This window comes from Chenopodium quinoa, unplaced genomic scaffold (genome assembly GCF_001683475.1).
Source record: "Chenopodium quinoa cultivar QQ74 unplaced genomic scaffold, ASM168347v1, whole genome shotgun sequence".
Taxonomy (NCBI): Eukaryota; Viridiplantae; Streptophyta; class Magnoliopsida; order Caryophyllales; family Amaranthaceae; genus Chenopodium; species Chenopodium quinoa.
Window position 1 is genome coordinate 538130 of NW_018745659.1, and position 72089 is coordinate 610218.

At 41.8% G+C, this 72089-nt stretch overlaps 3 protein-coding genes and 1 long non-coding RNA gene across 4 annotated transcripts; 3 read left to right on the plus strand and 1 right to left on the minus strand.

Annotated features, from left to right (window-relative positions):
• Positions 1-15782: 15782 nt before the first annotated feature.
• On the plus strand, positions 15783-17737 carry LOC110717137. The gene is made up of 3 exons (XR_002510679.1): positions 15783-16024; positions 16423-16472; positions 16546-17737. It is a non-coding gene; the product is annotated as an uncharacterized LOC110717137 (long non-coding RNA).
• A 3716-nt stretch (positions 17738-21453) lies between these two features.
• Positions 21454-22242, minus strand: LOC110717134. The gene has a single exon (XM_021895772.1). The coding sequence runs from the start codon at positions 22240-22242 to the stop codon at positions 21454-21456; it is 789 nt and encodes a 262-aa protein (XP_021751464.1).
• Positions 22243-31638: 9396 nt separating this feature from the next.
• Positions 31639-32055, plus strand: LOC110717135. The gene has a single exon (XM_021895773.1). It carries the CDS (start codon positions 31639-31641, stop codon positions 32053-32055), a length of 417 nt encoding a protein of 138 aa, XP_021751465.1.
• Positions 32056-43709: 11654 nt separating this feature from the next.
• LOC110717136 lies at positions 43710-46780 on the plus strand. The gene is made up of 3 exons (XM_021895774.1): positions 43710-43898; positions 44559-45597; positions 46173-46780. Exons 1-3 carry the CDS (start codon positions 43710-43712, stop codon positions 46778-46780), a joined length of 1836 nt encoding a protein of 611 aa, XP_021751466.1.
• Positions 46781-72089: the final 25309 nt, after the last annotated feature.

The window sequence follows — 72089 nt, forward strand, 5'->3', positions numbered from 1 at the left end:
AATCAATACTCAAGCAATATAATTTACCGCAATACTAACTTACTTTAAAACCTTCAAAATTCAATTAAACAACACTTTAAAATCTATTTACTAGAATTAAAAGCTTATGTATAGTTCTTTAAGTTTCCTACATAAAAACCTTAAAATACATACTTATTTATGAAATTACAACTAGTTTAGAGCTTTATAAAAAATCTGAAAATTTATTTTACACTTGAAATCTTGATATTATAGAAATTTTTATCACTACCTACATTATGTAGAAGGTTAGTATGCTTTAAACCCAAAAATACACCAATTCAATGTAACTAAAGGCTTGAAAATAATAATTATAAAATTTGAAAATTTACTCTTAAAAACTAATCTTCAAAATTCAATACTTTATGCTCACAAAATATCCCCAACAATTATTTGTAGAAACTAGAATCATGAAAAGATGAAATTACTACAAGTAAAAACCCAAAATTAAGCCTTTAGCAAATCTGAAAATTAATTTATATCAATATGATTGAATTTAAACATAATTTACACATAATATGGTTAAGTGACTTCACCAACACGCTTTTAGGCCCTAAAAACCATGAAAATCAAGTTTTAAACCCTAATTTTCTTAACTAAATAAATCTGAAATTTTAATGCATAATTTAAACATGATAAAACTTATAAATTTATAATATTTTATAATTCATATGCATGATCAAACCATAATAATAACAATTTAACAACAAAATTTGACAAAGATTGAAACTTGAATTAAATAACAAAAGAGAAAAAGAAAGAAGGAGATATAGGTGGCGGACTGGTGATGTACGATGGTGGAGGGTGGCACGGTAGCAGGGACTCCGGTGGCGGTGGCGGCGGCGATGACTGAGTAGCGGCGGCAGGTATAACAGCTTTGAAATTTATTTTATTTTTTTTTATCGTGAGAAGTAAGAGGGGAAGGCAGTAGAGTAAAATAAACTTTGAGGAGGGGGAAAGCTTAAGGTTTTACGTGAAATTAGAGGGGAAATAAGGGTCTTGAGTTTCCTAGTTCTAATAAAACTAGGATTGTTACTTGGCTTAAAGTGAGTGGGTTTTAGAAAAAAAATAGGCTTAGTAATTAATGGGTTGGACTTGTATAATAATTCATGATTAAAATATGGGTAGTGAAATAATTTAATGAAATAATTTTATTAACATTATAAACATTAAATTTATTTGCTTAAATCATAGTAAATTAAATTATGTAAATAAATAATCATAATTAAATATTCACATAAATATGTTAAAATATAATTGTTTCGGGGTTTTTTGATGTCCTGCGGGAGAGTTACAATTCCGAGACTGGAACCGTGCGCCTGTACCTGCAAAACAACGGAGACTCCGGGTGTTTGGAGCTCCGCCTCTGACGATCAAGTTAGAACTTGTTTTAGGAGTAATAAATGCGGAAAAAAGGTTAAGTGTTCTCTCTAGGTGAGAGTAATTAATTGACGTAATCCCTTTTAATGAGGATTAGTAAATGTATTTATAGTCTTGGGAAGCGTGCCTGTCTTAGGTTTAGGTCAACCTAGGTCTTCCACAAGACTTTGGGCCTAGGTGGCGGGTTCCTCCATTTGGCATGGGGGGAGGACACGTGTCGTGTCGTAATTGGTCCATGGTGGACTGATCAGTACCTAACATGTGGCAGGCTCCTGTTGGCCCACGTGGCGGACACATGGCAGAACCTGATTGGTCCACTTGTCAGGTGGTGATTGGTAGGGAAAAATCCCCTAATCATTTGCCCCTCACAGGTGGCATGTGACTGTTCATATGTCACCTGTGATAGGTGTTGGCCTGCTACAGGTTTTTCTTGGTGAATGGCTGAAGGTTTTTCCTGCTCATTTTTGAATTTTTCCGACTTCTCATCTTGCCTATATAAGGGCGTGTTGACTTCAGATTTATTTTCACACTTGAAAACTTTTTGAAAGAAAACACTCGGATCCCTGAACTTGCTCTGACACTTTGGACATTAATAGCCTACCGCATGATCTGTCAAGCCGGCTGATTTTTCGGATCTCTGCTATTTACAACGTCACTTCTTTAATTATTCAGGTAACTGTCTGTTCTCTTACTCCTCTTTTTTATTTCTTTTGAACTATAGTACCTCGAAAGCACCCGGCACGACCTAGGGTAGTGATCAGTCGGTCACCGGGGACGGCTGAATCTAGGACTAGGAGTGCCGCCTGCCCCTTTTCGGACCAAACTTCGCCCTTTATACATAGCCTGACTGTCTCCGTGTCTGTGCAGAACACGATGGCTCGAACTAAGAGAACTTCTAGGATCACCAACTCTGATGGCTCCTCCTTCTATGTGCCGGTCAGCGAGACATCTGACCAGGCACCTAATGCTGAAATCAACCAAAGCGGCTCTGTCGCTGAAAGCTCAGAGGAGGGAGCCAAGGTGTTCCCTACCCATTTCACTGTTGACTTAGCCAGTCGACAGTTGACCCCTACAGAAGGAGAGGGGTCGGTTCCTTCTATGAGAGACGAGAAGTCGGACTCTTCTGATAGTGAGTCCAGCTCTAGTTCCTCAAGCCATCATTCCCTGAACTCAGAGGAGAGGCACTCCCAACTGCACGAGTAAAGATTCTCTCATGCGGTTGAAAAGGGGGACGAATGGTCAGAACCATCCGCCTCTAAAAGGGAGTTGAACACTGCTTATTTCTGCCATGTCCGAAAGGGCCGCATCAAGGCCATGAAAGAAAAATTGGACTCCTTTCTATCGGACCATGTGATGGGTCCAGAGTTTAATTTATTCATGCCGGATGTTGAGGATGCAGTAGTCTGGCATGAAACGATCAATTATGGGGACGCCTGTTTTGGTTGCTATGAGGCGAAAATTAAGGCGGGGCTTTGATTTCCCCTGCATCCGGTTGTTCATAAAATCCTCGATGGGTACGAGGTGGGGTTATGGAAGCTAGCCCCTAACTCTTGGTTTAACATCCTTGGCTATGTGAAATGCACGGGGTGGAGCCATATTTTGAGGCGTTCACCCATATGAACTACTTGAGTCGGACCCCCAAAGCAAGCGGTACTGGCTAGTACCAGCTATCAAGCCACAAGGGCTTTTTGATGACGAGAGGGAAATAAAATAAGTGGAAGGACTGGAGGAACACCTTCTACCTTATCCAAACCTCTGATCCTCTATTGAACAAGCGGTACAACAGATGGAATAGGAATCCGCCCCTCCTTGCGGGCGGTGCTACCATGCCGCCTGTTCCTCGCAAAGCAAGGGAAGAGATCCTGCACCGAGGACTCTTCAAGGTGAAAACACAACTCAACCCTGCTAGTGGGGAACGGGAGCAGGTTCCCCTACACTGTATCCCTAAATTCAGGTGGCTGTATGACGAATACTTCCTAGCCGCCTATGTTCTGAGTAGTCAGGTATCGAGAGGTAGTCGGTACCTTGCTCTTTTTTAAGCAGATGTGGTTTTATTCTTCTTACCTTTTCTAACTCTAGGTTGTATTTTTCAGCGGAAGTTATGGACAGTATAACTGCTTCCAGGAAGGCGGCAGTCATGCTAAGAGCCGCGGTAATGGGCAGTCCAAAGCCCTCCACCGAGCCTTCTTCAAAGGGGTCGCCCCAAGTGAGTTCAGACTTCTTCAAGTCTGTCTTCTTTAAACTTTGTGTTTATTAACATCCGACACCAATTTTTTGCAGGCGAGCGCTTCTAAACCTTCCTCCTCCCACCAACCGGACTCAACGGTTCGGAAACTGACAGGTGGGAGTATGCCTGGTTCAACTAGGAAACAGGCGGCTGACAAGCAGCCGACCACCCTCAAATCTGGGGGTAAAACTACTCAAGTCCCTAGCCGGCCCCCAAGAGTTACCATCCGGCTTCCTGATTCGTTGATTCATCTCTTTGTTTCCTTTCATGTGCTGATGCTTTACTGTTTGATACAGGCGGTCATCAGGGACCGGACTTGGTCGAAATGGCCAAGTCCATGATGAGAGTCGTTCCTCTTGAGGAGAGGGACGTGGTCCGGGGAGTCGGTACCCTTGACCTTGATGGTATAATGGGTCTCCTTTCTGAGGTATACTTCGTATTTTTGTCGTTGCTTTCCAGGACGCCTGTTTTTTTATCTTAGTATCTGACACCTGTTTTTCTTATATAGTCCCTACTCCGAGTAAACGGCCTTCGCAAACCAATTAGTGCGAAGAACAAAGAGGTAAAGGCAGCTAAAGCCATGGCCGCCTCTGACTGTGACAAGGCAATGTTTCAAATTGCCCAAAATGAAATTTTGACAGTTGATATTCTTTATTATCAGGCGCAGGCCACTGCAACGGTCCGCACTGAGTTGGAGGCGGCCAAGAAGAAAAATACGGAGCTGGAGGCCACCATCAAGAACCTCCGAGAGCAAATGGAGCCTCTCAAGCATACTGCGCACCTAAATGAGTCTTTGCTGAAATCAGTAGACAATCTCAAAGGCCAGTTTAAGGTCCAGGAGGCGGCCCTCACCAAAGAGCTGACGGCCAAGGCCGACACTGAAAAGATGGATTTGGTTAGGTCTATGATGGAGGACCTGGGCAAAATCCAGAAAATGACCTGGTCCCGCCTCTTCCCAAAGGCCAATTATGCCTCATGGGAGAAGAAATTCAAAGCTTGTACTGAAGAGTACAATCGAAGAATTATGGAGGCGTTGGCTGCGGCGGATGAAGCGCAGGCGGTCAGCGAGGAGGAAGAGGTGGTGGTCGCCCTTGACCTATTGGAGGTGGAAGTAAACAAGGATCCGGCCCTTGAAGGCGAATCAACTAGGAAGGATGCTTCGAAGGACCAAGCGCCCACAGTTGACGTTGATCAGGCGGCCGTTAATACCGATGCCCCTCAAAATGCTTAAGCTTTTATTTTTTCAACTTTTTCTTCGGCCTGCGTGCCGTTTATTTTTGTCTCTTTACCCGGCCAGGGGGCCGGGGTACTGAATATTTTGCCGGTCTTTATGGCCGGCTATTTATATGATTTCGGCGACCATCTTTTTGGTTGTCTTTTCCCTCCAAATTTTTCTCTATGCTTTATTTTGCATAATTTGCTAAGTGTCATACCGACTTGCGTGTCGTACCGTCTGTTTTGGCTAAATTTATAAGCCGGAAGTTGCAAACAAGTACAATGTAAGGACTGCCTATGCGCCTAGACGACTGGTTGTCTTAGTTTCAGGTTAGGCGATCAATCGGCCATTTACTCAGTCGGTCCCCAACATATTTTAGTGAATTCGTTAGGTTTACTTAACTTAAAACAAGTTAGAAATAGTTCTTGAGTCCTTGCTTGCTAAAAAGCAGCCGACCTGTGAACCATCTTTTCAAACATGTTTGGTTTAAAGAGAAATCATCTTAGTAGGGTTTGGGTACGAGAGCTCTGGTTCGCCTTTAGGCAGGCGAACTCGTCATACCTTTTAAACCCTTACTAAGTATGAGAGAGTGATTATGGGAAATCTTTAAGGTTACTCACTCGTCATGTTTATGCTTAAGTAGTAGAGGCACTAAGCGGCATGGGCCGGCTAGTCCCCTTGATTTCACCAATTTTGTTGGTTATATACTCAAGATGCGATAACCTAGTAAGAATAGGGGTTTGAATCCTCCTGTTTGAGTAGTAGAGGTACCAGGCGGCGGAGGCTAGCTGGACCCCTTGATTCGTCAATGTTTGTTGGCTATTAACTCAAGAGGTACTGGCTGTACTTATCCCAAGTAATATAGTCGGTTAACCGACGCGGATGTTAACTGCTAACACTCATTGGATTAGTGAGAGTTATCCTTGTCTCAAAAACGACCACGCGGTTGTCTTTGTGGACAGTCATATAGGTGCCGTGTAATTAGTTTATAGAACAGTGTTCCACCCAAAAGGGAGCTGCTCTCTGCGACGAATTTCATTTGGTTGGGACAGGTCGGATTAGTTTTTAAAAGTTGGATCAGTTGGTTGGGCGCCTGGTCTGATCATTTCGGCCATAGGTCATAGGTAGTTCTTGGTGAACTAAGTATGGAAGATTAGCCGGTTGTATAGATACAGGCGGCATGCCCCTCTTTATTGATTGCGTATTTAAAAAGTATGGAGAGTAGCCGACTGTTTTACCAGTAGGCATGCCCCTCTTAGTACAAAATAAACGAAGTGAAATAGCAAACTTTTATTAGTAGCTCTCGACTATTTACATCATTCAAAAATAATACATTTTGAGATTATATACATTCCAGGTTTGAGGCAAAGGTTGGCCATTTGGTGTTTCCAGGCGGTAGGTACCGTCCCGAACCTCTTCATAAATTTGGTAGGGTCCTTCCCAGTTGGGAGTTAGCTTGCCCGACTCATTAGCCCTACCAACTGCTTCCATTTTCCTTAGTAAAAAGTCACCCACTTTGAGTGGACGCCTATGCACCCTTTTATTGTATGACCTAGTCATTCTCAGGCGATAGATTTCATGGCGCAGGGCTGCATTGCCCCTTTTTTCTGTAAGCGAGTCCAATGCCAGGCGCATGAATTCCCAGTTAGACTCTTCATCATACAGCATTACTCGAAGAGTCGGCTCATAATGTTCAATTGAAAGAACAACTTCTGCACCATAAGTTAGGAGGAATGGAGTTTCTCCAGTCGACCCTTTTTCAGTCGTCCTAATGGCCCAGAGAACATGTGCTAGCTCATCTGCCCATAGGCCGCCTACTCGTTCAATCTTCTTCTTAAGACCGTCTGAGATGATTTTGTTGAAGGCTTCTACTTGGCCGTTTGCTTGAGGACGACCGACTGATGGAAAACAGTGCGAGATGCCTTGGTCTCCCAGCCAATTTTTGAGAACAGGCATCTCAAATTGGGGACCATTATCAAAAATCATAGACATGGGTACTCCAAACCGAGTGATGACATTTCTCCAGATGAATGAAATCACATCCTTCGTCTTGATTCCTTTAACAGCCTCTGCCTCTACCCATTTAGTAAAGTAGTCGAATGCAACAAGTATGTACTTCCTACCGCCTGTAGCAGGCGTATAGGGACCCAGGATATCTATGCCCCACTTAGCAAACGGTAGTGGGCTATGGATGACAGTGAGGTCAGTAGCCGGACGGTGAATTAATTTGCCAAACCTTTGACACTTGTCACATTTTTTCACCAATTCCATTTGCTCGTTGAGCAAGCGACCTGCCGCCTATATGGGAGGCGCAGTATACAGAGTGAAGTTCTTCTAAGACCTCTTGTCCCTTTTCTGGAGTAACACATTTCAAGAAGGGTTGAAGGTACCCTCTCTTGTGAAGTTCTCCCTTTATTATTTCAAAACTGGACGCTCGCTTTTTCAGTGAGGCCGCTTGGTGATGATCATCCGGCAAGGTGCAGTCTGTTAGATATGCTCTGATTGGGTTTATCCAGGTGGAACTTCGATCTAGAACCCCAATAGGGTCTTCTTCAATACTTCTTCTCTCCATAACCTCCCAGAAAACAGTTCTTAGGGTATCATAGGAGGCCGAGGATGCCAACTTTAGAAAGAGCATCAGCCTGGTTGTTTTCAGATCTTGGTACTTGAGGCAGATGAAAATCTTCAAGGGATCCGATTGCTTGTCGTATCGCCTGTAAATACTTGATCATGGTCGGATGAGTTGCTTCGTATTCTCCATTGTACTGACTCACTATCAATTGTGAATCAGAACAGACGTCTATCTTTCTTACCCCAGCCGCCTTGCACATGCGGATACCGGCTAGTAAAGCTTCATATTCTGCCTCATTGTTTGAGGCTTGAAAGTTAAAACGTAAAGCATACTCATACCTGTCGCCCTCTAGAGACTGACATATGACGCCTGCTCCACAACCATTTGAGGTGGAACTCCCGTCCACATAAACCTTCCTGACTTGGTCTGGAATTTGAGAATTAGAGGGCCGAGTCATTTGCACAATAAAGTCAGTAAAGCTTGCCCCTTTATTGCTTTCCTAGGCTCGAATGTGATTTCCAGGCTCTGAATCTCTATTGCCCACTTGATCATTTGGCCTGACGACTCCATGGTTGTCAGTGGCCGCTTGATCGGTTGATCTGTGTACACGACGACTGAATGCGCCAAGAAGTAAGGCTTCAATTTTCTGACGGCTATGAAGAGAGCAAGACCAAATTTCTCCACTAAAGGATACCTCAACTCGGCATTTTTCAACACATGGTTGACAAAGTAGATTGGGAGTTGGCAGCTGTCTCTTTCAGCAAGGAGGACGACACTTAGAGCATGGTCTGATACTGTCAGATACATGTAGAGCACTTCTTTGGGCAAGGGACTGACCAGCCTTGGCAAGGAATGCAAGTGAACTTTCAGTTTTTGGAAGGCCGCTTCAGCATCCGACCCCTATTCAAACCTTGCCTTCTTCTTTATTGCCTGAAAAAAGTAAAGGCACTTGTCGCCTAACCGGCTGAGAAATCTCCCTAAGGCCGCCAGACAACCTGTTAACTTCTGAACCTCTCGGACGGAGCGAGGCGACTGCATGTCGATGACCGCCTGCACTTTTTCAGGGTTCGCCTCTATACCTCTCTGATTGATGAGGAATCCGAGAAACTTCCCAGACTCAACCCCAAAAACAAATTTCTTGGGATTGAGCATGACATGGTGCCGCTTGAGTGTGGTGAATGTTTCTCGGAGGTCCGCTAGATGGTCTGTCTGAAGCTTGGACTTAACAATCATATCATCTATGTATGCCTCGACATTCCTCCCAATTTGGTCAAAGAAGACTGTGTTTATCATTCTTTGGAAGGTAGCTGGGGCATTTTTCAAACCAAAAGGCATGATTGTGTAACAATATAGCCCCTGATCATTGACGAATGTCGTCTTCTCCTGATCTTTCTTCCACAAAGGAACCTGATGGAAGCTAGAGTAGGCGTCCATGAAGCTCATTAAAGCATGGCCGACTGTTGAGTCGACCAGACTGTCAATTTAGGGCAGAGGATAACAGTCTTTGGGGCACGCCTTGTTCAAGTTAGTGTAATCTACACACATTAGCCAGGTACCATTCGGCTTCTTTACTAGTACCACATTTGCAACCCAGTCCGGGAAGTAACATTGCCGAATGAACCCTGCATCAAGCAGCTTTTTAACCTCGGTGGCTGCCGCCTGACTTCTTTCTTCACCATGGTTCCGCTTCTTTTGCCTGACCGGCTTCTTTTTCGGATCCACAGCCAATTTATGTACCGCCAAGTCAGGACTGATGCTTGGCATTTCATGAACTTCGAATGCAAAGATGTCTTTGAATTCCTTAAAAAGTAGGTGAAAATCTTCACCCAAAATTTCAAGAGTAGTCGTCCCAACCTTGACTGTTCGGTCAGGACGTGAGCCGTTCAGCACGAAATTCGTATGCTCACCAGCCGGCTGAGGGCGGAATTCATCTGACCACTCCTTTGCCAGTGATTTCCGTCTTTTTTCTCTTCTCTCGTCCCCCAATTGGGCAGCCTTTCTTTTCTTGCTGCCTACTTTTTGAGCAGGCGCATCCTCCTTGACAGGTTCAAGGTCATTTTTTTCACCACTTGGGCCACAATGGGTTTGATATCCGAGAGGTAACACTCTCGAGCCATCTTCTGATCTCCCCTTAGGGAGCCGACTGTTCCATCATCCTTCTCAAATTTGAGCAGCATAAGAGAAGGGATAATGACAACTTTAGAGTTATTTAGGGTGGGTCGTCCCAAGATCATGTTATAGGCCGAGAGTTCCTCGACCACTAAGAACCGAACCATCATGTGACGGCCCTCCCCTTTCTCACCAAGGCGAATGGGTAGATCCACTCGTCTTACTGGGTGTACGACTCCTCCTCCAAACCCCACTAAAGGATGGGATACCGGATGTATGCAATCAGTTTTGTACTTGAGCTTTGCCAAGCACTTGCTACTGATGAGATTAGAGGAACTACCGATATCTATGAGGATCCGGCCAACTCTTTGGTTGGCCACCTTGCACTCAATGACAATGGGGTCATCATGCGGCCCCTTAACTCCTCCTAGGTCTTCTTCTGTGATGATAATCTCTGGGAACGAGCTTTTGGCAGTCCGTTCTTGGTGAACATAATTAACATCTAGCCGCCTGATATTTTCTTTATTTCCCCTGATAGTGGGGCCGCCTCCTGAGAAGCCGCCTGCTATAGTGTAGACGACTGTGTAATCAGTATCAGAATTGTCGGGCGACTGATGATTCTTTTTGGCCGACTGCTTGTTCTTTGAGGAAGTGTTCCCCTTGGACTTCTTGACATAGGAGTCAAGGTCACCTTGTTCAGCCTGGCAGTCCAAGTAGCGCATGAGACTGATACATTCATTGGTTTCATGACCAACGTCTTCATGATAATGACAAAAATTTTCCTGGTTCCGATTGCTTGCAGAACCCTTCATGGGGGTTGGCTTCTCAATTGAGATCCGACCCTTGATTTCTTTTAAGATAGCTTGGCCATCCTTGTTGAATACATACTTTGGAGAGTATGGTTTGAATTCCTTCTTCTTTTTCTGGGCCGGCTGTTTAGAGGAATCGGCCGCCCAGACTTCTTTCCTCTTTTTCTCATCTTTATTGGCCGACTGCTTTGGTCGGCTTTCTTTTTTGTCGGACCTCCGTCCATCCGACTGTTTTCCAGTATTACAAAGATCAGTCGCCTGTATATAGGCTTCAGCTTCAATCAAAGCTTCCTGGAAAGTCGCAACCCTCTTTCGAACCAGGTCAAACTTGAAGGTCGACCCATCCTTAAGACCTCTGAAAAAATTAGTGTAGGCTACCTCATTCGGCAGCCCTAGAATTTGAATCCTCATCAGGTTGAACCGCCTGATTTATGAACGGAGCCCCTCCTTTTCACCGTGCTGAATTGTCCCTAAATCAAGGGTCGTCTTCTTTGCAGGAATGTTCATAGCAAAGTTGGAGGTGAACAAGTAAGCAAGCGTCCTGAAATTGTTCACACTACCAGTTGGCAGGTTACCGAACCATTGTTGTGCGATTCCTTTGAGAGTTGCTGGGAAACACTTGCACAAAGTGGGATCATCCAACCCTTGAAGGTACATTAGGTTGGTGAATGCCATTAAGTGGTCTTCAGGGTTAGTAGTGCCATCATAGGCACCTACTATGACATTCTTAACTTTGGCCGGCTGGGCGGCCTCTGTAATTTCCTTGGAGAAGGCGAACGACTATTCTCCAAGTCTTAGCAACCGTAGTTGCCAGTCCAATGGTTGGACATCTTTTGCCGCCTGTCCTCCAAATAGAGGAGGCTGCAAGAAGTATTGTTATTGCGGTACGTATGGCATGTTTGGTACCGCCTGCTCTTTATGAAATCCAGACCGACGGGAGGTACCGCCTGTCTGACTCTCATGGTTTGATTGAGTATACCTCATAGAGGTATTGTGCATACTATCTTGGAAGTCTGAAGTGGAGGCCGACTCTGACAGTCGGTCATTCTTCTTCTACTCTAGCAATAGCCAAGCATCTGAGTATGTTTTCTTTGACCCATCCGCTTGTTTATGCCGAATGGGCTTCCTCTTCCGTGGTGTGGGAAAACGATATTTTGTTAAGTCGATCATAGGCGGCTCCCACTTCCTAGAGTTAGGGTGGGGGGTCGCCTCTCGACCCTGAACAGGCTTCCTTCTTCCTGAATGAGAAGGTTTTCTAGCCGACTGCTCCTTGGAGGGAGCAAACGTCTTCTTATTGATTAATTCTTGGATCTCTCCTTTGAACCTCCTCATGAAGGTCATGAGTTTGTTTCTTGTAACAGGAGCAGATCCTTCAACTGCCTGTTGCTGATCAGGCGGTGAGCCGGCTGGATTGCAGGGTCCAGCTTGGTAATCTACCCGTTCCTTCCTTTCGGTGTGACGGGTGCATTGGGCCCTTAGGGTCCCGTCTGAGGCTGTGTGTGCCTCAATGTCAACTTCATTCTCAGTGTCTTGGTTTGAGTAGACTTGAGGGTCGTCCACTGGACGCATCTCTTCTAGAGTCGGTACAGACGTTGATGCCATCTCAAAAATACTCTCCCCACAGACGGTGCCAAAATGTTTCGGGGTTTTCTGATGTCCTGCGGGAGAGTTACAATTCCGAGACTGGAACCGTGCGCCTGTACCTGTACCTGTACCACGTGATAGGTACTTATTAATTTTTGGGATCTTGGAATCGTTTTATTCTTGCCTAATTGGGACAAATTTATAAATGTGTGAATAGAACATTAATAAGTTAATTGAAATTGCTAGTTTGCATGTATTTCAATGCTTATTATGTTATCTTGATAAATGGTTATACTTTTCACTTATACTTGTAGAGTTCTAAATCAAATTATAATGTTTCCAACGATTGGTAAAAGGAAATCTTTTGAGAATGGTTCTCAAGGAAAGAAGAGGCATTTCTAAAATACAACTTCTCATAAATGACTTTTATGACTTAGTCCAAAAGGACAGTTGGACATCATGTATTAAAATACTAGGTAGTTTTGATAAACATGAAGTATTGAGTTGAAAACTCAAATTGTCAATAGTTGAAAACCAACATATTTTTTCGCTTTATAGTAGGACTCATTGATGTGGTAATTCAAGTATGAATTAAAGGAAAAGATAAAACTTTGTTTTATGGCGCATTAGATGTTTAATTATGCCTAACAAAGTATAAAAGTCAAAACACTTAAACTAGTGGTTCTTAAAGTTATGAGATGATGTATGATAAGAAATATAGGAACAAGGAACATAGAAGAGGAACACGAGATTCCAATTCTAGATTAGAATCTAGATTAGATCAAGCGATTTTGCTATAACGTTCTTATAACGTTCATAGAGATATACACAAATGACAACGGGAGGGTTTAGAATCAATTACGTAGTTAATTATTCAGTAAAGTCAAGTGATTAGAAAGTCGGGCTAAAGGCCATCTCCGATCAGTGAGATTAATTATACTAATCTCAAAGCTTTCCTTTAACTAAACCCAATGGGTCACACCCAAGCGTGCAACTAAACTAAGGCGACGAATTAAGACGAAGGCTATAATACGTCAAACAAGAAGATACGTACTTTGAAATCGGATTCCGACCTTAGAGCGTCGAACGTTTAGTTAAATTATAGGAATTAATGAGACGTACAAATAAATCAAACAACAATAAATGCATATCCTTAGCCTCGTATCGGCCAAGCCATATGAGGGCTAGGCTAGCAATGACCACTGCAAGGCAAGCACTTGCCACAAGCCAAGCTTGATGCACACACGCACAAGCTAGGCTTGCTGGCCGAGTGTGTGGCGTAAGCTCTAAGCCACTAGCAGCCAAGCAAGGCGCAGCGTGCTAGGCACCCTAGTGCTATCGCAAGATAGCAACTGCTAGCACATGCTCGCATGGCCTGCTAGCATCACGCAACAGCCCGCTAGCAAGCGAGGTTTGCTGGTGCTAGCGGGCAAGGCCAGCGGTCTTGCGGCAAGTTAGCCAGCAGCGCATAGCAGCCCAGCAAGCTTGCGGTGCGTGCTGTCTATCCTAGCCAAAGCCATAAAGCCTTGACCGGCTATTCTGTGTTGCCCAAGGATGTTGACCGATCTTGCCTTGTTGTGATTGGTTGCTTTGGTGGCTTGGGGAACAAGGAGGCCATGTTGCTCTCCTTATGGTCCTCACCTAACCATTCCTATGTCATTGCCATTTGTGGTTTGATTGTTTGTTATTTGCATTTTTTAATTTAGAATTAAATTTTTTTTTATATTTTGAACAAAATTTTAGAATTAAATTAAAAGCATTTATTTTTCAACTTTGCAAAGTCCCACATTGATTAGAAATCAAGGGGATGGAGATACTTCTCCTATTAATACTCAAGACCTCCCTTGGGAATGGTTGCAAGAGTTGAACTCTATTCGGGGCATCTCCATTGAAAAAACCTTATAAAGAGATCCTCTTATTAGTAGTGTTTATATTACCCTAGCCAGTAATATTAGCCAAGTTTGGGCGCATGGGTGGACTACGTTGGAGGGGTCGTGTTTGAGGATCTTTCTCCGTTCGTGAGTTCGTGCTCGTGCTAAGTGTAAAACACGCATCAAGTGTATGATCGTCTTTTCCTCTTTTTCTCTCTCCCTCTCTCTCTCTCTATTATTATGTGTTTATTGTTTTATTAATTGTATGCATATTTAGTTGCTTTAATTTATGCAAGGATCTTTGGGCGGGTTTTGTTTTCGTGTGGTGTTAGACACCGCAAAACCCAACATACTCATCACTAGGTTTGGTTTTTGGGGAGGCATACAATCAGATGTCTACACTAACTGATTTTGGAATATGATAATATTGGGCCTAAATAAGATATTTGGACCCCATATAGTCATTGGGTCGTGGCTAAGGTGGATTTAGGCTTGGTTTGGGCTCGGTTTAGTATTTTGGCCATAACTTATTCGCTTTAAGTTGGATTTGGGCTTATAATATGTCGTTGGAAAGCTCTTTTCAAGCTCTATCCAACAAAACAAGTTGGACTGAGATTATTGACAAAAATAATCAGGTTTGGACGTTTTTATGGTTTGGACACGAAATGAATGATTTTAATGACACGAATTGAATGATTTTGGATCAAAATATTTTAATGACAAGTTGGACTGAGATTATTGACAAAAATAATCAGGCTTAAAGAAACTTCACGTGACTCTTCAACAAACTACCGAACTCATCAATCAAAGACGTGAAAGGTACTCATCACTGGGTTTGGTTTTTGGGGAGACACAATCAGGTGTCTATAGTAGCCCCCACTTTGACCGAGTTTGAAGAAATGTAAGTTTTGAAGCAAAACTCAAAGTAAGTCGATAGGGACGCAGAATGATTCAAAACGTTCTGCGATCCTAAATCATCCTTTTTAACGCCGATACCTGCAGAAAGCGTCAGTTCTACAAATAAAGGAGTTAAGGGGAAAGAAACGCGTATCTAGGTTTGCCGAGCACACGTCTCAGGGTGACATTTGTTGGATCAAAGTTATCTTATTTGACAACGTCCACATTCTTAGGGAGCGCTGTCAAAGACCGCTTCGCCTCGAGCCATCTTCTCAAATCGGGTGACAACCTCCACATTCTCAAGGAGCATTGTCGTAGATTGCTACGCCTCAAGCCATCTTCTCAAATCTTCTCGTCTTCAAGCCTCGGAAGTGATAGTTCCTCACGCCTTGGAAAACCTATCGTAACATCTTACTCTTCAAGATATAACCGAGCTCAAATTGATTTCCGTAGAAATTTTTATCTAATGGTCATATCTCGCCTTGAGGGTCCTATAGAACCATCTTTGGAAATTGTGATCATAATCGGGCCGATAAATTCTCAATGCGATCGTAATTGGGTCGATCACTTCTCACTGTGATCTTAATCGGGCCGATCACTTCTTAATGTGATCGTAATCGGGTTGATCACCGCTCGATGCGATTGTAATCGGGCCGATCACTTCTCAATGTGATCTTAACCAGGCCAATTACTTCTCAATGTGATCGTAATCAGGCTGATCTCTTCTCAAATGTGTCAAATGCGATTGACATCAGAGCGATCTCTTTATCAAGTGCACTCTAATCAAATATGATTGTAAACGGGACGACCATCGATAAAATATGATCGTAATCTGGCGAATCATCAATCAAATGTATCCTAATCAGGGATGTAACTAGCATCAGACCAATCTTTCAATCAACTGTGACCGCAATCGGGCCGATTATCAATCAAATGCGATCATAATCGAGCCGATCACTAATTTAAACAAAATTTTGATAAACCGCTCGTCAATCTCTTATTACGGCCTTAGGAAAAAATCAATTGCTCATCACAAGGCTCAAGTAGATAATCACCGTTCTATAGGACTCAAAAGCTGACGTGGCCACGTCAGGTTGTATCGCGTGGCAACAGAAATATCGTGATGCGTCAGGTCGTATCGCACCACGATAGTTCTGTCGCACCGCGCTGGAATCAGATTTTCGATTTTTTAACCTTTCTTATTCCTCTTTTTCAATTCCAGTTCCATTTTTTCGTTCTGTTCCAGCTCGCATTTTGCCACTTCACATCACTTGTTTTCGCACCAAATTGCTTCAAACTTGTTGCTAATCTTCACATTTTCAATTCCTTACACCGATCCATGTAAGTTTTCTTGAATTAATTTCATATTTGGCTGGAATTTGGTGATTTTTGTACGGAAAACCCCCAAAAACAAAATTGGGGTTTTGTTGTTTACTTGATTTTTGTTGAAATTCTTATTATGAATTGTCTTGTATATGAATGTATGTTATTTTGTGAGAAATTTGAGACTATGATTGCTTGATTTGGTGAAGAAATGAGCAATTTGCCATTGTTTAGTGCTCTTAGAGTACAATGTAGCTTGTTCTTCATGATTTTTCTTGCTTCTTTGCTCTTGAAATGTCGCAATAATTGTTGTAGACTTGCAAAAAATCATTTTGGCATGCATTTGTGTATTTTTTATGCGGATTAAAATCATGCCCTGTTTTGCATTTTTGTCAACACCTGTCGGTATCAACTAGCGAGGTGGAACACCTGGATGTCCTGCTGGAGTACGGATGGTTTTCAGAAAGTATGTCTTTACTTATGCATATTTATTTTGCTTTTGTCTGTATGTTTGCCTTTGACTGACTTCCATTTCTTAGTTTTTGTTTCAGCAAGCTTCTCGGCCATGCGCTCGGCCACGGCATGACGGCTTGAGGGAAGCAAGACGCCGTCTGACATCTTCCGAGGTTTTTGATCAGCCGAAGACCACTAGCCAGGCTACGGGCGTTGGTGAGATCAGCTCGGGCCGTGAGTCCATCCCGATCGATGTGTATAAGCTTGGACTCAGTCCTTCAGTGGTTCACCCGCACGTCGTTCCTGATCCGTTTGGGGATGGTACGTCATCTTAGCCTTTCAGGCCTCCACCTCAGTTTGCTGGTGGGACATTTGAGGTTGGCTCTTCCTCTCAGCAGCTTGTACCTCCTCCTCCGTTCGCTTGCGAGATCTTCTATTAGTATGGCGTTCGGGTTGGCCCATAGTTCACTCAGTAAAGCGGTCCTATGCTCGTGATCCCTATGATGGGTGGTGCTAACTCCAACAAGGAGATGACTCCCCGGACTGCAGATTTTGAGGGATAGATGGGCATATCTCGGGAGCCTCGTCCGCTAGAGTCCTAGTTATACTTGCATCTTTTCTTTTTTACTATAGGACTTTACTTATGTTTGTTATTTTATTGACTCTTATGTATTTATATATTCAGGCTCTTATGTACATATTCATTGACTCTATCGACTCTCTATTTATTAGATTTATAAATTTTAAAATTTGCTTTATGTGTGTATGAGTGTGTGTTGTGAGTTTGTCTTGTGCAAGTATGTGATTTTGTGACAAATTTTGCAAAAAAATTCTGTCACTTTTATTATAATTGGAGGGTATCCGAATTTCTCCACAAAAAAAGAAAAATGAAAAAAGAAAATTAAAGAAAAATAAATGAGTGTAATAATTAATTTGAGATTCCTAAAAAGAATTCCAAATCACTGAAGGATAAGGAGTTTGAATTATCGTAGGAGATGATGAGAATTTGAGATAAGATGGAAAACGGTAAGAGAGTTAATTTAGATGAAATTGAAATAGTACGAGTTCTATTAGAAATCAAATTAAGAGTGTGGCGTAGCAAAGTTGTCGCTGATCATCAGGTTCCATCACGGCGCGATAGTGCTATCGCGACGCGTGGTCTCTGTCGCGGTGTGCTGGTTCTTAAAAGTCAAGCTCCGACTGGAAGTTGGCTTCTATGTCGTTTTTTTTAATATTATAAATAGCCCCGGAATTCGTCAGATTCAGCATAATTCGGCATCCAAGTTCTAAATTCTCATAACCTTTAGCTTTGGCAATTAAATTCTAGCAATCACGGCTAAGAGTTTCGTTGAGATTACTCATGAATGGTATCAGTTATTGACTAATGGTGAACGAAAAGAGCTTGAATATTTGAACATGATTGGCCTATTGAGTCTTAGAAGTGTAGAATTTAATAAGGACTTTATTCAAGCTGCAATAATATTGTGATCCTAACACTCACTGTTTCAGGCTAGGAACCGATGAAATTAACCCTCTACTAGAGGAATTTGGAGCTATATTTAGCTATCCCACTAGGCATCTAGCTGCAATTTCTATAATATGTGAGTAATATTGCAAGGATTTTGAGCGCTTCTATAATCTTAGGGAAGCCGACTTACATTTCATGGTTCATGGAAAAGAAATAGATTTAAGAAAATTTACATCTTTTTTCTTTAATCGTCCTAAGTCTAGTTCTTCTCATATTTATAGAAGAAGAGCCTTCTTATTTTGCATGTTTAGTCAACTTTTATTCATCAATTGTAGTAACCTCATGGGTCAACCCATACTAGCATCAGTTATGGAACAAGTTGACGCTGGAAGGAATCTAATGCCTGCAATTGTTGGAGAGACAATGATGAGCTTAGATGAATTCAAGAAGGATCCCAAAGCACCACTTCGAGGATCTCCTTTATTAATATAGGTAGAAAATAAGTATTTTTAATTATAGAAATTAAAAAATATTTAAATTTGTATTGTAACAATACTTAATTTCAAATGCTTGAGGAGTTAGTTAATGGAGCGAATGTGATTAATCACCCCTCTTGACGATGTTGAAAAATATACTCCAAATTACTTTGTGAGAAGGAAAAAACGCTTTTTCATAAAGATGGGTCATCAGGAGTGGAGTAAAATCTTCCAAACTCGTGATTTCTCCATCAAGTGGATCATTCCTTGGTGGAAGATTGAGAAGATGAATGGAGTCAACAATCAACCTTTCTATCGCATTCCAAGCTTTTCAAAGTTGACCTTTTACTTCCCTTCTAAAGTTATGAGACAATTTGGACTTGAGCAAACCAATCCTACTGGTCATAATCATCACCCTCATGAGTAGTCCCTTTCAAAGAATGTTGGGAGGTTCGATGATTATTGGTATTTAAGACCTTTGTGAACTGTTGTGTCTGATAGATTTCTTCATCCCTTGTCTCAGGAATACAAGCAATGGTTACTTGCCCGAAACCAAAAAGATAAGAATAAAGCTCGTAAATTGGATCCTAAGGGTGTAGAGAAAAGCATAAAAGATCGCCTTGGGGACAAGAAGACTCTACCTAAAGATCGTCTGGGCTCGAGAATTGTTTTCAAGACTCCTATCATGCCTTAACAGAAAAGTGCTATGGAAGGAAAAGGAAAAAGGAAAGCGATTCCTATAGAGAAGGAAAAGAAGGGTTGGAAGGAGAAAAAGGTAGGGATCTTTGCAAAAGGGGAAACTTCTTCTTCAAAAGTTTTAGTTTGCTTATCTAAGGGCTCGTTACTAGTAAAAGAATTATCAGATGAAGAAGACAAGGATAAGAACTGGAAAAGGGCTCGTAAGGAAAAAGAAGAGTAGATTTAAAGCATTGCTTTGCTTTCAATTTCATTAGACAATTTAGTTGAAGTTTAATTTTATTTTCAATAAGGCGTAATGCCATCAATAATGTAGTTTTTAATTTAAATTAATTATCAATGCAATTTTAGCCTTTAATAAAATTAAATTCATTGTTAATATAATTTTATTTGAAATAATTTTCCCAAGTACAAAAGTTGGGAGCAATGGAAGAACTTGAAGGATATGTCACATCATCCATGACTCTCATTGTTCGCTACATCCTCTTGAACTGGAAGTTGCAGCTAAGACCACAAGGGTCCATACAGATTGCCACCGAGTTACGATTGCTTTAAAATATTTTGATCAATTTAAATTGAATTACTCTTTTTGTGGAATCCCAAATGTGAGTTCAATTACTTATTCTTAACTTTGAAATTTCTCAAAAATTAGCTTACACATTCATGTAATTGTTAATCATTTGTAATCATGTAATTTGTTCAAAAATTATCCAAGTACTTAAGTCGGAAAAATTTCAAACTAAATCAAAGGCATATAGGCTGTTAAGTGTTTGCAATTAATCGGCACAAAGCTCAGAAACTGACGCAACTTTTCACGTTTATCGCGAGGCGTCAAGGCCATGTCAGCGTGTCAGTTTTGACGTGGCGCGAAAGGCATGTTGTTTTGCGATGGAGCTTGCATTCTTGTCTCTATCTTTTTCTAGTCTTCTTCATTGAGAATGTGCTTCCCAAGACAGGTTTTTAGAGTTTTAAAGTGGCCGCACTCTACAGAAGGGTTGCTTACGTATCCTTAGTATTAAGGAATCAGGTTAAATGTATCTCTCTTGGGTACGGAACCTGTTGGATTATGTTGGATTATGGGTAGAATTTCGTTATCTTGTCAAGGTTGGTCATATTCGAGAATTCATTGCCGTCCATATCTGTCATTTGGTTGCACCTCCAGACATGATGGTTTTCACAATGTATGGTCTAGACTTGTTAGGCCTGAACTTCCCTCTTGGGTCCAGTACATTCTTTCTAAGGGCTTTCAACACCAAGTCTCCTTCCTTGTTGATTCTCGCCTTGACCTTTTTGTTGAAGTGTCTAGCCATACGGTTTTGATAGCACTGGATATGATGTAATGCTTCTAATCATTTTTCATCGAGCAGAATTAGCTCTTCATATCGTGCTCTTATCCATTCAACCTCGTTGAGTTTACTTCCAGAGTATGCGCAAGGAAGGTATCTCTAATTCTACAGGTTGTACGACGTCAACTCCATAAACCAGAGAGAACGACGTAGTTCATGTGGATGAGCAGATTGACGTGCAGTAACCCCAAAGAGAAAAATGGAGTTTGGCAGGCCAATCTTTGTAGTTCTCTATTTGATGATCGTTTTCAGGTTTTTGTTAGCTGCCTCCACAACACAATTTGCTTGAGGTCTATATGGAGAAGAGAGATGATGTTGAATTCCATACTTTATAAGAAGATCTTCACACTCATCTTGAAAGTAAGTACCATTGTCACTTATCATTTTATATGGGACTCCATATCGGCATATGGTATTTCTTTCTATAAAGAGTGCCAAATGTTTTGTGGTGAGTTTTGCATATGACGCTGCTTCAACCCACTTGGTTAAATAATCAATGGTGACAAGGATGAATTCATGGCCCCCTAATCTAGGTGGAGATATTTTTCCAATGATATCTATCTTCCAAGTCGAGAAAGGCTATGGAGATGTATAAGTGTAAAGGAGGTAAGGTGGAACATGTTGCAAGTTGGCATATACTTTGCACTTTGTACATCTTTTTATATATTGATGACAATCCCTTTTCATGGTAGTCCAATAATAACCCTGAAGCATGATTTTTTGGATTAGCATTTTGCCATTCATGTGTGTTCCACATGCTCCTTCGTGGATTATTCTCATTACCCTTCGTGCCTCCTTTTTGTCTACACACAGGAGGGCTCTTCCTTTAGGCACTCTTTTATGGAGCTCATTGTTGATAAGTACGCACAGTGAGGCTAAGAGTCTCAAGGCACGTTTTCCTCTTTTGTCAGTATTAGGTGGATATTCCCCTTCAGTGACATAGTTGAGAACGTCTGTGTACCATGGTTCTTCTTTGTCCTCTTGAACCTCCTCCTCATCATCAAAAGCTTAAACATAAGTAGGTTTATGCCTTTTCTCTATGGTTAGGGGCATTTGCTCAATTTCCTTAGGAATTCTAACCATCAAGGCTAGTCTTGCTAAAGCATCAGCGAATTGATTCTCTTCTCTTAGTAGATATGTATATTCTACCTTGTCAAGTTGGTCGGTGAGAGTTTCCAAGTAAGTTTGGTATGGAGCTAGGCTTTCACTCCCCACCTTCCATCTCTTAGAAATAATATTGATGATAAGGGATGAGTCTCCAAATATTCGAAGCTTTTTTCCTCCAAGTGCTAATGCTGTTTCGAGACATACCACACAAGCTTCGTATTCTGCAGCATTGTTGGTTACATTGAAGTCAAGTTTTATTGAGATCGGGATGTGCTCTTCATTAGGTGACACTAGTAAGACTCCTATGCCACATCCTCTTTGATTTGATGCACCGTCGAAGTGTAGTATCCAAGTATCATCTTCAGTGACAAACAACTCTTCGTATGGGAACTCGTTTTCTTGTACTGGTGTTGAGTCTTCAAGTGGGAAGTCAGCCAAGAAGTTTGAAACTGCAGATCCCTTGATGGAATTTTGGGGCACAAATTTCAGATCAAATTGGGCTAAAGTAACTATCCATCTTGATATCCTTCCATTAAGTGTGGATTTTTCGAATAGATACTTGAGAGGATCCATTTGAGACACCACATGAACTGTGTGAACGAGCATGTAAAGCCTTAGCTTCTTTGTGGCCCACACAAGTGCGAGGCACAATTTTTCAAATGGTGTATAGCGAACTTCATATTCGAGCATCTTCTTACTTAAGTAGTGGACGGCGTTTTCTTTACCTTCTACTTCTTGTGCAAGCATAACCCCCATTGTTTCTTTGGTGACTGTTAGGTAGAGGCGAAGGGGAATGTTCGGCAATGCTGGTGCTAGGACAGGTGGATTTGTAAGATAGGCTTTGATCTTATCAAAGGCTACTTGACACTCATCGTCCCATATCACTAGTATGTTTTTTAAGCTTCTTGAATATTGGTTCACATATTGTGGTAAGTTTGGATATAAACCTACTTATGTATTTCAACCGGACAATGAGTCCTCGAATTTGTTTCTCGGTCTTGGGCGGTGGCATGGACATAATAGCCATCTTGGTGGGGTCTATATCAATTCCTCTAGAGATAATAACATATATAGCCTAGAAGTTTCCCTGAGGTAACTCCGAATGCACACTTGACTAGATTCAGCCTCATGTTGTATTTATGGAGTCTTTCGAAGAATTTCCTCAAGGGTATTGGGTGACCAGGGCGATCCTTAGATTTTACAATCATATCGTCCACATACACCTCAACTTCTTTATGCATCATGTCATGCAGTAGGGAAATTGCCACACTCTGGTATGTGGCACCTGCATTTTTCAACCCGAATGGCATCACCGTGTAGCAGTAAGTTCCCCATGGCGTTATGATTGTAACCTGCATACCCATCCATGAACGAGATAAGTGCATGATTTGCTATATTGTCTACTAGAATGTGGATGTGAGGTAGAGAGAAATTTTCATTCAGGCTTGCCTTGTTGAGATCCCTGTAGTCGACACACATTCTTACTTTACCATCCTTCTTGGGAATTGGTACCACGTTCGCAACCCATTCTGGATACTTGGATACCCTAATAAAACCTGCAGTCAATTGCTTCTTGATTTCATCTTTTATTTTAAGTGCTACGTCGAGTTTCATTTGGCGTAGCTTTTGTTTTACAGGTTTGGTTCCCGGAATTAGTGGTATAGTATGTTGAGCAATTTCTCTAGTTATGTATGGCATGTCTTCATATGACCAAGCAAAAACATCAATAAATTCAGCAAGTAGGTTAGTTAATTCAACTCGTTCAATGGTGGTGTCTTTTGAGAGGTTAACATTTTAGTTTCTTCGATTATTGCTGTTTTATTCTCAAGTGCTTCCATTGCTTTTATTATTTCTTTGTCATTTTCATTATTAGCAAAGCAATACTCGTTATCATGGGTAAGGGAATAACACGAAGAGTAAGCTAAAGAATTCATACTATTAAACTCTTGAACCATTACATCGAAAAGAGAAAGGTCTTTGGGGACCTGATTATTGACTATTCTAGGGGTAGACTCTAAAGTAGTCATGGTGGTAGAAGGTGCAACAATAAGAGACTTAGAAGACTCGTGTATAGAAGACTCGAACTCAGACTAAGGCACGGACCTAGACGATTCAGACTCATCAAACATGAGGCCTTCACCCGTAGTTATGGCTATCTACTTTCCGCTTGGCGTTGTCACTTTCACGGTCTTACGCCATCCCTAGAGTAGTCCTTCTACCGGAGTAATGAGCTTGGAATGGTTAAAGTTCTCACTTTGTAGGATAGTTTATACAAGTGTGGAATTGTCGTCGACACACTTAGGTTTGTTTACCTCGTACCAAAAAGAAGACCCATGACATTGAACTCGAAGCACGGGGGTGCATGTTCCCTGTAGGTAAGATTGGGAATCCCATCTAGAAATTTGCAGTGTAAGAAGATCTTGAACCCAGGCTAGCGTATCCCATCCCTGAAAAGTGGTTCAGAAAATTCATAGCATGGGTAATCTTCTCCCTCTTTTGTAAATTGTCCATTTAAAGTGAGGGTATGGATCTATTAGTATTGTATCTTTTTGGCTACGAGATTTTCATTGTGCATTGGACTTGTTCAAGGCTCGCTTAAGGTCTTCTAGGGTTGGCTCAAATCCATGTTCAAAAGTATCCCTTCTAGGGAGGCTTGGTAGTCCTATGCGTTGGGCCCTCTCCTTCCTTCCTAGAGTCATTCCACGAGAGTGTCCATCTCTCTTTATAATAGCATTGAAGACGAGATTTGAGTGAGGGTCGTAGTCAAGAGGGGTCTTTTCATCTTCCTCGATAAAAGAGACCTCTTTGGCATTAAAGTCCCATAAATCTTCATCGTGCTCATCGTGGTCTACGTGAATGATTAGGTTGTCAACTATAGCCTTCACTTGTTGATGGAGAGTGGAAGGAATGGCCTTTAGGTCATGGAGCCACGGGCGTCCCAATAATAGATTGAATGAAGGCTTGATATCCACTACTTGAAAGGTAATGCTATGTTCAATAACCCCTGCGGTAATATTCATAGTAATGGTTCCAAGGGCTTAGCGATGAGAATTGTCATATAACCTTATGCCTAGTGTAGATGGAGTTAGATCCTCATCTTTTATTCCCAGCTTTCTAGTAGTACGAAGTGGGCATACATTAATTGTTGAACCATTATCTACAAGGGTCATAAGCTCGTTCATCTTTTTTCACACCACAGTAAGATGTAAGACCTTGTTATGTTTGTCACCCTCTGGTGGTAAGTCTTTGTCAGAGAAGGTGATCAAATTATTCGAGCTAGGGAGGTCACTTTTGAGGAAATTGGCCAACCCTTCTGGAGTGGCTTCAGAATCTACTCCAACTTTTGCGAGAGCATCCATTACTACAACTCTATGCTCGTGGTCTTCTACGATGGATTAGACTAGAAGCTTCCATAGATTCACCTCCACTTTAGTCTTTTTGAGTTGCTTGACTATATCGTTGTCTTCTACGATGGATGTTAGGTGTTGTTGAGTTACAGGTGGAGGCACAGGTGTGACTGGTGATTTCAACCTACCGGACCTTGTGAGTACTGTGATTGGGGAATCTTCATTCCATAGGTCATCATCGTCATTATAGGGATAGATTGCCGCAAGGGTTGATTCGATCATGTCCTTGAGGTTCACATCTTCATCATCACTATCCCAAACACCATTGACGAGGGTATCATTGGAGTCAGAGGTAGTGTTATTCTATATTGGAATAGTCTTATTGATTTAAAGCCTCTTCTCGTCTATGAGTTTTTTGACATACTCTTTGAACCTGAAACAGTGCTCAATTGTGTGGCCTCCAGCTTGTTGGTATTGGAAATATTCTCGATAGAGGGATTCGAATGCAGAGGATCCCTTTGGTTTGAGAGGTTTGAGCATACCCCTGGCATGGAGCATGTCGAAAGTTTTTTCATAAGTGATGCATATAGGTGTGTAAGCCTTTCTATCTTTTCTCTCTTATGGATTAACAACGTTAAAAATACATGGCTTTCTTTCAACGGTATTCAGTCCAAGAGAGGAATGACAAGGGTCACCCTTTTTTAGGGACAAATTGGCTTTCAAGCTTTACTACTCGTCTTAGAAGATTTTGAACTTCAACATGGGCTATATGAAGAGCATTATAAAGACCAGCAATATCTTATTTGGTAGCCTTATTTAGGAGGTTAGCAACGTTTTCATTAGTAACCTCACTTGGGAAGTCGGTCATGGCATCGAAGAAGACCTCTTCTTCTTCTTCAATGGCAGCAACCTCTTCCATGGAAAGTTCTTCAATGGGCTTAATGAGGAGTGATGGATCAGAAGGAGTTTGATCCTCAGAAATGGCCAAAGAATCAAAAAGTGAAGAAATGTTGATACTTGGCTTTATACCGGCAGGAGGCACAAGAAACTTGTTGTTATCAATCAAATATTGGATGGCTTCCTTTAGCTTCCAACAACTCTCAGTAGTGTGACCCCTACCTTGATGATACTTGCAATGAGCATTGTGATTCCTGCTAGGTGAACTTCTTTCAGGCGCTAGACCTTGAATTGGTCCAATGGGAGTAATTAATCCCTTGGCATGGAGACAATCAAAAGCAATGTCGTAGTTCATCCCAATAGGGGTAACTCTTTCCTTTGTTGCCTTCTTGGTCCTTGATTGTCCATAGCTTAGACATCGTTAAGATCATAGGTGCTAACATTGTTACTAGAGTGGGTAGTTTGGAAGAGGAAGGGTTGTAGTTTTTCTTTCCTTTCCAGCGACTGTTGTTACTATTGTTAGCAGCTTTCGATTTCATAAGGTCATCTTCTATTTCAATGCATATGTTATAAACGGCTTTGAAAGCTTTTTGTAATTTTCTTGGAGATTCCTGATGAATATTCACACGGACTCCTTTTCATTTGGTACATCGATCATCTTGGCAGAAGTTTCCTTCCACCTATTGTAAAATGCAGTTTAGCCTTCATTCTCCTTTTGCTTAAGGATTTCGAGCTCTCTATAGTCAGTCTCTATTTGGACATTACATTTGTACCTGTCAATGAAAGTGTTCGTGATACCATCCCAGGTAGCCATTTTCTCAGAGTCCATGGAGAAGTACCATTGTTGGCATAATGGTTCCAAGGAAAGGAAGAAAAGTGAGGGGAATATTTTCTTATCAATCCCCTTGATCTCCATGATTGTTTCAAAAGCTTTTAAGTGAAAGTAGGGATTATCAGTAGCTTTGAACTTAGGGATGTCATTGGCTGAGAACTTGTGCGGAAGAAGATCTTTGTCTAATGAGAGTCCCTTAGAGCTTATGTCGAGGTACTTATAGTCGATGGAGACTAGACTCAAGCCCTCTTGGACGCATTTGATTGTCTCGGGAAGAACGTACTTATCAGAGTCTTTAACTTTCTCCATTTGAGTGGTGAGTCCTTTGACAAGCTCGGTAAGACCGTCCATGGTATTTTTGAGTTACATCTTCCTTACTAGCCGCCATCGATTTTTTCCTCCTTCAAACCGTGTTCTGGAAGAAGATCTCTTGTACGTAGGAGTTATCTTGAACCAAGCGCCCTTCTTTCCTCGACCAAATGCTGTAAAAAATGAACCAACGACTCTTTTAATTACTTGATTCTAATTGACTCGTGCTTTATGGGTTTGAAAAAGAAAAAAAAATGGGTGTATATATTAGGGGAATCAAGTAGAAAAGACAAGATTTTCAAGACATATAGTTTATGTTGGGAGGATACTATCCGACTTACCCCCCTAAAAAATGACCAAAAACAACGCATGCAAGACACTAAGCATGGTCTTGGTGTACAAGGAAAGACATGTACAAAGTGTGTGCAAAGACTCGTGAGTGAAAGTGATATTTACAAGACTCATGTGATGACCATAGGACTAGACATGTGGTTAAACTCAAACAAGACCAGGGAAAGACCAATTACGAGCATTAAATCGGTTAATCGTAACAGTGGGACTCAATGCAAAGACTCGGAAAGAAACGACTGAACCATCATAGAAGGCTGGAACTATCGTGAAGCGTTGATCCCAACATTGAAGTACAAGACTGTCGTGATGCACTTGTTACCAACATTCTGCACCACATATCAAAGTGGCGCGCCAGAACTGGAACGTCACCGCAACCGATTTTTCAGTCATTCTTTCAAAAGGTGTAAGCCTATAGTCTTCTAGGTAGAGCATATTCATTCGTTAGGTTCATGTTAATCAACCAAATTACTTAAGCAAAGTCCTTTTAGTCCTTAGTTAGTATGTTTAAACTTATGTATAATAAAAAAAGTCAACACAAGGGTTAGTTTAATCACAAACAAGGTATGAACAAGTAGTCAAAATATGATGCAATGAGTTTTCCACCTAATCATGGCTCTAGTTCTCTATGGTCAACAATTATGGTGTCCAAGAGGGTGCATTGTTAAGAGTCCTGATGCATCGCATGGAAGCCTTACCTTAGAAGGGTTGGCGCGTTGGATGGGACTCCATGAGTTAGACCTAACTCCATGGTTTGGTGAATTCAACAAACTCGGATGCACCCATTATTGCACGAAGCATCTTCAGGGTAAATGGAGCGTGAATTCCCAAGGGCTAAAACCATATGTAAAACACATATGGGTTCAGAAAGGTCGAAAAAACTTAATAAAAAAGCAAAATCATCGAGGCTGTGCTAGAATCGAGCAAAACAGGAAGACAATAGGCTGACGCCAAATCATCAGACATTGTCGCTGAACGGCGGGGACTAATGTCCGGCGACAGGACTGTCGTCCGGCGTTGGTCATTGTCATCGCGCGACAGGTCTGACGCTTTGCAATAATTTCGGTTTTCGATGTTTTTTCCAATTCTTCACAGCGTCTTTCCAATTTTAATAGTGAAAAATATTTTCGGCCTTTCCTACGTGTATTTCCTATGTTTTGACGTATTACAGTTGGTCTTTCCGATGCGTACCTTTTAATGCTTGTGCCACAATGTTAATCAAAATTACACACATCAATATCAAGAATCTTTCAAGTCTCATCCACTCATTATAATTAATTACTAAACGAATTTAGGAATTAATTTAGAAATCCTCCCCAGCGGAGTCGCCAAAAATTATAGGGAATTTTTCCAACCTCTTTTGGGCCCTACATGTAGGTCATGTTTTTAAGCATGGCGGCACTCCAAGGAAAAGAAGCTAGAGAAAAAGAGTCGCCAACAAGTTTTAGGAACTTGTAAACCGTTCACGGGTGTGAAGGTTACACCCCATTCCCAATCACAGAGATTGCTAACTCCATAGTGGTCCAACACCATGACTGGATGTTCGGGGATGATGGTACAAATTTGACCTAAGAGAAGTCAAAACCACCCCAAAAAATAGGCCTCTACGTGATTCTTTTTATATTAATGCGTGCTTTTCAATCAACATACATACATCAAATTAATCCTAAACCTGTGTAATCTAACGTTGGTTGATTATTAATGCACAATTAAATCTAATATTGGTGGTCACTTGAATTAAAATCATATTTACCTAAGTCAAATTATTAATTATCTTATTAGGCGTGATTTCAAGTACAAACTCCCTTTAAACCTGCAAAAGAGGCGTGATCAAGCAATAGCAATAAATCATACATAATCAAGCAACATATGATTAGTATATCAATCATAATCATAAGAACATCATCAAAACATCGTTAATAGTAAGATCCTAGGCATGATACTAAATGGATTTACAACAACTCCTAGAATGTTAAAACAAAATTAAAGCGTTATCCTAAACATGATACTAGAAATAAAAATAACTTCCTAAACATGATACTAGAAATAAAAATAACTTCCTAAACATGATACTAGAAATTAAAATAACTTCCTAAACATGATTTCTACTCCAAAATCAAAGAATAGTAAAAAGGGTAATTAAATTACTTACTTTAATGCCTCAACCTTCTTGCTATTAAAACAATACACACGTTAGTAAGCTTCAAGAAAGTCAAATCAATAAAGTAAATAATTAAATATAAATTGAAATACAGATTTCTGACCACACCCTCAGATCTATCAACCTTTCACGTCGAGGTCGAAGGCAACGTCGAGTATGGCTTGGAGTATTCGAATCACGCAAAGGAAGTATTGTGCTTGTTTTGGGGAGTATCAAGGATTGTGTTTAGGCTAAGGCTAAGAATGTGGGTGTTTAAGAAAGATGATTGATGGTAGGGGATTTGGGATTTATCGGTGGCTATTGTTGATGAATGTTGCTCAAGATTATCCGGGTTTAAGCTGATTTGAAAACTGGGAAAACGACCTTTATTTATAAGGGAAAAAAAGAGTCTCGACGATCAGAAAAGATTAGAAGTTCCAAATAAAATAGACTTTTGACATGCCGCGCTGGGTCTGATGCACCGCGTCAGGACTGTCGCAATGCGTTGGTCCTGGCGTTGCGCCCTGGTTTTAAAGGATAGTAAAGTCGTACGGAGTTTGATTTATAATGGAATTGTATTTGCAGAAGATATCTGGATGTCTTCGTGTCCGATAGAACAAGTATTATTTTACGAGAAGTTTTATTCAATCTCGAACTTCTTTGATCTTTATCTTTTCGGAATGGATAAATTAGAACCTTGTAGGGGACTCTGGAAATTCCTAACTGATTTAGGATTGGGAACATGATCATATAGGGCCTAAATAAGATATTTGGACCCCATATAGTCATTAGGTCATAGCTAAGTTGGACCTAGGCTTGGTTTGGCCTCGGTTTAGTATTTTCTCCATATATCGTTAGAAAGCTTTTTTCAAGCCCCATTAAACTAAACAATAATTGGACTGAGATTATGGAAAATAATCTGGTTCGGACGTTTTTATGGTTTGGACACAAAATGAATGATTTTGAGTTTAAAGACACGAAATGAATGATTTTGGATTAAAACGTTTTGGGAAAGGTTAGGGGTATGGTCAAGGCTTAAGGAAACTTCACGTGACTCTTTAACTCTTTACATAACTTGTCAATCAAAGACGTGAAAGGTACTCATCATTGGGTTTGGTTTTTTTGGAGACACAATCAGGTGTCTATAGGTAATATGCCACCTCACCAACATCAAACATTATGGTGAACGCCTGTTCAAACTGACTCTTCAGCCTTTCCTCAGCAGCCTGTTCGATCCGGATCACCTCCTAAGGGTTGATCTCTTTTGGCGCTTTGAGCTGCTCAGACAAGTCCGCAATGGACTTGTTTAGACGCTCAACCTCATGTTTAAGGGATTTCACTTTGTTTAGAGCCGCCTGAAGAGCCTAACGGCCAGATTCCAGCTCGTTCTTTAACTTCTCGGAGGCTTCAAAACCCTCCTTCCACTAAGAAGCATTGGTGACCACCTCGTTCCTCTCCGTCTGAAGAACCTCACGAGCAAGCCTCTCAAACTTAAGGGCATCGCCCATTTTCATGATGTCCTCATTTTTTCGGGCCGATTTCTCGCCAAGCGTATTGAGGGCGGCCTTGTGCCAGATCTCCTGGAGGGCCAGCATCCCTATATTTTCATCTTGGAATTTCTCTATTTCATCCCAGACCGCCTTTATCTTTTTCTGCTCCTTAGAGCGCCTGTCCATAAAGGCGGTGAGTCTAAGGAAAAGTTGTATTCAAACATAAACAATTTTGCAGAAGCAAATATGAAAATAAACCAAGTACCAAAGTTTAGATAAAGTATAGCTACCTCAGCACTGCAGTTCAGCATAATACAAATGAAGCCCTCATCGATTCCGCAGAACTTCACCCGCTGCTCCTTAGGGATGGCCCACTTCATGGCCTCCCTAATGGCTTTTCGGTCAGCGCCAGTAAACGACTGGCCAGGTACTCGCATATTCATCTCTTCGGCAATACTTGCAGCAATTATTACAAAGTTAGATTGTTGAAGTCAATAAGCAAGAGCCGAATAAATTAACAAGCTTTATACCTTCCAAAGAGAACAAAGGTGGCTACAGACGACTTGTAGATGCCTAAAAAGCTCCAAGGATTTTTTGATTGAAGATGAGGGAGATGGTGCACCCTTGAGTGAGATAGTGGTTGAGAAACCTTGTGAGATGAAGGATGAGAAAGAAGTTGTGTAACCTAAACTTCCCTACCCTCAAAAGTTTTTAAGGCACAAAATGGATGAGCAATTTGGGAAATTCATTAAGATGCTTAAGCAACTTCATCTTTCCCTTCCCTTCACCGATGTTATTCACCAAATGCCAAACTATGCTGGGTTTCTCAAGAACATTTTGAGCGGGAGAAGGACTTGTGATGTGGTTGGAACGGTGAACCTCACCGAGAATTGTAGTGCAATTATCATGAATAAAATGCCACCTAATTTGAAAGATCCGGGGAACTTTTCTATCCCTTGTGTCATTCGTAAGATGCAAATTGATAAAGTCTTGTGTGATTTAGGAGCTAATGTTAGCCTTATGCCATATTCGGTTTATCAAAGACTTGAGATAGGGGAACTTTTACCTACCAACATTACCTTACAATTGGTTGATCGTTCAATTAAGTTTCCAAAGGGTAAGGTGGAGATGTTCCTTTAAGGGTAGGAAAGTTTGTAATTCCGATAGGTTTCGTGGTTCTTGACATGGATGAAGATGCTAAAATTCCAATTATTCTTGGTAAACCTTTCCTTGCTACTTCGGGTGCCTTAATTGATGTGAAGAGTGCTAAGATAACACTTAAAGTAGGAGATGGGGTCATTGAATTTGATTTGAATGAAAGCATGAAATATCCATGTTCATCTTTGGAAAATTGCATGAAGATTAATTCTCTAGATCCTGTGGTGACTTCGATGCATGAGAACTTGCTCACTTATAACGATGCCCTTGAGAATGTCTTGTTAAATAAGGAAAAGATTGGTGTTCCAAGCAAGGAGATGGCATTGTATGAAGACATGCTTGATGGAAGCATAGAGGAACTCGCTGAGCATATTTGCATGGGAATCACAAGCCAAGATGCATTGCAAGTGGCCACGACAAAAGAAGGTAAAGGTGTTCCGATGCTAGAACTTAAACCTCTACCATCACACCTTAGGTACGAGTTTTTTGGCCCCAACTCGACTTTTCTCGTGATTGAGAGCTCCTCCTTGATTGAGATCAAGCTTAAGAGTTATGTGGTGTGTTAAGAAATCACAAAGGTGAACTAGGCTATACCATTGACGACCTTAAAGGTATTAGCCCCGCCTTATGCATGCACCACATTACTCTTGAGGATTGTGCCTCACCGTGCATCGAAAGGCAACGAAAGCTACACCCTCAAATGGGGGAGGTGGTGAAAAAAGAAATCACCAAGCTCCTTGATGCGGGCATCATCTTTCCCATTTCAAGCTCAAGGTTGGATTCTCCGGTGCACGTTGTGCCAAAGAAGGGAGGTATGACCGTCATAGAGAATGAGAAAGGTGAACTCATTCCTACGAGAACGGTCACATGTTGGAGGATATGCATACACTATAGACGTCTAAACACATCCACCAAGAAGGACCACTTTCCCCTTCCCTTTGTTGACCAAATGCTTAAGAAATTAACTAGGCATAAGTACTATTGCTTTCTTGACGATAACTCCGGGTTCTTTCAAATTCCCATACACCGGGATAACCAAGAGAAAACAACTTTTACTTGCCCATATGGTACTTTTGCTTATAGGAGGATGCCTTTTGGGCTTTGCAATGCTCCCGCCACCTTCCAACGTTGCATAATGAGAACTTTTGGAGATATGGAAGAAGAGATGGAGGTCTTTATGGATGATTTCTCGATGGATGGTACTTCCTTTGAAAATTGTCTTGCAAATCATGGTAGATGTTTGGCTAGGTGTGAAAAGGTGAACTTGGTATTGAATTGGGAGAAGTGCCATTTCATAGTTGAGGAAGGAATAGTCCTTGGTCATAAGATCTCGCATAAGTAGATTGAGGTGGACAAAGCAAAGATTGAGGCGATTGAAAAGTTACCACCTCCGGCCAATGTGAAGAGTGTTCGTTCTTTCCTTTGTCATGCGGGTTTTTATAGACGGTTCATTAAAGATTTTTCTCTCATAGCCAAGCCTTTGAATGATCTCCTCCAAAAGGATGTCGAGTTTGTATTTGATGAGAAGTGTTTGGATGCTTGTATTAGATTGAAGAGTGTCTTGGTCTCGACCCCTATTGATCAAGCCCCAAGATGGGATCTCCCCTTTGAGCTCATGTGTGATGCTAGTGACACGACTATTGGGGGTGTATTGGGTCAACGGGTTGACAAGAAACTTCCTATCATCTATTATATGTCAAAGTCGTTGAATGGTGCTCAACGCAACTACACCACAACGGAAAAAGAGTTCTTGGCAAATGTTCATGCCTTTCAAAAATTTCGGATTTACTTGATTAGTTCTAAGACCATTGTGTTTATGGATCATGCGGCTCTTAAGTATCTCATGGCCAAGAAGGAATCGAAGCCAAGACTTATCTGTTAGGTGTTAGAGATCCAAACATTTAACATTGAGATCAAGGATAAGAAGGGTGCCGAGAATATTGTGGCGAATCACCTTTCTAGGTTGGAAGACTCACATTAGGGGTGAACACCGGTCCAAAATCGGACCGGACTGGACCTGAACCATATTAGACCTGAACCGGTTTGGACCGGTTTACGCGGACCGGTAATGGACCTGAATCTGCCGGTCCGGTTTAGGTTTTTACCTATTTAGACCGGTTTGATTTTCTTTCTTTATGAAGGCCTATTTTGGACCTGTTTTGAACTTGTTTTAGGACCTTCTTTTGGACAAACTATTGACCTTTTTTTTTAAGTCCAAAACATAGTTATCTACTTATTATATACATCAAAACATAGTATAAAACATATTTGACAAGTTACATAAAGTCTAAAATAGATTATATTAGATTGTATGCTTAATCCCTTATCTCCCTTCAATAACACGTGTCAAACGAATCAAACCACAAGTCTACAAAAATAACTTCATTGTCTACATCGCCACATTGCACATCTAAATCAAACGAAAAATAGATTGTATTAATAATCAATAAGTAATAATAAAAAAAAAATAAGTAAAAGTGCCAAATAACATAACTACCTTTTTAGAATTCCTCTAACTCTTTCAAAGTTTCCTCCACATCAATAATTGGCAATCCCTTTGCTCTTAACCAATCTTATGAACAAATAAGGGCTTGAACCATCTTGATACTTAATGTTATATATATGAAACAAATGCAGAGGTAATGAAGCTATATTGAAAGAAGGCCAAAGGTATTTGGCAAATACCATAAGAATAATTAAGCCAAGCAGACTCAAAAATTTTATGTGGAAGCAGATAAACTACTAAGTGCCTTAAGAAAGTTTATCATGCACAACAGCACAAGCATCAAGTAGAAATAACACATCAAGGCATCAATAACATTACAGCAAGTGGACTCATGTCAATTTTGGGTACAAAATCAAAGCCAACACTACCCAAAACAAAAGCAATTGAACATCACCAAACGTTTTTGTATGATGCTCCATGCATAAGATTAATTTGTGTATCTGATGAGTGCCATTTCATTTGATGAGTTTTTAGGTTGTTTTTACCTTCTTTTTATAGCTTTCTTTCTTAATAAATGCTTAGTTTTATTCATTTCTTTTTTAGTTTCCTATTCTCTCTTATTTTGTGTTTTGTGGATTTTCTAGTGTTTCTCCTTCTTTTGTTCTCTATTCATGGTTGTAGGTATTGTATGAGGTTCGGGTCTTGATATTGGTGGCTTACTAATTTGGAAGATGCCTTTGGAGCAAGCTTATAGCATTGGGAAAGCTCAAGAATTAAGAAAGTGGCATGCTTCAAGTTCTAGCTCTTGCGCTCTCAAGCTGTGCTCTCATGAAACCATGGTGTTGAACCAACCGTCAAGTCCATTTGAATCTTCCATGCTTAGTAACTATCATGAAGACATTATATTGCAAGCGCACACGAGGAACCATTTGCAAGTGCACGAAGCTACGAAGAACTCGAAGAAACCCGGAGGGCACACCACCCAGCTCAGCGCGGGCATGTCTCCCTATTTTCCGGATTGTTTCGACTGCATTTTTCCCTCTTTTCTTATAAATACTTTTTTAAACGATTTTTGTATAGGTTTTTGAGACATTATTTTCCTCATAGCTCTCTCTAGTTTAAGGGTTAGTTTTAGGAGTAGATTTAGAGAGAGAAGGTGAGAGATTTCAATGGTGATTTGAGAGATTGATGATGCATGGGTGACAATTGTATTGAAGATCTTCTCATTTAACAATGAGCATTTCTAACTCTATCTCATCTTATTGCTTTGTTTAATTTCATGTTTATTTGATTTGGTTTTGATGATTGAATCTTGATTAGTGTAGTTCATTGTTCTTCATATTTGTTGATCCTTGATTTCATTTACTTGCTTGTTGATTAGATGATGATTCTTGAGTAGTTGTTTTGCTAGGGTTTGGCTGAAACTTGTATGAGTGATTGTTTGTGATGGATTTGGGAATTATGTTGATTGATTGTTGAGATTAAAGTTATTAATGTAAGTTTGCATGTGTGTAGTTTGATTAGGCCTTGAGAACTATGCTAGATTGTATTGTGATTCCTAATGACATGACCACTTGATTTAGGATTTGCAATTGTTGATTGGTTTGGATTGTGATTCTCTTAGTTTGTTATTCATAGAGGAAACCTAGCTTAACGATTCGGAGATAGCTCTTTGATTCTAGTTGATAGCTCTTATCATTAGTTTTCACAACCATTGATTAGCTTAACCTCCCCAAGTTGTTGCAATTGTCATGATTACTTATTGATCCTCATTCTCTAGTGTTTCATTTGTTTGCTTCTTTGTTTAGGTAGTTGATTAATATTAGGTACTCTATTCTTCACCCTTGACTTCGATCTAGCTTAGGCGCACATTGGAAACACTTAAGCATAACCGTTCCTAGTGGTTCGACCCTTGACTTACCTCTATACTTGTATATAGGTTTGTTAAGTGATTATAGATTTTGTTTGGCTCTAGGGAGGATTTGTTAACGACCAAGTTCTCCCTATGTTAGTATCATATTCATCCAACCAACAACTGTACTGTAAACATGAGTCTTATATAGTTTTCAAAACTTTATGATGAATTCTTTGGGTTATTAGCTAAAACACTTAAATAATTCCAATTTAAACTGGATATAAGAAACAAAATTTCTGTAACTCTATTTAATCATACTTGGATATAAGAAAGAATTGTTTTGATTCTTTATAGACACAAAACAATGTAAACCCAACCAGACAAAGTAGCATAAAATTCTTCTAAATCCACTTCACTAAGTGATTGTGCCGTGTTTTGATAATAAGCGGGTGTTCATTTTGATTGGGATCTCTCCATCTACATTTAAAAGAGATGAAACAATTAATCTTCCGGACATAAAATTCAGTCTAATTTAATTTAATTTGTCAACTTACAATAACAAAAACCAGCATTAAATCATTGTATGTCTGTTAATTCAGCACTAACAAAAACCCTATTTAGAAATGAAAATTCAGCACTAAATCATTATATGTCTATTATTCTGTTAATTCGATGCTTAAATCTTTAAGGCCCCTGGTTAGATTCAATGATCACTATGCTTATGCACGTGACTCTAGTATATCACTATAACTCCTTATGTGGCTTAATTTACCCTATTTTGCTCAAGAAAATTAACCAAGTATTAAAAAACTTCCATAAAATTGGTTACTGCAAAAAATAAACTCCTCTGTTTAAACTCAAACTTGTTTTTATTTCAATAAACAATAAATAATTAATTCTGAATAAAAAAAACGTATTACAGAAAAACGGTTCTTTTGTAACTCCATTTGAAGTTAGGCTTCATAGTCCAAGCAAAAATCTTAGATGACACGAACAAGACTGTAATTTACCAAAATGAAAGGAATTGAGAAAACTGAAAGGAATGGTGTCCTTCCAACAAGTGTATTATTCTGATAGAGGATTCAGAATTATTACAGAGCTAATTTTTCAGTAATGTCAAGTGATCGGAATGCCTAGGTGGAGGCCGCTTCCGATCAGTAATATTAAGGTATAATTAATATTACAGCTTAATCTTAACTGAACCCTTCGGGTCGAACCCAATCGAACAACCGATCAGAGACGACGAATCAATCCGAAGGATTTAATGAGTCGTCGGAGTTTTACGAACAAAGATGTCGGATATCGAGCCTAGGGCATCGAGGCCGAGCGTCGCAAAATAACAAGCAAAAAGTACGAGCATAGCCGTAGCTAGGTTAGGCTAGCTCATCACAAGCCTAAGCGCACCATGTATGTGCTAGGCGAGGCATGGTGTGCTAGGCGCGCCATGCATGCTAGGTGCACTAGGCTGCCCATCGCAGCACCACCTCCGTGTGTGCGTGCCTTCGTATGGCACTGCAGCACCGCAATGTGCGTGCATGGGTGCCTAGGCACTATCGCACCAAGCACAACACCCTTGTGTGTGTACATGTGCGTAGGCACCATCGCAAACCACGCACCAAGCACAGCACCCTTGTGCGTGCGTGTGTGCATAGGCACCATCGCAGCAACAGCCTCGCACGACATCACCATGCTAGGCCTTGTGCGCATGTGCGTGTGCTTATGCCTAGGGCCATCGCAAGCCATCGCAGCACCACAGCACCAAGCTTCGCATGCTTGTGCGTGTGGCTGGCGAGGCGATGCCCAGCATGCGTGGCTCGCTAGCAGCACGCATGCTGGGAAGTGCGAAGGGGGCATTGCGTGTGCGTGTGCGATGGCGAGAGAGGAAAGGGGCCAGCGCCTAGCACTAGCACTAGCACGCAGCAGCAGCAGCACAAGCATCGCCCAACACAGCACGCATATGCTGGCTGGGGTGATGCGGGGCTTGCTGGCTGGTGCTAACTGGCAGCACTAGCTGGCGTGCCTAGCTGGTTGCCAGCCCAGCAGCCCTCCTTGGCCAGTTTTGTGAGGGTAGGGACCAAGGGCTTGGATCATGCCTTGGGGAGCAAGGCAATGGTTCCCCCAAGGTTCATGGTCCTCACCTAACCCTCTCTCTCCCCTTGACACTTGTTGCATTGTGATTCCATTTAATTAATTATTTAATTTGGAATTAAATAAATTAATGTTTTTGCATATGATCCCACATTGATCATGAAATGGGATTCAAGTTCCCATTCTTTAAAAATACCCACTTGGTTGGGATTTTGAAAATAACACTTGAGTGGAAAAGTAAAGGCAACTCCATTGTTGAGTATACCTTGAAATTCGTAAAACTCCAAGTTTATATTAGCGACTAATACTCGAGGCTTAGGATGCTCGGGTCGGGTTCGAGGGTACGATCCCGTTGGAGACCTCGTATTTTCGGGGTTCAAGTAAGAGCTCATAGTAGAGCGAAGCACGCGTCAAACGTATAATCTTTTATCCTTAATTATGTTTTAATTATGTTGCATTTATTTTGGGGGCGGGTCTTGGCGGGTTTCTTCCCGCGTAGTGAGGGTCACTAAGAAACCCAACAAAAACAAAAACCCAGAATCAAAGGAATGAAAAACATAAACCCACATATTAAAAGAAACCCTAAAATCCGTACAAATTCACTTAAAACATGTAATACAATTCAAAAAATCAACATGCAAACATTAACCAAGTAAATACTCATCAATAATTGAGAAATACTAGATTGAAAACTTTGAGAAATTGAGAAAGTATAAAAAAAACGAACGAAAAAAAAACACTAACCATGATTGAGAAGTCGCCGGTGAGATAGAGAACCGATTCCGGTGAGAGAGAATCACTGGTGAGAAAGAGAATCTCCGATGAGAGAGAATCGTCGGGGAGAGAGAGGGAATTCAAACTTAGGTTTTTTTTTTAGGGGACTAAACGTTCAATTTTTTGAAGTCGTTTCCTGATTATACCAACAAAAATAAAATTTGAACCGATTTTTCGATCTGGACCGAAAAATTCCGGTTTAAACCCAGACCGGACCGGAACCTGGAATCACCCATTTTTAAGGACCGTGACCAGACCTGAATCTTCTGGTCTGGTTTCTGGTCCAGGGTATTTTATGTACACCATAATGATGGTGTTCCTATCTTTGATAGAATGATCGATGATATTCTATATGCCATTAAGGAAAAGGAGCTTCCTTGGTTCGCCGACTTGGTGAACTACCTAGCATATGGTGAATTTCCTCCTTCGTTTCTAAGAACCAAAGGAAGAAACTCAAGAGAGAGTCACGGCGCTATTTGTGGGATGATCTTATTCTATACAAGCGTGGAGTTGATGGGTTGTTACGACGTTGCGTCCCAAATGAGGAAGTTTCAAGTGTCTTGAAGATGTGCCACACCGACCCTAGTGGTGGCCATATGCGTATTTCGAAGACCGCCTCTAACATTCTTGAATTTGGCTTGTGGTGGCCACATCTCTTCAAGGATACTTAGGGGTTTTAAAAGACTTGTGATCGATGCCAACGAACCGGAAACATCTTCAAGAGGAATGAAATGCCTTAACAACCTATCCTTGAGCTAGAGGTATTTGATGTGTGGGGCATCTATTTCATGGGACCATTCCCTTCTTCTCATGGGAATCAATACATCCTTGTTGCGGTCGATTATGTCTCAAAATGGGTTGAAGCCATTGCCTCCCCAACCAATGATCACAAGGTGGTATTGAAATTGTTCAAGAAGATCATAATTATGAGGTTTAGAGTTTTTAGGGCTGTGATTAGTGATAATGGTTCACATTTTGTGCACAAGGTTTTTCAAAGATGTTGAGAAAACATGGGGTGCACCAAAAGTTTGGTCTTCCCTATCATCCACAAACTAGTGGACAAGTTGAAGTGTCTAATCGTCAAATCAAGTTGATCCTTGAGAACACGGTTGCTAGAAATAGATAAGATTGGCCGGACAAGCTTGATGATGCTCTTTGGGTTTATAGAACGGCTTTTAGACCCATATTGGCACAACACCTTACCGCCTTGTCTATGGTAAATCTTGTCATCTTCCGGTGGAGCTTAAACATCGTGCTCAATGGGCCATTAAGAAGATTAACTTTGATTTGGCTAGTGCGGGCAACGATGGCTTGATCTTCATGAACTTGAGGAGCTAAGGTTTGATGATTATGATTGTTCTAGCATCTACAAGGCTCGTTCTAAGGAATTACATGACAAGATCCGAAAAAGGAGTTTAATGTTGGTGACAAGGTCCTCCACTACAATTCTAAGATCAAATTGTTTCTCAGGAAACTTATGTCCCATTGGAGTGGTCCGTTCTTATTCCAAGGTGTTTTTCCTCATGAAGTGATAGAAATATCTCCTTTGGATTCCTCATCCTCATTCAAAGTCAATGGCCATAGACTTAAACGTTATTACGATGGTGTTTTCGTTGGCCTAGTTCATAAGATGATTTTCTACAACCCACCTTGATAGGTGGAGAACGTCAAACTCATGACGTTAAAAGAGCACTTCCCAGGAGGCAACCCGAATTCTTAAATTTTTATTCCTTTTCTTTTATTTTCTTTTCCATTATTTTGGCATTTTTCCATGTTAATCTTTACTTTTGATTTTTGTAGGTTGAATTTGGGAGTTAAATGATGTTGGTGAAGCTTGGAATAGAGTACAAATGGCGAAATTTGGCTAAGTTGCAATACAGGGTACTTGGACAAGTTTCTTGGGCATGCTATTGAACTTGCCCAAGTTGAAAAATTTGAAAATTTCCAATTTTAACCTATATTGGGCACGGCGTTTTGCTCGGCCGAGCAACGAACCCTTCTTGCCCGAGCAAGCTCTTGCACGCAACCAGAGCAGCACGAGCAACGCGCAGCGCACCAGCCTCGCATGCTGGGTGCACAGCTAGGTTAATCTGCTTGCCCGAGTTGCTCGTCCTGACCAAGAAACCTGTCGCGTATGTATATGCGTGCAGTGACAATTCAGCTCACTTTCACGACTCAACTGTTGCTGTTTTCGCATGATTCTCGCACTCTTTCTCTCTCTACACCTCACTTTTTACTTCCAATTGATAAGTGGATTTTATGCCACTATTCGGGATCCTTTTTCCTATCATTTCCCTCCATTTACTGCTTGTTTAACCCTATTTTGCCGCGCTTCTCCATATATTGCACAACAATGCTATTTCCCTCGTACTTCCCCTCTACTTTACCTTTTTGTGCTGTTTTTGGGTGTTTTCCTGTGTTTTGTAGGTAAACCAATCGATACGTGAAGTAGAAGAAAGTTCGGGATAGATTTGAGAGCCGGTTTCAATAGCAAATCAAGTGAGGAGCTTTAATCAGGTTGTGCGCCCAGAAGAGCCCTCTCTCCCGCTCTGCGCGGGCGCGCAACCCAAGGGAGAGGGCGCGCATTCAAGGCCAAATCAGGATGTAAACCTCATGGATGCCTCGCGCCCTGGAGAGGGCGCGCTACTCATCCTGCGCGGGCGCGATGATTCCTGGAGAGGGCGCGCAGATTAGCTTGAACTCTTGAAGATAGAAGGAAACTTTCTGTAGATGCCAAGCGCGCTCACTAGAGGGCGCGCAGATGTTAGTAGAAGGCGCGCACACGAAAGTTTGCGGGCGCGCAGCCTTTAGTAGAGGGCGCACACATCATCCTGCGCGGGCGCGTAAAGAGTTGTAGCGGGCGCGCATGCCGTCTGCGCAGCCCGTTTTTATTTCCCTACTTAAAAGCTGATTTGAAAAGGGAAGGAAGGCAGCTATTCCATTTAGGGTAATATGCTTAGAACATTTCTAGAGAGAGAATAGCCTCTATTGATGCTTGTATAAGTTTTTAGAGAGAGAAAATTCAGATTCTTAGTCTTTTGCCACCCAAACTTTAATCTTTAATCCAGATTAGTGCTTTGATCATCCTTGTAATCAATATTGTAGCATTCTATTGGATTTTTGATGATTCACCATTGAAGGTTCAAAGACCCATTTTCTTATTTCAATACAAGGTTGAAGCTTTGTGAGCTCTTTCTATCTTAATCCCTTTTATTTTGGTTTATTTACATATTTCAAGTATTTTTGATTGTTATGTTGATGATTTTGATTATGGCCAATATTTTAGGTATTGTTGATATGAGTAGTTTCTCTCTCCTAGGCTAGACTTTTAGCTAGGGGAAGGGGAATGGATGACTTGATTATCTATGTGTTTAGCTCTTAATCTCCAAGTTTGATGTTCCCCGATCCCCCTAGCGTTTTTAATCTCATAGTTTCCAATACTTGTTAGTCTTTGTTAATTGTTAGAGTAATTTTGGTAGCCTTAGTTTATTTATTTTCTTGTTTTCCACCACTCTTATTCATTTACACCCCTTTTAAAACTCTATTGTTAGCACTTAGCGTTGCAATCTCTCGTTTCTCCGTGGATCTCGACCCTTGCTTGCCTCTATACTCATTTAGGTAATCTAGGATTAATTTGATAGGAAAGTGTATTGACGACGATATTTCGTTCCTCATAAAATTTTGGCGCCGTTGCCGGGGAGACGGTCAATTTTGTTTTACTTTTGTGTTATTTTAGAGTTTTATTTTCTTTTTTTTTGTCCATTTGATTGTGCTAGTCATTTCTAATCGTTTGCTTAGCTTTGGTGGAGGCAAAGGAGATCTCAAGGACCACCTTCTCACTACATTGATCACGAAATAGACCGTACCTTGAGACAAGTCCGTAGACTTTATCAAGAAGAAGGAAGAGGTTTTGGAGCTATTTTTGATAGTGAGAGTGATTCTTGCTCTTCACACTCTCAAGGCGAAGAAATGGCTGGGCAACAAGCGGACGTTTTATTTCGTGAGTTCGGTAATCCGGAGGGTTATGAGCTCACCGGTGGGATATTGCTACCCGCCACGGAAACTAACTTCACCATCCATCCTCAATATACAAGAATGGTACAAGCGGAGCAATTTTCGGGTTCTCCAAGTGAAGACCCCATTGAGCATCTTGATAGATTTCTTGAGCTTTGTGCCATGATACAAACCAACCAAGTTTCTCAAGAATACATTCGGATGCACCTATTCCGACAGTCTCTTGCGGGGAGAGCAAAGAAGTGGCTCAAGCAAGTCAAGCCTAATTCTCTCACAACATGGAGGGAAATTGTCCAAGCATTCTTGAAAAGGTTCATCTCCGAAGAGAAAACCACCGATATGAGGAGGAAGATTGCATCTTTTCAAAAAGAGGCGGAGGAAAGCCTTAGTGAAGCTTAGGAGAGGTTTAAAGAGTTGGTGCAAGCATGTCCTCACCATGAATACAATCAAAGCTTACTCATGAGATTCCTCTACGATGGATTGAAGCCAATGTCTAGAGCCAACTTGGACGCGGGGGCGGGTGGACAATTGATCAAAGTCCCTCAAAACCAAGTTGAAGCAACAATTGAAGAGGTGGTGAAGAACTATTCTTGGGGAAGTAGAAGGAGGAATGCACCTAGAAAGGGTGGAAAGTATGAGTTGGAGAAGGTTGATCAATTACAACATCAAATTGAGACGTTGACAAAAGGGCTTGCAAAGTTGAATACAAATATCAATAGTGGTGCAAGATCCTCCCAAGTTAACTCTTTCTCTTGTCAAAATTGTGGTGGTACAAACCACGATACATCTTATTGTGGAGGTTTGAGCCCGGAGCATGTCACGGCTTACAACACAAGGCAATATGGATATAGGGGAAGTGGTGGAGGAGTAGCTTGGAGACAACCACCACCCGGATTTGCAAACCAACCCCAACAATGGAACCAACAAGATCAACAACCATACAATTTCAACCCACAATACCAAAACCAAAACCGTCCTACATACCAAAACCAATACCAAAACCAAAACCCAAAGGGAAACTACCCAAGGAACCATCAACAAAATAGCCAACACCAATACCAAAATCAAAATCAAGCAACTCAAAGGAGTCAAGAGCAAGTGTCTCAACCCGATTCTACTCAAACCCAAATTCTCCAACAACTCCAAGCCATGAATCAACAAATCCAAGAGCTTAAGGCTCACAACAAGATGGTTGATTCTCAATTAGCTCAAGTGGCCGAAAATTCTTCCTTAAACTCTTCTTCTAAACTACCCGGACAACCAAACACAAACCCATCTCACAACCTCAAATAACCCGACACATGCAAGGCGATCACCTTGAGATCGGGAGCTTCTTATGAAGGCCCAAAGGGGAGTGAGGAGGTAGAGAGAGAAGGGGAAGAAAAGAAGGGAGATGAGGAGGTAAATGTTGAGAAAGAAGTTGGAGACAAGAAGTCCAAGGGTAAGGACCTCATTGACACTAGCAAGTATGATAATCTGGTACCTTATCCCGGGAGGGTTGCGGAGCGAAGGTTGAATGACAAATTTGCAAAGTTTCTTGATGTGATGAAAGGGTTACACATCAACCTACCTTTCCTTGAAGTGGTGACACAAATGCCATCTTATGCGAAGTTCCTCAAAGATATCCTATCGAACAAAAGGAAGCTCAAGGATGAATTTATTACACTTCCACATCAAGTGAGTGCGCTTGTTCAACATAAGATGCCAAAGAAGAAAAGAGACCCCGGAAGTTTCACATTGTCGGTCAAGATTGGAAACTTGGGGCCCAAAGGAGCTCTAGCCGTCCTTGGAGCTAGTGTTAGCCTAATGTCGTTGTCCATTGCTCAACAATTGAATATCGAGATGATACCCACAAGGAAGACCATTCAACTAGCCGACCGATCGGTTAAGTTGCCTTGTGGAGAAATTGAAGATGTCCCCATTCAAGTGGGACACATCTATGTACCTTGTGATTTTGTTGTAATGGATATTGCGGAGGATGAGAACACTCCTTTGATTCTTGGAAGGGAAACATTGAAGACATTGGGGGCCGTCATTAATTGGAAAAACAATACCATTACTTGTGAAGTAGCCGATGAAAAGATTGTTTTTGAATTCTCTAAGCTACTCAAGACCCCCATGGTTGAGAAGTGTTATAGGGTTGATGTGGTAGGTGAGGAGTTGGATCGTTTGGGAAGGGTTATGATGAGCCCTCAAGATCCAATGGTTGAGGCTCTTACATGCGAGGAAGAGTACTACTCTCTCGAGGCAAAGGAGTTTGTCATGACTATTGAAGAAGCCAAAAGAGAGGAAGAGAACGATCCTAAGCATGAAGAGCTAGCACAAGAAGAGGAGAAATTGGAGGAGAGTTCTAAGCCTCCTCCCAAGATAGAACTCAAACCCCTCCCCCCCCCCCCTCTTTGAAATATGCTTACCTTGGAAATGAAGGGGAATACCCGGTTATTGTCAATGCTATCCTTGATGGGCTTGATTTGGAAAAATTGCTTGACGTTTTGAGAAAATATAGAAGTGTGATAGGGTATAGCATTGATGATATCAAGGGTATTAGCCCTTCGTTGTGCATGCATCGAATCCATCTTGAGAATGATGATGCCACCTCCATTGAGCCTCAAAGAAGGTTAAATCCTAACCTTAAAGAGGTAGTAAAAAAGGAGATTTTGAAACTACGTGAAGCAGGGATTATCTATGCTATCTCCGATAGAAAATGGGTAAGCCCGGTTCACGTAGTTCCTAAGAAAGGTGGCATGACCATACTCAAGAATGAGAAGGGAGAGGACATCTCCACCCGAACCGTGTCCGGGTGGAGAATGTGCATTGATTATAGGAAGTTGAATAAAAATACAAAGAAAGATCACTTCCCTCTCCCTTTCATTGACCAAATGTTGGAAAGGTTATCAAAGCATGCCTTCTATTGCTTCTTAGATGGATATTCGGGATTTTCCCAAATCCCAATCCACCCTAAGGATCAAGAGAAGACCACTTTCACTTGTCCTTATGGGACATTCGCATACCGAAGGATGCCCTTCGGCCTATGCAACGCCCCATCGACTTTCCAACGATGCATGACCTCCATTTTCTCTGAAATGTTGGAGAATGAAATTGAAGTATTCATGGATGATTTCAGTGTAGGCGGGTCCTCTTTTGACAAGTGCTTATTTAACCTCGAAAAAGTCTTGAAGCGATGTCAAGAGACGAGCCTTGTTTTGAATTGGGAAAAATGCCATTTTATGGTTGAGGAGGGAATTTTCCGCGGCCATAAGGTGTCAAAAAGAGGGATTGAAGTTGATCCGGCTAAGTTGTCGGTAATAACCAAGCTACCCCCGCCTACTTCCATTACGGGAGTAAGGGCTTTCTTGGGGCACACGGGTTTTTACCGGAGGTTTATCAAAGATTTCTCCACTATATCTAAACCTTTAACCGGATTGCTTCAAAAGGATAAAGATTTTTGTTTTGATGATAGTTTCCTTCGAGCCTTCAATAAGCTCAAGGAAGCTCTCACATCTGCTCCTGTAGTGCAAGCTCCAGATTAGAGCTTGCCATTTTAACTAATGTGTGATGCTAGTGACTTCACAGTGGGAGCCGCATTAGGTCAAAGAGCAGGAGGCAAGATGCATGTTATTTCCTATGCTAGTAGAACCTTGGATGATGCCCAAAAGAATTATACTACTACAAAAAAGGAGATGCTTGCAATTGTGTTCGCTATGGACAAGTTTCGGCCCTATCTTGTTTGTTCCAAAGTGATAGTGTACACGGACCATGCTGCGGTTCGATACTTAATGAACAAGAAGGATGCAAAGCCTAGGCTAATACGATGGGTCCTCCTCCTTCAAGATTTTGACATTGAAATGAGGGATAAGAAGGGGGCCGAAAACCATGTTGCCGATCACTTGTCTAGATTACCTCATAATGATGTTGAAAGTGTTCCGATAAATGAGGAGATGGGTGTTGAGACCCTTATGGATATTGCTTCTTCTCCTAGTCCGTGGTTTGCAGATTTCGCAAATTACCTAGCTAGTGGAATTATCCCATACCAATACTCATCTCAGCAAAAGAAGAGGTTTTTCAAGGAAGTAAGGCGGTATTTTTGGGACGACCCATTATTATTCAAACAATGTCATATGGTATATTCCAGAGATGTGTCCCGGACCATGAAATAGAGGGTGTGCTCGAACATTGCCATTCACTACCGTGTGGAGGACATGGTGGTGTGACTAAAACTGTGTTTAAAATCTCTCAATCCCTTCTACGGTGGCCTACCATGCATCGTGATGCCCAACGATACATATCTAGGTGTGATAGGTGCCAAAGAGTGGGAGGCATCACAAAACGGGATGAAATGCCTCAATTGGGTATCCTTGAAGTTGAACCGTTTGATGTTTGGGGGGTTGATTTCATGGGTCCATTCGTGTCCTCATGTGGAAATGCTTATATATTGGTTGCGGTTGACAACGTGACCAAGTGGATAGAGGTTATACCATCGCCAACCAACGACCACAAAGTAGTCCTCAAGCTTCTAAGGAAGATCATTTTTCCAAGATTTGGGGTGCCCCAGACTCTCATTAGTGATGGTGGATCGCACTTTACCAAGAAGCAGCTTGAAGCCTTCCTCAAGAAATGTGGTGTCCACCATAAATTAGGGCTCCCATATCATCCCCAAACCCAAGGCCAAGTTGAGGTATCGAACCGAGAGATCAAGAACCTAGTTGAGAAGATGGTGAACCGGACTCGAAAGGATTGGTCCCTCAAACTTGATGATACTCTATGGGCCCTTATAACGGCCTACAAAGCCCCGATAGGAACTACTCCATACCGGTTGGTTTATGGCAAGGCTTGCCATCTCCCGGTAGAGTTGGAACATAAAGCTTGGTGGGCCATCAAGGAGCTTAATATGGACCTTGGGGAAGCCGGAAAGAAAAGGTTGATGAAATTGAATGAACTAGAGGAGCTTTGTTTCGATGCATACGAGAATTCAAGGCTTTATAAGGAGAAAACAAAGAAGTGGCATGATCAAAGGATAAGGTTCAAGGAATTCAAGGTTGGAGATGAAGTTCTACTTTTCAACTCTAGACTTCGTCTTTTCCCCAGAAAACTGAAATCCAAATGGTCCGGTCCTTTCAAGATTTCTTATGTCACTTCTTATGGGTCCTTCGAGCTAGATGCGGGCGATCATAAGTTTTGGGTTAATGGACACCGCATCAAACTCTATCATTCAGGGAACGAAGTTGGTCGTATTGAGTGCCTTAGGCTTGATCCTATGGATTACAAGCCTTCTCTTGTTGAACCTTAATGAATCGGAACAATGGTCAAGCTAATGACCTTAAAAAGAAGAGTTTCTCGGGAGGCAACCCGAGCCCCTTTCTCCCTTCTATTCTTTGAATTTTTAATTTTCGTACCTAGATTTTATGATTGGATATAATCCATAGTTGTTTTTATTGTAGGTCAAGTAGGCCCGAAGAAGGAGCACAATGAAGAGAATTAACGACATTCACGCGCTTTTGATGATCTCGGGATGGGAGCTCTCGAAGACAAATCCGTGATATAGGAATATTGTCGTTTTGAACTTGAACTTTTGTATGCTTTTGATGGGGTTGTAATATTTGATAAACATTTTAGTTTTATGTGTTAGGGATTTTTAATAGAGTTAGCAAACTTTTTAAATCGAAGAAGTTTGAGAGTTTTCTGTATATGCCTTGAGAGGGCTCGACAGGGAGCTCATGAGGTCTGCGCAGGCGCGTAGAGTCCCTAGCGCGGGCGCGCACTTTCTGAAAAAAAAGGGGTAATGTTTCTGTAGATGGAATTCGCGCCCGTGAGAGGGCTCTCACAGGTACTGCGCGGACGCGCAGTATATGTTCGGGGGCGCGCAGGTGGGTTTACGCGGGCGCGCAGGTAGTGTGCGCGGGCGCGCACGACTCCAGTTCAGAAAACGCAGGTATGCCTCTTTCGTCTTCATTTTCACTTTCATGCTCTCACTTCTCTCTCTCTCCTAAGCCCTAACCTCCGTTACTAACCTCCATCATACCTCAAAATCTTCACTTTTCCTCCCCAATTCTCCCTCAAAATTCATCAAACACTCACCAAAACCTCACTTTGCACACTTTTACTCATCAAAAACCCTTGAATCTCACCCAAGAAATTTTAAGAAAACCCCAAAAACCCCAATCTCCCATTGCACGAAGCTAGCCCCCTCGATGAAGTTTTCGTTCGAATTTTCATCTTCAAGAAGGTATATCTAACTCCCTAAGCCTAATTTCTGCATTTTTCATGATAGACTTCTTGAATTTGTGATGTATGTGGGAGAAATTTTGACTCAACAGAAATACATGTGATATTTTTGCAATTCTTATGATTATATTTACATGTATATGAGTATTCTTGCAAATATGTGATTCTAATGAAATACTCGTGAATGATTTGTAATTTTTGGGATTTTCTTAAAATAGTTAGGGAATTGTGAATTGTTAGATATAGGTATTTGTGGGTTTATGATATGTAAATTGTTGGCCATGAATTTCATGATGAGTGTGAGTAATTTGGGGAATTTTGAGAATTGTTTGGGTGCTGTATACATCACATGAGCTCCTTGCCTATTGACTAACTTTGTTACGTTGTTGTTGTATTTGTTGTGCTAATTGTTTGTTTTGTAGGATTTCGCTTGATAGTGCGATTGAATTTTTGGGTTGGTACTCTTCGAATTGTGGTTTGGGTTGATATTTTCGGTGTTTTGGTGTGAAATTCTTTGTGGTATAAACTTTTGAGAAGTGGTTGGGGCGAAGATGTTGAAATTCAGTAGAAAACGATCAAAGAGTGGGACGGAACCACAACCCTCCCAACCTTCCAATCCCAACAAAATCAACCAACTTTACCTCCTCTTACCTTCCAAAATAACAACCACGAAGCCAACTACAAAAAAATAAAAGAGAGGAAGCTTCGACCCTCCAAGCACTATCACCGTCCTGCCACCACAAGCTTGGGTGTCGACGAAGACATTTGGGTACTCTTTGAGAACCTCAATTTGGGTACATTTGTGAGCTCGTCATTCAACACCTACCTTGAGCCAACCCTTGAATTCTTTTCCACCTTCTCCAGTGAAGCTGTGGGGGATGACGACTTTAGAGTAACCTTCCAGCTTTTCAACAAATCTCATTCACTAACCTTGAGAGAGCTCAACATTGCCCTGGACTTTAATCTAGATGCTAACCTTGTTGCTCCCGGGTACTCCTCCTTCGAAGGTTATAATGAAAGACATTGGTGGAGGGGGATCACGGGAAAAGAAGAGTTTAACACCCGTTACTCCTTAGCCAGTGAGATCGCCCACCCGGCCCTAAGAATCCTGCACCGTATACTTGGATACGCTATTTTCAACAAGCAGGATTTAGGGAAGATGTCTAGGGAGGATATTCTCTCTCTATGGTTCGCTACTCAGCCGACCTTAGGCCGACGAGAGAACCTGGGCTACTTCTTCATCAAAAATTGCTTATCAATCGCCAAGGGGAAGAAGACCGGCGAAATTGCCTGTGGGAGTATGGTAACAAGGTTAGCCCTGAAGCTTGGGCATGGGGACCTCTTCCCCTCTTGCACTATGGTTGGGAATAGCAGTGACATCTTTCTCAATCTTGAGCAATTTAAAAGGTTGGGATTCATTGCCTTCACCCCTAGAGAGGGAGTTTATGATTGGTTGGTGTCTCATGCACACCGTTGCTTTCTCCCAAACCCGGATTACCTCCTTCCAAAGGGAGTCCAGAAACATCTACTAGGTTAGGAGGGACAATGGTGTCCTTCTTGGAGCCGATCGGGGAGAGGGCCTTGTATTTGAGCAGGATGATGAGGAGATGGTGGATCAACAACAACAACAACAACAACAACAACATCAACAAGAACAACATCAACATCAGCAACATCAACACCAACAGCAACAGCAACAGCAGTTCTTCCATAGCCAAGGCTTGGAAAGCCTTGAGCAGCGAATGGGGAGCCTCCAGTTGCATGTTCAAAGCCCATTTGAAACCCAACAAGGTATGTTTCTCCAACAGCAGACTATTTATGATATGCATGTAGATAGAGACGATGTCACGCCTCCGGTCAATTATCCATATTGGCCTCCCCAGCATGGCCCAGTGCCATCGTGGGGGGGGGGGTGACAACGCCCCTACCTACCCCTATTGGTAAGGGCCTTCCGAGCCAAATAGGGTGCGCCATGATTTCCCTAACGCATCCAGGTCCTATGATTATAGGTTGCCGGGTGGTAGTGATTATAGGGGTGATCCCAATTACCCCTATGTTGACCCCATCCACCCCCAACCCCTAACCATGCCCCCCCCAATTCGACCCGTTGCCTACTTGGCAACAAGACCTCTTTCGAGGTCATTATGGTTGGCCTTCAGGCTACACTGGAGGTTTGGATCCCCACGGCCCACCTGACGGCTTCTCCTACGAGGATATGGGGCCGGACTCCGGTGATGTTGTCCCTAGTGGGCACTAGCCCCCTGTTTTTCTTGGCTATTCCCCCTGTCCTTCCCTTCCTTTGTTTTGTCTTGGAGCAACGAGGTCGTTACTTCTTCTAAGTGTGGGGGGGTATAAGTGTCAGGAGTCGATTCTTTTGTATATAAGGGGCTTGCATCATTATAGTGTGGGGGGGAAAATCTTAGCTTGATGTCTATTTCCGGTGCTTTTATTTGACATCCTGTTGTTTTTGCTGTTTATGATGGGAAGATCTAATCCTTTGTATATAGTTTATGCTCCTTTTCTTTCTTTCTTTCTTTTTGGTATGTTTTCCTTGTCTCACTAATGCAGATTGAAGAAGGAACTTCAAAAACAACTCACCCGCGCTTCAAACTGCAAACCCGATGGTGAGTATGGTATGGCTGCGCATTCCAAATTCAAGTGGCATTCGGTGAGACCCTTCCTTTTTCTTTTTGGTGTGTTTAGTTTTTTCTTCTTAGCCTAGGAAGGAGTTGAATGGTTCGAGGATGTTTGCATGTGGTTCCAAGGAACCTGGGATCGTTGGTATTGATACCGAACGATCACTTGTATGTCGATTGGGATTTATTTGAATCTTTATGCCTCATATGTGAACCCTCTTTACCCCTTTCTTTTGTTTCATTTCCTTTTTTTTATTTTGTGATAAGCATAATTATGGCATGATGATATAGTGGTATTTTGGAACTTGCTTACTACATTCGGACTCTATTTCCGTGATGATGCACCTTAGAATGCTAGTTTCTTTGTTCTTAACTTTGTGATGAGATGCACATTTCGAGATCGATGTTGATTGAATTAGTCAAGTCTTAGTCAAGGTAGCAAGGGCAAGAACTAGTGATGGCATTTGAACCCTTAGTTCACGGTTTGTGGTAAGACGGAGTTGCTCCTCATAGTGGATTTGACGCCCCCTAGTTGGTTGTTGCTTACTCTTTTCGTCCCTAGTGAGGTTCATTCTGTTCAAGCTTTCATCAATTTGTTGAGCGGCGTTTTTAGGATCCTCATCTATGCACGTTTGAATCCTTGTGTTGATTATTAGTTCCCAAGATCGTGACCTTGGACTTTTGGGGGAGGAAAAGGGCATCATTTCTCATTTTCATTTATATTCTCTTTTATTTAGTTACAAATTTGATTTTCTCTTTTGCATCAACCTCCTTGCCAACCAATTTGAGCCTAATGTTTCCCATTCTTGTCTCAACCCCATTACAAGCTTAACGACCTATGTTTTACCAACCCTTTTAGTTAGTGAAGCACTGGGCTTGTAAGGCTAGTATGAAGAGCGTAGTGGATATGAGCATGAACCTTTGATGAAATTGGTTTGGAGAAAATTCTTGAGATGAAAGCCTAAATTTGAGCATGAAAGAAAACTTGGGAAGTGTGATGCTTTGAGCCAAAAAAAAAATTTAAAAAAAAATTAAAAAAAAAAGGGTTAGAGAGAAAAGAAAAAAGTGATATGAGAAATTGATCTATCTTGTGTATCCTTGAATAAAGTTAGTGATGCGAATGAAATCAAAATGTTTGGATGTTCGTTTGAGTTGTGGCTATGTCTTGAATTTTGACCTTGAGGGCTGCCCTTCCTCTTGCTTCACTTAGGGATTACCGCCACTATTTCAAATTGTTCTTCCGACCTCTACCTTAAGTTGTGTCATTACAACCCATGTAAAGCCCCTTAGACCTTAAAAGTCCGTGGTCATTAACCGGTGGAGGGAGATGGTTTTCAACCCTATGGAAAGAGCATGTATAGATGAGATGTCGGGATGATCTTTTACCTCCTCAAAGTAATTCCTTTTTCCGGTTCCTTCGTGGAATCATGAGGAGCCACCTAGGGGGATGATTTGAAGCTAGTGGGGGGAACGCGGACCGTTCTAGGGGGACTTGGGAGGAATATGACTCATTAGTTCTCTATGCTTGGCTTAGACTTGATTCTTGCAATCTTTAGCATCTTGAGAAGTGCGTGCACCATTTAGTTGATAATGACTAATATTCTTTGGTGTTGTTTATCATGGTTGAGCCTGAATAAAGCAATCGTCCATCTTGAAATTTGATGTTGTTTTCTTTAAGCCATGCCGAATTATGTTTATCTTTGTAGTGTTCGATTTGTCTTTTTCTCCTCGGTTTTTGCCAAGAGTTGTGGGTTAATCTCTTTGGAAACCTTCACGAGAGCATACTCATCCTCATAGGCGACTTTGAGGTTTAAATGGCTTGTTGTTTGCGCTAAAAACAACTGTGATTCCTACGAAAGTGAGTTAGTGTATATTCTTATGTCTTTCTTTTATTTTTAATCTTGGTTGTCTGCCTTTGTTTCTAATTTGGGTGGTGATATTGCTTGAGGACAAGCAAGAGTAAGTGTGGGGGAATTTGATAAGTGGCTTTTATGCCACTATTCTGGATCCTTTTCCTATCATTTCCCTCCATTTAACGCTTGTTTAGCCCTATTTTGCCGCGCTTCTCCATATATTGCACAACAATGCTATTTCCCTCGTACTTCCCCTCTACTTTACCTTTTTGTGCTGTTTTTGGGTGTTTTTCTGTGTTTTGTAGGTAAACCAATCGATACGTGAAGTAGAAGAAAGTTCGGGATAGTTTTGAGAGCCGGTTTCAATAGCAAATCAAGTGAGGGGCTTTAATCAGGCTGTGCCCCAGGAGAGCCCTCTCTCCCGCTCTGCGCGGGCGCGCAACCCAAGGGAGAGGGCGCGCATTCAAAGCCAAATCAGGATGTAAACCTCGTAGATTCCTCGCGCCCTGGAGAGGGCGCGCTACTCATCCTGCGCGGGCGCGATGATTCCTGGAGAGGGCGCGCAGATTAGCTTGAACTCTTGAAGATAGAAGGAAACTTTCTGTAGATGCCAAGCGCGCTCAGTATACTCCGCGGGCGCGCAGATATTAGTAGAGGGTGCGCACACGAAAGTTTGCGGGCGCGCACATCATCCTGCGCGGGCGCGCAAAGAGCTGTAGCGGGCGCGCACGCCGTCAGCCTAGCCCGTTTTTATTTCCCTACTTAAAAGCTGATTTGAAAAGGGAATGAAGGCAGCTATTCCATTTAGGGTAATATGCTTAGAACATTTCTAGAGAGAGAATAGCCTCCATTGATGCTTGTATAAGTTTTTAGAGAGAGAAAATTCAGATTCTTAGTCTTTTGCCACCCAAACTTTAATCTTTAATCTAGATTAGTGCTTTGATCATCCTTGTAATCAATATTGGAGCATTCTATTGGATTTTTGATGGTTCACCATTGAAGGTTCAAAGACCCATTTTCTTATTTCAATACAAGGTTGAAGCTTTGTGAGCTCTTTCTATCTTAATCCCTTTTATTTTGGTTTATTTACATATTTCAAGTATTTTTGATTGTTATGTTGATGATTTTGATTATGGCTAATATTTTAGGTATTGTTGATATGAGTAGTTTCTTTCTCCGAGGCTAGACTTTTAGCTAGGGGAAGGGGAATGGATGACTTGATTATCTTTGTGTTTAGCTCTTAATCTCCAAGTTTGATGTTCCCTGATCCCCCTAGCGTTTTTAATCTCATAGTTTCCAATACTTGTTACTCTTTGTTAATTGTTAGTGTAATTTTGGTAGCCTTAGTTTATTTATTGTCTTGTTTTCCACCACTCTTATTCATTTACACCCCTTTTAAAACTCTATTGTTAGCACTTAGTGTTGCAATCTCCCGTTTCTCTGTGGATCTCGACCCTTGCTTGCCTCTATACTCATTTAGGTAATCTAGGATTAATTTGATAGGAAAGTGTATTGACGACGACATTTCGTTCCTCATCACCAATCTTAATTCCTTTCATTTTCTTTTGTTATCTCTTGATTAAATCATCATTCTACATTATTTTAATCATCATTTACAACAAATTTCACACAATTTTTCATATATTTGCAAATTTTTCATACTTTTGAAAAATTTAGGGGTTTTTTTTTTTATTTTGGTGAGATTATTATTCAAGGCTTGCATTTGGGGTTTTTCTATCTACTCTTTTTGCATTATTAAGGTTCTATTGCTTGATTAAGGTATGATTTCTTTACTCTCTTTGCATTTTTCTTGACTTTACCTTACTACTTAGAACCCTAATTTTTGCAATTTTGAGTATGCTTAATTTATGGGTTCCTCATGCTTGCTTATTAATAACTTTAATGTTTAATGATGATTTTTTATGATTTTAATACTTAGTTTGGAATATTGCTTGATTCTTATGAGTTCACCATTGTCATATTTACTTGTTCTTCATGGAAATTATTGTTCATGGCTTCATTCACTAGTATTCTTGTTGTTGGCTTAATTGGTATAAATTTGATGATTAAGCATGCTATTTCACCATACTATGATTGTTTATTTGCAAATTCTTTCAAGTTTTGTTGATTATGTGAATCTTTTATGTCATGGCCATGGTGCCTATATGTTTTAGGCTAGTCAGCTTAGTAAGTGCTTGCTATTACTCATCATGTTGGCTATTTTTACCAAGCCTACTTTGTTGTTTGATTTGTAGAGGCACCACGTGGGAAATGACCTCATCATGAGGCTAGCTCTTCTTCTTCTAGACCGGTTGTGCCTCTGCCCAATAACTTGGATACTATGGGCATTGAGTTCACCACCAAGGAGCAATGGGATTTATATGTTAAGCTCATTGAAAGGAATGTGCGTCCCACAAGATTTTATTGTGATGATACTGCGAAGTAATTTTTCATTGATAAGGAGGTTAAGCGTTTGGCTACCAATATTGGTTTGGACGGCTTCTTGTCCAAACATGCCCTCACTTACAAGCGTATTACATATGAGTTCTTGGCCTCCTTTAGCGTCCAACACGTTCTTGAAGGAAGACGATCGGTTGAGTACCTTTCCTTTCAAGTCTTCAACACCGATTTTTCCATCCCGAAATCTACATTACGGGAAATTTTCCAATTGCCAACTCATAAGCATCAACGATCCCCTGTGATCGACTATTTGAAGGAGAAGCATGGGTATAGTGAGAGACGTTGGTGGAGCTCGATTACGGTGGAGCGTGATTTTAATTCACGGAATTCAAAGTCTTCCTCCATCACACACATGGTGCTCCAATATTTTGTACGTCTCCTTTTGTATGCTTTCCACTATAAATGTTCCATCGGTTCTCTTTCTCACGAGGAGGTCGCTTGGTTATGGATGGCCAACAAGCCAAGGGGTTCGGTCGGTCACAAATTTGTTGATCATATGGTTCAATTTTTCATTGAGACTTGGGAGGAATTCCTAAAGGTGGTGATATTCAATTAGGCGGCATGATTACAATGATTGTGCTTCATGTTGAAAATGATAAGGTTTTTGCATCCATGCTCGCTGATATGCCTCATGTTCAAGACCCCGGTGACAATGGCATTGGTGCCATGTTCTTCCACACAACAGCAATGATCAAGTCTAAGTTTCTTGAGAAAACCAAGAACCCTTCTCTCTACATTTGGAAGGTTGCCAAGACTTATGATTAGGCCCTTATCCCTAACAAAGATTGTGTCATTATTCACCATGGGCATGAACACCCCTTTAGGACTCCACAAAATATTATTCCTCCTGGTCTCAAGAAAAACTCTCGTCGATTTATTACTCAAGCTCCTTCTTCTTCTACTCGCCAACAACAACAACAACATCGTGATATCCCCTCATCTCATAAGGACGGTGAGCCTTCTTCTCCTTCCCCTTTTATACCTTCGTTGCATGATAATTTTCCATCTTCTTTTGATTTCACATCTCTACAATCCCAATTAGACTTAATTGCTAGAGGACAAGAAGTTGCCTCTAAAATCCAAGCCTTCTTGGATAGTCAAGCTTATTGTGATAATCAAATTTATGCCATGCATGTACAACGAGGGGACATTGAACCATATGTCAACTATCCCTACTTCCCGATTCAATAAGGCCCCGTGCCACAATGGGAGCCTTGGAACCCCAATGACGGCCCTCGCCTCTCATATCCTTATTGGGAAGGCACTAACACCCGCCTCATGAACGAGTATGGACAACCTCGGAGACCTATAATTATAGGTGCCCCGGGGTTTGTTATTATGCTTATGATCCAGGGAACCCGACCACTTTTCCTAACCCGAGACTTTCGGGAGATGGGGTCTTTCAGGTCCCCTGAAATATAGTGATTGGTCTCATTATTTAGAGGCGGATACGGCGTCCAAGCTTGCTAGGGAGCGGGCCCAAAAGGAACAAAAAGACCGAATGGTCAATGAATTTCTCAATGTGTGTGTAGTTATCTCCCCCCACATTGCCAACTTGATTGATTCCTTGCTTCCCCTCCCCGTCCCTATGTTTTACTTCTTACTTTTCTTCTTAGGGACATTTAAAATGAAGCTTGGGGGAGGGATCTTGTCATATGGGGGTTGTGGGGGTTTGCTTTTGTTGTTGATGTTTGGCTTAAGTTTTTATGTTGATGAGCTTTGAGTTTTGATGATGTTCCATGGTGTTGTCCATGATGATGATTTGATGCAATGATGATGCTTCTTTGTTGATTGTTTCGATGATGTGATGATATGATGTTGGTGATACTCATGGACTTTGTTTGTCCTTTCTCCGTATAATCCAAACTTTGTATATATGTTTTGTTTTGTTCTCTTTCTTTGTTTTTCTTGAAGTTACTAACTTCCTTTTGTGTATAGTTTGTTTTCTGTTCTTTTCTTTTCTCGCCTTGTAGGTCCTTTTGGAGAATTTGCCGCATGGGAGGATGATGAGAGGTTCCTTTTAGCTTGGATAGCTTGGTGAGATCTTTCTTATTTCCTTTCTCCTTTCTCTTTCATTATCTTGTGTGCATAGCTTAGGATTTAGAATAGGACGAGTTGAACGGTTCGAGGTTGTATGCTATTAACACCTTGAGGGTGTTTGGGACCATTGACGTTGTTGTCAAATGACCATTGTTTCTTGATTGGTAATTAATTGTATTAGCTTGAACCTTTGACTTTTTCTTCTATCCTTTCCTTTTCTTTTCTTTACTTTACTTTTCTTTTCTCCTTTTCCTTTCCCCTTTGTATACTTTCAAAAATACAAAAAGATTTTCATTTGAGGCAAAGTTACATTGTGTCTTGTGATTGCTTTTACTTTGGACTTAATAACATTTGGACTTGCATTTTTAGATGTTTACCTTTCTAAACGATAATGGTGTGCACGGTTTGAGAATATGCTCGGTTGATTCTAGGATAGGATAGATTATGCTAAGGTAGTTTGTTAAGAACTTTAAGACCTTGAATCCCTAGTCCACTTGTTTGTGGTAAGATGGTGTTGCTTCCTATAGTGAATTTGAAACCAAAAGTGAGTTTTTGCTACACCATGTGAGGTTTATCTTTTCTAGCTTTCAACATTCTTGATTGAGCGGCACATGGATCCTTGACTATCACATACTCTTATCTTAAATTTGTCTTTTATCTCCCGAGATCGCGACCGAAGCATTTGGGAAGGACAAAGGCATTTTATTCGGGGTGCTTATTTTCTTTTTCTAAGATTAGATTTTACTTTGTTTTTGGGTTTTGGTTTACATTTGCCTACTTGCTAGCCTTTTAAGCCTTTTTACCATCTTTTCTAGCCGTATTTCTAGCTTTCAAGCCGTTTGTTTCATTTTTGTTCCCACTTTTGGTTTTTGTGAAGCATATGGTCCATAGCTTGATGGTTCTTGATGGAGTTTATGTATGGTTATTTGGTTCATTTGTAAGCAAGTTTGCATTGTATAAAGTTGAAAAAAAAGCAAATGTAAAGTTGAAAAAGTCGTTCAACGATAAAAGAGGCAAGGACTACAAAATAAAAAGCAAGAGCAATGCTTTGATATAAAAAAAATTAAAAATAAATAAAAGAAAAGAAGAAAAATATGATTAGAACAAAAATTGTTTTGATGTGGTTATGTTTTCCCTATTTTAGAGCATTGAGGACAGTGCTCCATTCAAGCTTGGGGGAGGCGTGCCTACGCTTTTTGTATATAGTTTAGTGATGTTGCGTTGAATAAGCTTGGGGGTGTTGGTATTTTTTGTTTGAGTTTTGGTGATATCTTGATTATGGTACTAGAATTGGCCATTCTTCGCTTCATAATTTAGGTTTACCACCAAATTCCAAATTTTAGCCTACCTTGACCCTATTTTCCCTTACGTTACAACCCTCAAAGACCTTTTAACCCTTATGGTTGAGTCACAAGTTGATGGAGGGAGATAGAAGTCAAGCCCATGGAGCGAGTTTGCGTAGTCGAGATGTCGAGTAGCTCTAAAATCTCTTCCTTTTCGGTTCCTTCGAGGAATCATTGAGATGCTCACGTGAGGTGGATTTGAAACTAGTAGGGAGAACGCGGTAAGATTGTTTGGGATGAAGGTGAATTGTGTCTTAATAGTTCTCTATGCTTAGCGTATGTTATGTTTCAATCAACCTCGGATATCTTGAAACGTGCACCCCATTACTTGTTTAGAAAGATTTGCATCCAATTGTGCTTGATCATTTGCAAAAGTCCATTCATGAGCATTTGTTTTCCTTCTTTTTCTTTTTGATTTCTTTTTCATGCTTTGCCTCGTTTTTATCATGAAAGTTATGGGTAAGGGTCTTTGGAAACCCTTACGAGAGCATACTCGTCCTCTAAAGCGATCTAGGGGCTTAACTTGTCTTTAGTTGATAAAATTGACCGTGATTCCTACGAAAGTGAGTTAGAGTATATATATCCCCATCTCTTCTATCTTTCTTAGCTTGAATAATTTCATCATTTTCCCTTGGGTTTAATTTTGTTTTGTTCGAGGACGAGCAAAAGTTTAGCTTGGGGGAATTTTATGAGTGTCATTTATAGCACTCATAGGATGGTTTTGTTCGTAGTTTTATGCTCATTTTTAGCCTTTTATGTTGTGTTTTTTACGAAATAATGCTTACTTTGTGTGCTTGTGTGTTAGTTTAGGGAAATACATGTTTCTAATGGCTTTATTATCCTTTTTATGCATTTCTTTGCTATCTCTCGCTTTCCGTTTTGTTTGGCTTGTTTTGTAGGTGTGTCGGGACTTTTCGAGGCTCAAATGTCAAGGAGGAAGCCCAACAAAAGCTTTGAAAGTCAACAAAACCAAGTCCGGAAAGTTAAAGTGTGAGCAAACTAAGCTAGAAGTCAAGAGCAAGTTTGCTTGGGCAAGTTGCATGGGCAAGAACTTTATGCGTGCCCAAGCATTGAAGAAGAATTCAAGAATTTTGAAAATAAGAAAATAAACTTTATTGGAGAGGTCATTTTGCTCGGCCACACACCCATTCCTGCCCGAGCAGGCCCCCGCACAAGGCTCTCCGCACCAACCAGCCACAAGTACCCCGCACAGCCGCAGCGTACCTCGCACAAGCCCAGCTGCGCGGGTAGGGCACGTAAGGCTGCTCGGCCAAGCTGCCCAAGCCATTTCTTGGTTTGCTCGGCCAGAGCAGCCTTCTCGCCCGAGCTGATCTGCCTACCCGAGCTGCCCAGTTGCGCAATTTTACCTGGCTTTTCCCCCTTTTCTCTTGTAATTATAAATATTTACGGACCTTCTTATTTTGGGTTAGACTTCATTGTTAGCATTTTTAGAAAGAGATTAGTGGGGCTAATTAGAGAGAGAAAGTGTAGACATCAACATTTGATCTTCAATTCAATTCAATTCAATTCAAGCTAAATTTTCTTTGGATCTTCAAGTTTGTAAGATTTGTTTTCCTTCTTGATTTCAATCATTGCCTTTAAATTTTGTTGTTGATGAAATTTCAAGCTGATTTTTCTTGTTTAAACTTAATTTAGCTTAATTGATTTAGCTTTGATTTCATTTGGAATTATGATAATGATGATGATTAATTTTGTTTTGTTCCTTCAGTTCATAATAATTAGTGAGTAGATTTCTTAGCTAGGGTGTTGAGGAAGTATGTATGATTGATAGATTCTTGCTAAGTTGGGGATTTTGATCAATAAATTGTTGTGATTAAATTGATTGAGAGATTTGTGCATGTGTTTAACTTGATAGGATTGATCAACCTAGATTGCTAAGCTTAATTGCATTTTTGATCTTGATGACATGACCACTTGATTTAAGAACTTCAATTTTCGATTTGTTTGAATTGTGATTCTACTAGTTTGTCATTCATAGTGGAAACCTAACTTGAAAATTAGTCTAGATAGCCTTTTGAACTCTTTGATTGCAAATGCCATTAGTCCTTGCAACACTCCATTGTTTCGATTTACCCCCAATTTGGCACCTCTATCATGATTATATGTGGAGGAACCTAATCCCTAGCATCTTAGTAATTGATTCTTTCTCGATTTCTTGCTTGCTTGATTAACTTATCTCACACTACATTCATACTTTTTCTTCAAAGTAGCTTAACACTAAACTATAGTGATCGACTCCCCCATTCCTAGTGGATCGACTTGGACTTGCCGCTATACTAGGTGTACGTTCAATTTATAAATTTGATTGACTTATGTAAGCTAGTCTAATGACCCTAGTTTCAACCTTTGTCAACGCCACTTGGACGGCTTGTGCATGACAACCAAGTAGTCCTTCAAGATGTTCAGGATGATCCAGCTGTCTGTCTTTGCATCTAGCCGCACCATTGAGTGCATCTTGCAAAAGACAGAAACATTGGGGGTGAAGTCTTATCTAAGGCATGTAACCAAGTAGCCATATATATTTACCCAGTAGTTTGACACCAGTTGGAAAAGGGCAATGTTGTATTCGTCTAGGAGCTCATAGACGAACGGATGTAGGGGGAAGCGGAGGCCCACTTCCAGAGCAGCGCGATAAACACAGAAGCTCCTACTTCTGGGACCCTCGTCTTCCCAGGCATCCACTGAGGAAGAATGCCTTGGCGGATGGATATGATAGCCCCTCTCAAGTTTGAAGAACTTCTTAAATTCGTTAAACTTATGGTTCAGAAAACCAAGAGCATCAGCGCCGACAGGACAGGCGTACGGGTCTTTGAAATTGACCGCAATAGGCTCTTCGGCCGCATAGTCAGCATCTGGGTTCTCAGCCTCCTGCTTAGCCGCTTATGGTTTGGGTCCCCCGGCCGAACAAAACTCAGAGGACAGCACTGTGTCCAGCTTGGTGCTTTCGCCTAGCTACCTCCCTTAGAACCCTGGCAAGGCTTAGCTAGCATGGTGCCCTCTAACACCAAGGGATTTTTTCCCTTCTCTCTTCTTCTAGTCTCTGGGTCCGCCTGAATTCTCGAAGGAGGATCGCCACGAGATAGCAGTTCAGCCGCAACAGCAGGGTCCGCCTGAATGTCGGAAGAAGGCCTATGAGAGATATGCAACCCAGACGACATGGCCGAGCTGGTGTGTTGCGGTTTTGGTCGAACGATCCCCCTTGGCCAAACTGAGAGTCCACCTGAATTGCGGAAGGAGGCCTCTTAGAAGGTACCAGCTTGACCGAGCTGGTGTATTATGGAAGGCGTGTTCCAGATTTTGGCCGGACGCCTCAGCTTTTCTTCCCCTGGTCTGTCAAGTAGAAGACTGGGAAGATGGGTTTGGTTGAACATTTTTCCCGGATGAGGAGGCCCTCACATCCACTATAAAGCAGGCGCTCCCACTGAAGTCAATGTCCGTAGGATCCACGTCCGTGTCATTTAGGTTCATAGGCACTAGTGGATTTACCGAAGTGCCGTCCGGATTCCTGACCGCATTTCGGTCGTATGTCGCTCTCGTACACGCCATGTTCGACTGCAGGGACAGAGAAGAATAGGTGGGGGTGAGTTGCATTGGTACACACTAGATATGGACCCACTCCAAAGAGAAGAAGAGTCATCTTCGTCCACTCTAGACTCTTCAGTCCCAGGCGAATGACCTACCTCATGAGGAGAGACAGACGAATCCGAATTTTGTGTCAATTCGTGTTTAAAAATAAAATAAGTATATGAAATGGAAAAATAATCAAAGAAAAAACAGACGGTTCCCTTTGTACAAGTAGAAAAACTTAGAAAATTTTAAGATCTTGAAATGTCAAGTCACAACCCTCCAAGTTAACCAGCAAATTCAAAGAATGCGAACGGAAAGTTCAAATACACGGCGGAACTCTCTAAGATTGGAAGAAAAACACTTTCTCTCTCTAAAAAGCTCTAACTTCTCTATAGAAAACACAAAACGCAAAGTGATTTTATGAAGTCAAACAAGTCCTATATATAGGCAAAATTTATGGGGGTAAAATGGTAAAATTTCTTTTCTCGCCTAGAAGATCAAACCTAGAAGCCCCAAACGGTTAAAAAACCACTCCGTCAATAGAGACAGAGAAGGTGTACGGTTACCCAAAACGACACGTCAAATAAACGGCCAGGTCAGCAAATTTAAACCGTTGATCCGGAAAATGCGGAGGACAGGTGTTTTACCTGATATCATGCGGTACCACATGTCCTCCTGATTTCAAGACTTAAGTCCAAATTGAAATCAGGCGGCCAGCTCAAGGCAATTAGCCCAAAGGAATGCTTCCCAACTTCAGGTGGACGACATTGTCCACCCCATCCAAGGAAATGTTCAAAAGCCTCGTACTCGAACATGCCTTGGCAAATGAAAATCAGAGGAGGCAGCCCGTGTGGTACGAGCCACCCCCTCTGAGGGGAAAATGTTTAAGGTAAAAATTACCTCACCGCGTGGTCCATTCCTATAGTAACACGTGGCCCAATAAAAGAACAACATGTGTCTTAATAAGAAGATGAAACGTGGAAAAACAGGAGGGCACCTGAAAGAGGAAATACCTCTTTATATCGGGAGGCCCAAATCCCGAGAATGGCGCCATAACAGTGCCCTCAAGAGACATATGTCTCTACTTGATTGCGCCGCCAATCAGCGCCCGCCATTCTAGGTCATCAAACCCTAGATGGCACGCATTCCTACCCCTATAATACCCCAATAATTATGATGGAAGGGGTGGATTGACACATATCATTCAAGGCATATTAAATTGCTCAAACTTCTCTCTACTTTCTTTCTCTAGCTATTTTCATTTTCCAATCACTAACTTAATCGTCGAAGGCGAATATTCCGTCAACCGGAATCTTTGTTGTTTTTGCAGGTGTCTGCGGTTTTCCGTCTATATTCACGACCTGTATCCCGAGGGATTCCAAAATGTAGGGTTTCGTAGAAACCCACTCTACGCGGAAGGAAACCCACCAAGACCCGCCCCGATAACTAAAGCCATTAAAGCATGCAAAACATAATTAATACATAATTAAGAGAAAAGGGAGAAAGAGTTATACCCTAGACGCGTGCTTCTCTCACTAAAAGAGCTCTTACTTGACCCCGCAATCGCAAGGTCTCCGACGGCTCGTACCCACGAACCCCGACCCGAGCGATCCAAGTCCCGAAGGTTAGTCGGGACCCGATTAAATAAAAAGGGAATTTTACGAACTTAAGGCTTTCTCAACTATTGGAGATACCTTTTGAGTTCTACTCAAGTTGTGTATTCTCAAAATCCCAACCAAGGGGTATTTATAGAGAATGGGGACTTGATTCCATTTCATGATCAATGTGGGATCATGTGCAATTGCACTAATTTATTTAATTCCAAAATAAATTATTAAGCAAATGCAATCACATAGCAACAAGTGGCAAGAGGAGAGAATGGGTTAGGTGAGGACCATATCCCATGGGGGACCATTGCCTTGCTCCCCAAGGGAAGCCTTGAGGCCTTGGTCCCCACCTCTCCTGAACCGCCACTCACAAGGGCAACTAGGCTGGCAGCCAGCTAGCACGCAAGCACACGCCAGCCAGCACAGCTAGCATGCACTACACGCACCAGCCAGCACAGCCAACACATGCGTGTTGCTAGCGAGCCACGCATGCTGCTGGGTGCTGGGCGCTGGGCTATGCCTCGCAAGTTGCTGGCCCTAGCACTCACATATGCGCACAGCACATATACTTGATGGCTGGTGTGTGACGATAGGCCTAGGCATACACACACGCAAGAGCCTAGCAATGCGATGGTGTTGTGTTGTGCGAAGGCACACACGCACGCACACACGCTAGTGCCTAGCACTGCGATGGTGCTGTGCTGTGCGAAGACACACACGCTAGTGCCTAGCACTGCGATGGTGCTGTGCTGTGCGAAGGCACACACGCTAGTGCCTAGCACTGTGATGGTGTTGTGTTGTGCGAAGGCACACATGCACGCACACACGCTAGTGCCTAGCACTGCGATGATGCTGTGTTGTGCGAAGGCACACACACGCAAGCACACACGCTAATGTCTAGCACTGCGATGGTGCTGCTATGTGCGTCTAGAACCCAAGGTGTGCCTAGCAATGCGATGGTGCGCTTAGGCTTGTGCCTAGCCATGCATTATGCATGCTAGCTCGAGCTAGCCTAGCGTCCACATGGTTAGGCCATAGTGATGCTACGGCTACGTTCGAACTTGTTTCTTGTGATTTTGCGACGCTCGGATTCGACGCCCTAGGCTCGATATCTGACGTCTGTGTTCGTAAAACTCCAACGACTTATCGAATCCTTCGAATTGATTCATCGCCTCGGATCGGTTGTTCGATTAGGTCCGACCCGAAGGCTTCAGTTAAGATTAAGCTGTAATATTAATTGTACCTTAATATTACTGATCGAAAGCGGCCTCCACCTAGGCATTCCGATCACTTGACCTTACTGAAGAATTAACTCTGTAATAATTCTGAACCCTCTATCAGAATAATACACTTGTTGGAAGGACACCATTCCTTTTACAAAAAACCCCAAAACAAACCTTACTTCCCATAACATAATTTTCTCGCCATTGACCAGTTCCTGACAAAATTATATCCAAATAACAATCAACCTCTAACGAAACATTATGCATCTGAAGTTAATTGGAATTAACGTCGGATAATCGCATCTACTTGACGAGTGTAATTAATGGAACTCAAATATAGAGTAGTGTTTAGGCTCGTGTTTCTTTTCTTTCTATATCTTTTCTTTCTAAATAATAATGGTTTAGTTTTGTTCGTTTGCGCTTTAGTTTAATCGTTTCCTTTATTTTATGATTTCTTGCGTTTTAGTTATATTTTCGTCTTTTCTCCATTAATTACTTTACTTTCCTTGATTGTAGGTCTTGTTTGGGGCTTGATATGAATTTTAAAAGATCCTCCAAGGTTTTTGATGCTTGAGACACGACCTCGTAACATTTGTATGCCTAGAGTTCAAGTAAAGAAGCAAAGTTCTAATTCAAGGCTTTGCGCTCTCATGCCACGTCCTCAAGCCAAAGTGGTGTTGAACCCGCTAAAATGAGGATTCAAGACCTACCCCCCTCGTGGGCATCATGTGTCGCGTCGATGACATTGATGCTGGTGCACGTGAAGGTGTGCGAGAGGATAGCTGCTAAATGTCGCGCCACGGTAGGCAGCACCGCGCCACGTAAATAGGTGTCGCGCCACGGCAGGTAGCACCGCACCACGGCACTAGCCATCGTGGCACGACACTTCTATTTGTGTTGTATTGCTCATGCTGCGTGCATCTTTGAGGGGAGACGCACCCTGTGGTGTATACGCGCGCGCCACAGGATCTTTGGTATGTTTTTTATTGTTTGTATACATAGGCCTTAACTTTACTATTTTATAACGAACAATTTTTAGAATCCAATTTTTAGATCTTCATAATTAGGCTTTGGTTGAGAGTTTCTCTCTCTAGGTTAGGCTTAGCTTAGGAGTAATTTTAGAGAGAGAAAATGAGGAAAATCAATGGAGAACTGAGAGATTGAAGAATCAAGTGTGACAATTGCTTTAGAAATCTTCTCAACTATTCAATGAGCATCTTTTACTCTTCTCATCTTTATTTCTTTCTTTAATTTCATGTTTGATTTAGTTTTATTCATTGATTCTTAATTAGATTAGTTGTTCTTCATATATGATTGATTCTTGATTTCAATTACTTATTACTTTAAATTGGTGATGAAGTGTAGTGAGTAATTTGCCTGCTAGGGTTCGGGTAAAGCATGCTTGATTGATTTTTGTAAATAATTTGGGGATTTATGTCAATTGATTGTTGAGATTAAATTGATTAATGGAATTTTGCATGTGATTAGTTTTATTAGGCCTTGAAGACTAAGCTTGATTGCATTGTAAATCCTTTTGACTCGGCCATTTGATTTAGGATTTGCAATTGTTGATTGCTTTAGATTATGATTCTCCTACTTTGTCATTCATGATGGAGACCTATCTTGATGATCAGGCGAAAACTGTTCAATTCCAATTGATAACTCTTACCATTAGTCCTTGCAACTATTGATTAGCTTGACCTTCCACAAATTGGTGCAACTATCATGATACATGTTGATCCCCATACCCTAGTGCATAGTTTGTTTAATTCTTGCTTTATTTTGGTAATTAAACAGTGTTAGAATAGTTTTTCTTCACCCTTGACTTTGACCTAGCTTAAGCGTTAATTGAAATTACTTGAGCATAATTGTTCCTAGTGGTTTGACCATTGACTTACCCTTATACTTGTTTCGGGGTCTTTTGAAGTGTCCTGCGGGAGAGTTACAACACCATAACTGGTAGCCGACCGCCTGTACCTGCAAAAGCACGGAGACTCTGGTTGGTTGGAGCTCCGCCTCCGACGATCAAATTAGAATACGTCTAAGTGAATAAAGATGCGGAAATTAAAGATTCTCTCGGATTTCGGGAGATTCCGCAATTAATATTGCTCGGTATTTGTATTTCGTATTTATGATGGGCATGCATCCCCAATAAATGAGGATTTTCCTCTATTTATAGTAGAAGAAGAGTTGTCCCTCAATTAAGGTTACTTTGCCACGTGTCAGCATTCGATTGGATCCCATTGGGCCTCTAAGGAGCTGACACGTGTCAGCATGCTATTAGACCACGTGGCATGGGTAATTTCACCCCAAACATTTGCCCCTCACAGGCGTCACATGGCTTGCCACGTGGCACCTGTGACACGTGTCAAGCTCTGGGAAGGCGACAGTTCGTCTTCTGGGTTTCCTTATAAATAGAAACCCCCCTCCTCTCATTCCACACTTTTGCAATTTTTTGAGAGAATTACTTTGAGAGAAAAAGAGAGAATTCTGATCCCGGTTTCTCTTGCATTCAAACGGCTCTATTGATTCAGATACATCTAGTTACCGGTTGAGTGCTTCTTTGCTCGTCTCATTAAGGTACCGTTTTGACTTGGTCAGTTTCTTCTTGTTGATTTCTGATAGGGCCACAGCCAGTCTTACACCGTCTGGGGCATCTTTGAGCAATTCCTCATGGATTGCATTCAATAGACCCACAGCCAGTTTACACCGTCTGGGGAATATTTAAGTAATTTCTTCTTTGAATTGCTTCTCTAGACCCTCAGCCGATTTACACCGTCTGGGGCATCTTTAAGCAATATCTTTCATGACTTGCGCTCAACATACCCACAGCCGGTTTCATAACGCCTGGGGTATCTTTGAGCAGTCTTCAAAGTCAGCATCCATCAGACCCTCAGCCGGTCTTATGTCGTCTGAGGGACTCTTGGGTGGCTTTCTTAATAATTGCTTTCAATAGATCCGCAGCCAGTTCAATGTCGTCTGAGGTATCTCTGAGCAATTTTCTTCATAAGCTGCTTGCAGTGACCCTTAGCCGGTATTACACCGCTAAGGGTATCTTGGGCCCATTTGCTTTCTTTAAAACTTTCAATACAACCATAGGCGGTTTCTTCCGCCTGTGGTATCTTTGAGTCACAATTGTAAAATAACGATTGCTTTCTTTGCCAAATTTCAGTTGCCCTTCAAAGGGATACTGTCTGGGGTATCTTCAAGCAACAGCTCCAAGCTTCTTTTTCTTGCCAGTTTTTTCTACTACAAGGTACCGTCTCTGTTCCTTGTTCCTTGCAACTTTTTGAGTTTTTCTGGTTGCATAGGTTGTTAGAGTAATGGATTCACCCAACACACACACGGCATACCACGATTTAGAGGTCAACCGGTCCCCTGGTACGGCTGAGTCTAGGACTAGGGGAGCCGCCTCAAGGTGCTGGGATTCCCCTTGTTCATCTCCCAAACCGACCGTCTCTGTCTCTGTGCAAGACGCAATGGCTCGAACTAGGAAAACAACCGTAGATCCAGAATATAGAGGAGAAACCTCTGAAGAATTGCTGCCTGGATCTAATCAGGCTGAGATGACAAGGGAATCCCCGAGAGGTACCCCAAGCACCCCTAAAGATGGAATCCCGGGGTCCAATAATGGGGGCGGCGAAGACACCGCCTCTACATCTGGAAATAATGAGAAGTCCTCCAATAATGGAGGCGATGAGGATGCCGCCTATATCTCTGGACCTGAGGAGGGGAAAAAATCCTCTAGAAACGAGAGCAGCGGAGAGACCGTTTGTACATCCAGCTCCGAAGGCAGTAGTGGCAGCTATCTTACACCGGTTGTAGATAGCGAAGAGGAAGAGAGAGCAACTTGGAATAATAAGGGTGATCCCCTCCTAATCGCCGTCTCTGCCAAGGACCGGGCTAGCATGGAGAGAATTTTGGGAAACTTTATCCTCGCGCGGCCTCTAGGAGAGGGGTACAAAATTCGAGTGCCGCCTGAGATGGGGACGATTGTCTGGGAAGACAATGAGCGCAACGCTAAGGGGTATTTTGGCTGCTACGAGGCGGCCTTTCTAGCCGGTCTCTGATTCCCTCTTCATAACACCACCAAGGCCATCCTAAGAGGATATGGCCTAGGAATATGGTAATTAACCCCCAGTTCTTGGGTTAACATTTTTGGCTATATTGCCGCCTGCGAGATGCAGAGCATAAACCCCGGCTGGGAGGCCTTCGCCCATATGAATTATTTAAGCCGGAGCCCAAACGGGTGTAGAGCCTAGTACACGTTGACCACCTATCCCCAGTACTTGATGACACTGGACAAACCGTCCAAGTGGTCAGATTGGAAGAACTGATCCTATCTGGTTTCTGCTCCCACCAGACAAGAGAACCGAGAGTTCAGGACCTACAATCGAAAGCTCGAGCTTCTTGGGCAAAAATGTAAGAAGCCCCGAGTCCCGGATAAGGACTATGAAAGGATTATAGAGGCGGGGTTCTTTGAACTCACCACAACTGCCCTCTCAACCAAGGAACTAATAAGCGTGCCCAAAAATTGGGTGCCCAAGCATGAGTTCCTGCGAGATGAGGCGTTCTTATCCGCCTGTGGGTTAAGCACCCAGTTTAAGAAACGTAGGTTGCATTAGCACCCGGCTCTATTATGCCGCTTTAGCTATTTTATGCTTTTTTCTTTACCATCTTTCTCTAATCAGGCGAATTCTTTTTTGCAGTAAAAGCTTTGGCGATGTTGCCCTCACACAAAACGTCTCAGCCGCAAAAATCCGCAAGGAAAATGCGGAGAACAAGGCTGCCTAGGCGGCAAAAAATAAGGTATACACACCTGACCTTAAGTCCTTTGAACTTTGCGTAAGTTTTTGCCGACTGACCCTTTTGTCTGCTTTTTGACTCAGGATGGGGGCAAAGCGCCTTGGTCCCTAACAAAGCTGATCCGGCCTCGACTGGGGGAGGAGGCAGCTGTTTCAAATAAGGCAAGGAAGACTTCCTCCCAGACAGTTCCTAGCCGCCTGACGGTTGGGGGAAAGACTGTCAAAAACACCGGCCTGGGGTTTGATTTAACCTTCAGGCAGTCAGATGTCCCGGAGGCATCCGGAGGAAATGCGCTGGCTACGGCTTCAGGCGCTTTTGTGCCGATTGAGGACCATCGAGGCTCTCAACCTATTTCTCAAGGTAAAATAGAACCTTTCAACCCCTCTTTGCTTGGCAATCCAATGCGAGTCAAGTCACACTCCCAGCTCCAGCCAGAAGACTCTGCTGGCAGCCGGCGGTCAATAGGAGAGACGTATGTAGCTTTCTCACCGTCTCTTTCTGGTGCAGATCTCTCCCCTCGCTGGCCGGATGTACAACAGTATGCCCAGGACATGATGAAGGCCATCCCAAGGGAGGAGAAGGAGAGGCGATCCCAGGGATCAACACCTTTAATGTTGACCGCATGATGGTCAGCCTGGCTGAGGTATGTTTCTTCCAACTGAATGCTTCTAAGTTATTATGCCATTTGACCATCTCACACCGTCTATACCTTTGCAGTCCATGCTGCGCGTGGAAGGGCCCAAGAAGGCTTATGCCAGGAAGAAAAAGGAGGTAAGACAGGCTAAATGGGATACGTCTGAGGCAAATAACGTTGCCCAATATTCCATGATTGTGCATGACTTAGAAACTAAAAGCATAATCATGAAACAGGCGGACTCCATCAAAGAGCTTCAAAAATCCCTCAATAAAGCCCACACACAAATTCACAACCTCCAGGAGGAGAAAGAGAATGCAGAAGAGGAGGTGAAGAAGGCGGCAGACTCCATTAAACTTTTGGAGCTGACCAGGAAGGAAAACAACTCACTGCTGACGGAGAACATCCGTCTGAAGAAAGAGGCAGC

Bases quoted from the DNA above. Each gene is read 5' to 3' on its own strand.
- LOC110717135 (XM_021895773.1), top strand. From the start codon at position 31,639: ATGGATGAGCAATTTGGGAAATTCATTAAGATGCTTAAGCAACTTCAT.
- LOC110717134 (XM_021895772.1), bottom strand. From the start codon at position 22,242: ATGCTCGAATATGAAGTTCGCTATACACCATTTGAAAAATTGTGCCTC.
- LOC110717136 (XM_021895774.1), top strand. From the start codon at position 43,710: ATGAGATTCCTCTACGATGGATTGAAGCCAATGTCTAGAGCCAACTTG. The intron at 43,899-44,558 runs GTTGATCAATTA...GACACATGCAAG, and splicing joins GAAAGTATGAGTTGGAGAAG to GCGATCACCTTGAGATCGGG. The intron at 45,598-46,172 runs GTTCTAAGCCTC...ATTGCTTCTTAG, and splicing joins AGAGGAGAAATTGGAGGAGA to ATGGATATTCGGGATTTTCC.